The 72,089-nt window shown below is 34.4% G+C and overlaps 1 protein-coding gene and 1 pseudogene across 2 annotated transcripts; both read left to right on the top strand.

Moving 5' to 3' along the window:
• Window positions 1–19,330: 19,330 nt before the first annotated feature.
• LOC145252484 (uncharacterized) lies at window positions 19,331–55,979 on the top strand. 2 transcript variants are annotated; one of them, XM_080111916.1, is made up of 2 exons: window positions 19,331–19,647; window positions 47,146–55,979. In XM_080111916.1, exon 2 carries the CDS (start codon window positions 51,128–51,130, stop codon window positions 53,369–53,371), a length of 2,244 nt encoding a protein of 747 aa, XP_079968042.1. In that variant the 5' UTR covers window positions 19,331–19,647; window positions 47,146–51,127; the 3' UTR covers window positions 53,372–55,979. The 2 variants fall into 2 exon arrangements, with proteins under 2 accessions (XP_079968042.1, XP_079968043.1); XM_080111917.1 differs by lacking the exon at window positions 19,331–19,647 and adding an exon at window positions 20,257–20,469.
• LOC145252909 (5S ribosomal RNA) lies at window positions 31,867–31,983 on the top strand (annotated as a pseudogene).
• Window positions 55,980–72,089: the final 16,110 nt, after the last annotated feature.

Genomic DNA, 72,089 nt, shown 5'->3' with positions numbered 1-72,089 from the left:
TTAACTTACTGGTTTTTGCACAAAATGCCCTTTTTATAGATTTCAAACCGGCTCTACGAAAGCTGTCGGAAAAAATATTTTTGAAATTTGCTTTCTTCAAAATCCGATTGGATGAAAAAAAAACATCTTTGTGACATAAGGTGCTTTGGAATACATCCGCATGAAAAGGCAGAGTTTTAGTTTTTATGCCCACAAAATTTGCATGGATGTAGAAAGCCGATGTGCACAAAGCTGAAACAATCTTTACACAGCCACATGTGCAAGCAACAGGATTTTACAGTTGGAGAGCAGACATGCGCTGCGCGCTATTATTCTGTTTGAGTAGATCCCGCTGTGAACAGCGGAGCTACGATAAAAGAAAGTTATCTATTCTTTCGTGTAATGATTAGTTATTATTTATTGACGTGGTTAAGCATTATTATAAGTATTACACTAAAGAATTGGTCAATTTGTGACGCAATCTTTTATTTAAAATGTTTGCAGTTTAAACACAATCTACTGTGAATTTAAAAATTTTTGGGTACTCATGTATTTGAGCAATCACAAATTTCTGGCCTCTGAAAATTTAGGTCACATGATATTTTTGTAGATGGTGTGATCTAAAAAAAAACAAAAAAAACGTAACCTTGTCTGAAGTTAGAAGGCGCTATTTTATCAGTAGATTAAAAAAACAAAAAAACAGAAAACAATTAAATTCAATGTTCCTATTTACAATCTCTCCCCACAGGACAGTTAGACACTGGGGTCGTTTTTTAATGTGGAGAAAAGGAACAAAAATAAAAATTTTCTCAGTCGTGAAGGATTTCTCCTCCACTGACAGAGAACAACAAATTGAAGTGCAGCATCTGAAGAACAGATGGTATTTATTTGCTCCCCCACCGAGCAAATTAGGCACAAGGCCAATTTTTAATGTGAGGAGTGAAGGGAGGGGGAAGGGAAAAAGGGGACCAGCTCCCGAGAGGTGGGAAATGGGAGCTGGTTAAAGGTCAGGCATGTGGGGTTGCCCCCACATCTGGTCTTTGCTAGTCATAGCTAGTCATAGCTTGCAGTATCTGCCGGAACAGATACTACACTTTGATCTTGTCCCGAAGGCCAAGTAGGTTAAATTCAATGTTTCTAAAATAAATTTATTACAAAATTTTTAAAATGAAGTATGTATAAAATACGTTTGAAGTCAAATTACAACACACACAAAAAAAAAAAAGCAAGTATTGTTTAAAATTTATGATTATATTTCGGAGTTATACTCACTTGTCAGTAAATTAAAAATTTCGTTTTTTCCTCACCATGATGTTAAATTGAAGAAAAGTGAATGAAGTGTCTGAATGATAGTTTTTTTAAATGCTGGAAGAATGTGTCTGGTAACACGATTTGAATATCAGGGTAGTTTTTTATTTTTGTCCATGTTAGAAGCGTTGACTGAATTTGAATTTTCAAATGCAGTACGTATAAAATATGTTGTAATTTGTAATTTCTAACACGGAAAAAAATAACTACACTTATATTATTACAAAAAATATATTTAAAAAAAATCGGTTCTTATTTAGAATTATATTTACTTTAAAAAACAAAAAAATACAAAAAATCTTCAAAATGTATGTACCTGTCACAGAATGAAGATGTCATATTCCAAAAATCATATAAATTAATGAAATAGTTTTTTTTTTATTGTATACATAGATAGGTATGAGACCGCCCCCATTGTTCTACTGATTATTTCAGCGTCCCCAATTATATCTTGCAAAATATGCTTATTTTTGTTATGTCTATGCTGGTTATCTCCCTTAGATTTGATGATCCGTTGACATAAGCGCCCAAAATTTGATGGTCCATTTTATCTCTACATTAAAAAACAACTTATTGCTTCTTCAAGAAACAAGATTATGAGACAGCACATGAGTAATACGCTTAATCATTAAACCTCGACCGATTGTAACAGAGCACGTGTGGGCGCGTGTGAAAATATCAGCAGGAGTTGTAGGATAGCTGGCTTGCAAAGATATTAGCAGCAGCAGCCGTTAAAGCACATATGAAAATTAGGAAGTGTATGCGTGCTTGATTCGTGGTCAGAAAGAAGCAAAGTGCGCACCAGGGAAGATGGACGTGTAAAGTCAAATGAGAGAAATAGCTGGTCATGGCCAGCGTGAGGTCAGGAGAAAGAAAAATGTGCGTCAGGTGAGGTGAACGTGTGGCCATATGGTGGTGGCGAGAGACTTTTAAGCTGGTGTTGAGATGGCAGGGTTTTGTTAATCTTATGGTAGAAAAAATGAACAGTAAAAAAAATAGAAGAAGCAGGCAGAGTTTAGAAAGTAATGGTAATAAATGCCTTTTGCTAAAACAGAAAAAAAAAAAAAAAACGAGTCGAATTTATTTATTTTTTGTTTGTTTATTCCTTTGCGACAGTACCAGACTGCGTAGGAGTCTGAGAGAGTTTTGAACATTTACAAATATGGTTCGAGCATAACGGCTGATGTAACAATATGAATATCTTTGGAAATTATCTCATTCATGTTGGATGAAGATCAAAGATTTGTTTGAGTGAATGAGTGTTTGACTTGTGCATGCAGCTTCTCTTCCTTAAATTTTTTTTTGGGGGGGGCATGGCGTGTTCTGTCACTTTGTCTTTTTCTGCAGCTGTTGATGATCTCGATCGACTCTAAGGTTTACATTTAACATTGCTATACCGTCATTTTAAAGGTCATCTATAATTTATTTCTAACTTTGTGAAACCATCTTCCATGTCTGCCACATCTTCAGAAATAAGAAAAACATATATACAACCACTCGTTTGGGGTGTGTTTTTTTGCCAGAAGCCGGAAGTTACGTCTGTTGCATTAGATTCACAGTAAATAATTATTGGATTGGGGAATAAGTTTGTAGCGTTTTTATATTTTCTTCTTTGTTTTGTTTTTTTTTTACAACTTTTGAATATCTTGGAAATGGGAACTTATTTTATGCGAAATTTAGGTGTGAAACTGATCCCCCATTCTAAATTAATGATTAATTGAGATTTTGTGTTTTGCCTTCTCTTTGAGTTTTTCAGAATGTTCACATGTAATTGCTTAATATATAGAATCTTATTTTTGATTGCTTGAGTGATTTACCCGAGGGTGTTAACCTTTGGGTTGAAGAATAAGTTTGTAACGTTTTTATCAAAGACTTTTATTTATTTCAGCAAATCCTATTGAATGAAGATGATTATCAGTGGTTGGGAAAAGCTTCTTGTAATTGTTAAAGGAGAGGAGCTAAAAAAAGGATTGCCCCACTATGATTCAGGAGAGGATTATAATGGCTGCCCAACATCAAGGTGTGATGAATTAAAATATAATATTTATGTGTATTTTATGATCGGGCAACACCGGGCGGCCTGCTAGTATACAAGAAAAGGTGACATGTGACATTAAATGTTACCATCCATTTAGGCCCAATATCACTATAGTCTGAGGATCATTTTCTAAGGATTCTGCCATTGACTTAGATTTGTGTACATCTGTTTTTCCCATGTACTTGTTATAGAGTGTTGTATCATCGGCAAATATACCCATCTCGAACACAACATTATCAGGGAGGTCGTTAATGAATATCAGGAATAATAGTGGTCCAAGGATCAACTCCTGAGGCACTCCTGCATTAATGTTATGCTGTTTGGATGTACGTCCATCAAGGACAACCTGCATGGTTCGTTTGTCTAAGTATGGTATAATTAAATTTAGTATAGTTTAGTTATACAGTATGATTTAATTTTCATTAGTAGCCCTTCATGCCAGTCTTTGTCAAAGGCTTTGGATATATCAAGGGTTACAGCCCTGGCTTTGTTCATCTTATCCAGTGTATGGAATATGCGTTCAGAGATGACTTAAAATATCTGCAATAGAACGGCATTGCCTAAATCCATACTGCTTATCAGAGATTAGCTTTTGTGAGGTGGTGGACTTGTGCTTGATTGATTAATGCCTCAAAGATTTTAGCGGAGAGGGGAGAAGACTGATCTGGCAATAATCAAGCAGGTCAGTCCTTTCTCCAGAATTCTTGTACACTGGTATCACAGAGGTTATCTTCCAGCTATTTGGGAAGCAAGATTCAGCCAGGCATTTATTGTAGAGTTTGGAAAATATGGAGGCTAGTTCAGCTAAACATTTCTTAATTAGTATAACAGGGATGAGATCAGGACAACACGCCTTGAAGGTGTCGTAAGTTTTTTATGATATTACGAACATGAGAAGAGGTGATTTTCAGATCATCAAGTGTGGCTTCCGTCCCCATAGAAAAAATTTGGGAGGGAGTTGTTTGTTGGCTGTAAGATGGAGTTGGAGGCGAATTGCTGGGCAAGCAGTTCCGCCTTCTCAGTTGCCGTGGAAGTGATCTGGTTGTTGGATAATGGAGGAATTACTGATTGTCCTTTATTCACTACACTATAAATTTTCCAGAAATCATGAGTTCCTATCTTTTGCAATTCTATACATTCCCTGGTTATTTCAGCATGCTTTCTTTTAGCTGTCGCTATTTCTCTCTTAGCATCTATAAATTTTTGCTTATTTGTATTCGACTTATGACATACGTACGGCAGAATGCATGCTATCTTTGTGCAATGGCAGCTACAAAATCTGTAGTGAACTATTGGAGAAAGTGGGGCTTGCTATAATACTTCCGTGTGGGAATATGTGCTTCAATGCCCATTTTGCATCATTCGGTTGTCTCATTGGCACGCTGTTCAGCAAGAAGAGAAAAGAGATTGGTCCATAAGTCATCTCTGATATATTCTCTGATGGCTTCCCAGTCAGCCCTTTTGTAGTACCTTGTCGTTTTGAGTAATGACTCCTCACCTTGGGGTTGGGATTTAAGTGTGATGTCTACTGATACCACTAGGTGGTCTTTGTTTCCAAGTGGATTATGGGCAATAGGGTCGATGGTGTCACATACACTCAGAGTGCAATGAATATTAACAGAAAGTGTCGGAGTTTGTGTTTGCTTGTGTTTCCCTGTATTTTATTTGTTTTTTTTTCTACTTGTGGACCCGTGTGCTTCCCTCAATGTGAGAGACTGCACAATGATATGTCCTGACAAACCTCTTTACAGAGAGACCTTAGACACTCAAGGATAGTGTCTAGATCAGAGGTGTGCCACATTTTCTAAGGTTGGATCACATTTAAACTTCTGCATCTCAGTACAGTTAGGGAAGCAGGTAGCAGGAAGAGAATTCCAAAGTCCAGCTGTTTTAGGGAAGAAGCTATTAGAGTAGAAAGCTTTCTGGCATTTAGGGACCTCAACAAGTGAAGGGGTGAGATTTTGTTGCTAAGTGAGTTTGTCAAGGATATGTACGTCAAGGGGGCACGAAGTGCAACAAGTTCATCAGAGCACATTCCATTTAAAATACTTGTAAAACAAGCACAGAGATACAACATTGCGGCGATGGGACAGGGGTTAGAGCCTAGTTGACAAAGCGCGACCTATTAGATTGGAGACTCTTTTTTGGACCTTATCCAAGAGGGAGAGACTAGTGATGAATGCACCAGACCAGATGTGGTAACAATACTCCATGTATGGAAGAATGGTGGACTTGTGGAGAACTTTGTAACAATGTGGGCCAGTTACCATAAGAAAATCAACTCTTATGTAGACATATGAGAACTATAGTTAAGTAATTAAATACATTCAGTGCGTATACATCTTCTATATATATATAAAAGGCAAATGCGGCGTGCACATTTTTGTATGTCTCGAAAAGGCTTTTTTCGATGACAGTCCCAGGGGAGGGGGGTTACTATTGCTTAGAAGTGTTTATATATCCCCTAGATAATAATATCTACGATTTGGGAACGTGCGTCGTATCTAGATTTATTTACGTCGACTTTTATGAGATTCGCGCTATTTCGCCTCTTTGTCCTGCTTTTTAGTATAAATAAAGTTTGAGTAAATTCGAACGTTGCGTGTTCTCGGCTTTTGTGCCGGAACGTCCAGAAAGCAATCAGATTTTGATCAATGCGGAGGAAACCTTATATCAGACAATTGCTTTCATATGGACACCCCTATTTTTTATGGGGAACTGTTTTTCGACCCGACATCTTGGAGAAACTAAACCAAAACAAAGTTCACTGCGGGATTGATGTTTGACCTAATTCACTTTTAACTTAATTCATCACATTTTTTTGTTTTTTTTCGCTTTCCCCTCAAGGATTCAAGTTCGAACGCCCCCCCCCCCCCCAAAAAAAAAAAAAAACTTTTTTTGGTTTTTCAAACACCCGGGCACCGGCTGGACCGTTTTTTTTTTTGTTTGTTTTTTTTTTGTTTTAGAAATTTTAACATTGTTTGTTTTTATAATATTTAAACAGGGTTATTTTACCCCCCCCACCTCCACACACACACACGCCTCTAAAAACTTGGGCAACGCTAGTCTAGAAATAAAACGATATTTTGTGTGGTTAATTCAAAAATGCTAAAACTAGTTTTATGATCTTGAAAAAAAAAAATTCGAAATTAAAGTGCATAATAATAATAAAATAAAATACTATCTAAGGGCCAGATTAACAGATCTGGTAAGCTGGGTTGTGGCCTAATCTAGATAGTGTTTAGATAATCTAGATAGTGTTTAGATAATCTAGATAGTGTTTAGATAGTCTAGATAGTGTTTAGATAATCTAGATAGTGTTTAGATAGTCTAGATAGTGTTTAGATAATCTAGATAGTGTTTAGATAGTCTAGATAGTGTTTAGATAATCTAGATAGTGTTTAGTAGAAATTTAAGTTCTCTCCAGTAGGCATTGTGAATTTCTCATACCTTGAAGGAGGAAAACTCAAGAAAAAAAAAAAGGTGACGTCTTTGCTGTTGCATCCATTGCCAAACCGGAAGTGACGAATGTTTAAATTAAGACTAGTCAATCAAAAAGAGGGGATGACTTTTTAAAATATTGGCGAAAAAGGTGACTCCTCCCTGTAGAAAAGTGCCCAGTTGAGGGTGGAGGAATTAATGTTTTTAGCCAATTTTTCGATATTTGTTGTCTGAAGGGTCGGGCTTCGAAACGATACAGATCTTGTGAAAATCCATCGCCTCTGTCAAAAGTTTTTGCGAGACATACAAACATACATAGATACATGCATACATTTAAACAGATAGGTGAGATTTACATTATAGATAATACAACAATTGATAATTCAATCAAATCGAATGCTAAAAAATATTGATGAATAATTCTGATTAAAAAAATTCACGACTTCACCTGAAAGACTGATACAAAAACATGTAAAGAATCATATGTTAATTAAAAAAAAAATTCATTGGTCAGGTTTCACATCCATATATCATCACTGCGTACACATGCCCAATAAACTCTTTTTTCAACAATGGTCTGCTGGTTAGTAATGACTGAAGTTCCATGGATTTACTCCATCCAGTTCAAGACAGTGAAAAAAATAATCCTTTGGATGATCTGAAATTACTAACAACAAAAAATATAAATAAATAAATGGGTTAGAAACACTAATAGTTACAGCCAAACTCATTTTTGGGGGTAGAAAAATGTGCACTACTGGAGATGAAGAAGGGAGAAACTTGAAACAACAGAAAGTATAGAGCTACTGATTGCAAGAAGAATAAGAGAATGCAATAATTATAAATAGCTGCAAATTTTAGGTGCAGACACCATTAAATAAAAAAAAAAAATAAATAATAAAAGAGATAATAAAAACAGAATACCTCAGAAGATTTTTGGAAACTAAATTATATAACTGAAAACCCCTAGAACAACTGGATGAGCTTCTACCAGTATTTTGCTTAAATTTTCGTTTTTGAGCGATTATCATTGGTCGACACGACTGTAACAAGACCACCATTTTATTTTTGGTTTAATTCACCAAATTTGACACTACTTTCGTTTTGAAGTAAATAAACGCTTTAAAATAAGTTAAAACAAAATCTTATCCAGGTAGGTAGAAGAGTAACGTATATTGGCCTTAGTAACATTTATTTGTTGTATATTTATTTTTTCCGCACGTTTTCTTTGTTTTGTTGGCTCTTGTTAAAAATGCTTTCAAATTCTGACCATACTTATTCAATGAATAAAAACAGTTAGAAGATTGCGAGTGTAACTTTTTTTTGATAAAACTCACCATTTTTATCGCATGATGACTGCACATCGATGTGATATTGAAAAAAAAATTTTTTTTTAGTTTTGTTTATTAGAGATTGTGCAATGAATTTATTTAATTTATTATTATCGGTTTTGTTATTTTATTATCTTTTGTACTCGCTAGGAGTACTCACACAGGTCATCATCAGAGATTACTCGCTAACAACCTGTGGTGTTTCCTGGAGTCTGGGTAACAATGTGCGTTATCGCAATAGCCGCTGACAACAACCATTGGTCTTCACTGGAATTTGGGTGGCAACAAACGCCCCTCCCCCATAAGTCCCAGTCCTCTTTGCATTTTTTTCAGTGGAAGTCTGGTTAGTGTTTTCTCTCCTCGATCTTTCTCTCTTCATTGGCTCTTCTCGAATATTTGAGATGTCGACACTACAATTTTTCCTTTTTTCTTTTCTTCTTCTTAATAATAATAGTAATAATAATGATAATAATAATAATAATAATAATAATAATAATAGGGTTTGTTTTACAATCTACGGAGGTACGAAAAAGTTGTCAAAAAACAAACAAATATATCACAAATAAATGTTATCAAGGGCAAGATAAATTACTCTTCTACCTAACTGGATAAGTTTTTAGTGTTTTTATTTAATGTAAAATGTTTATTCAGTTCGAAAAACACGTCGTGTTAAGAGCTACGTGCGAACAAGAAACAAAATGGCCGGGAGATCTCTTTACATCTTTGAAGTCTCGATAATCACTTCAAAATAAGAAATAAAACAAAATGGTGGCAAACACCCACCTAATAAATGTGACGATAACATTTATTGAGTGGGTTTCAATCACCATTTTGCTTTATTTTTTATTTTTAAGTCTTTGTCAAAACTTCGAAGACGTCGCGGCCATTTTTCTTGTTTGCTCTTAACACGACGTGTTTTTCAAACCAAGTAAACATTTTACATTAAATAAAAACACTCTAAAAAATTATACAGTTAGGTAGAAAGGTAACTTATCTTACTTTTAATAACATTTATTTGTTATATATTTGTTTTTGACAACTTTTCCGTATCTTAGTGGATTGTAAAACAAACAAACAACAACAACAACAGAAGCAACTTCGGGCGAAGATCACAGTGTAGTATCTGTTCTGATGCTCCACTTACTTCACCTTTTCTGACCTCTGTCAGTGGAATATAAATCCTTCATGACTGAGACAATTTTAAATTTTTGTTTCCTATCCAGAGTGCCCCTTTTTGGGGAGCTGGATTTTCCCCACATTAAAAACCGACCTTGTGTGTCTAACTCTGCCCTCGCGGGGAGGCAAGTAAATAAGAACAACAACAACAACAACAACAGCACAGTAGCATTAATTTACTGTGTTCGCAATTAGTAAATGCTAAAGATGATGTCATTGTGCAATTATCATGGAGAAAACGTAAAAACCAGTTAACTTAATTAAATATGACTTCATAAGAAGTAAAAAAAAAAAAAAAAAAAAAAAATGTTGACTCGTTTTTATTTGATTTTAATTCGCGACAATTTCAAATATAGATAAAATATTTTCGATTCGAATCAGCTAAAAAAAAAACATAAAAAATAAAAATAAATTGTATTTCTAATTATTTCGAACAAAATTAACGCATGGAATCCATTGTTAGTACAACTTCTTGTTCTTCATTATCGTAAATAATAAATCTCTTCGTTATTGGAAAACTAAATTTCAACTTTCCTTCCTTTTTTGAAGAATAAAATCGATAATAAATAACAGTTTCTCTGTCGTTCAACTCTGAAAGAATAATTTGAATTTTAGGTGCTTTTTGCGTTAGCACCTATTTACAATCTCTCCCCACGGGACAGAGAAAAGGTACAAAAATAAAAAATTGTCTCAGTCGTGAAGGATTTCTCCTCCACCGAAAGAAAACAAGAAATGGAAGGGTAGCATCTAAAGAACAGATACTACACTTTGAGATATTAAATTTTTTATTCACAGGAAAAAAATACAATTCGGAAAATGAACAAAAAACTTAGGCACAAGGCCAACTCAAAAAGAAGGGGGGAGGAGGTTGGTTGATCCATCTCGTCTCCGTTGTAAATTTTAAATGATTTTTCTCTCGGCCAGCCTCTTTTATCATGGTTACTCCTTTAAATCTGTATTTATGTGTGTATGGTGGGAGTTGGGGGGGGGGTACCTACTTAAGCCCAATTTTAAAACATTTTTTATTTAATGCAAAAAAGATAACAATCTTAATATACTACACTTTGATCTTGGCCAAAAGGTCAAGCGGTATTTGAAAATCGAAATTATGACTTTCGAGTAAAACTAATCATATCTACTTAAATTGTCATGCATATGCATTCTTGGCCTTTTGGCCAAGATCAAAGTGTAATATCTGACTTCAGATGCTGATTGCTGCACTTCCATTTCTTGTTCTCTTTGCGGTGGAGGAGCAGTCCTTCATGACTGAGACATTTTTTCATTTCTGTACCTTTTCTCCACGTTAAAAAACGACCCTGGTGTCTAACTCTGTCCCGTGGGGAGGCATTGTAAATAGGTACTTTGTCATGTCACAATAAGAAACATATCCAAATATTACGAAAAAAGATAAGGTAGAAAATGAATTATTAATGAAAATAGTTTTCAAAGAAATTAGCGGTATTTTTTTACGACCTACACCAGCGTAGTATGACCCCCTACCCAACTTCTTAATGTTAAGAACGGCTTTCGGAATAACCCCCCCACCTCGAAAGTCGTTCCTAACATGGGGAGGTTTGGGAGATGTTTATTCCGAAAGCCGTTCTTAACATGAGGAGGTTGGGAGTGTTTCTGGAGTAGGTCGTAAAATAAAAATACCAAAATTGAGTTTTGTTAAAAAAAATCAACAGGAGAGTTCGAATCGTAACAAAGGAGGTTAATTATTTCCTGAAAACTGAAAATCTTAGGCAAATTTAGCAAAACTCAGTTTCGCTAATTTTCTTCGAAAACTGTTTTCATCAATGATTAAATTTTACTTTATCGTTTTTCGTAATGTTTGGATATGTTCATTAATGCGATATAATGGCGTCAGATTTGTGTGTACTATACCAACTATGGAAAAGCAGAAGCGACTTAATGATTTTTTAAAACCTTTGTTTATCTTCTTCAAACTGCAATTAATAATTAATCTTTGTTATAATTTTGTTAGGTTTTTAAGATTTACACAGTTTAATGATTAATAATATTATAAACATTCGTATATTGAATATGAAATACGGTTTTACTGAATGGTCTTTTGGTTACCTACGGGCTTCCATATTTTGTTCGGTAAAAGAGACAAATAAAATATGAGGGGGAGGGGCTACTAAATGCTTAATATTTATGCAATAATATTTTCAAATTGGTTTTAATCTGGCGATAAAATAGCTGACAAGAGTCATATTTATATTAAAACTTAATATTTAAAAAAAAATTTAAACACAATTAATTAAAAATCTATGTTGTAACGGAACATTTTGAAACGTCTTCGCACTTCTTCGTTGGTGATTCTATCCCACCAATTGATGCCCATGATACGTCGCAAGCATCGGAGTTGGTAGACGTTTAGTCTTTTCTCGCGATGAACATACGTGGTTCTGTACTGGGATAAAATATTTATTAGAGTGTTTAAGAAAAATTAATTCAAATTATTTCAACATCAAGGTTTTTTGTAACAAGTATTAATTAGACAGTCTTTGTTGATAAGTGTCTCGAAGAAAAGATTTATGATCATCAATTTTCATGTTGAGAGGGAACACATGGTTATTTTTTGGAGGGAAAATACAATCATTACTTGCTTAAGTGACATGCACGCGCGTTCGCGTATGTGTTCGATACGTATGCAAACAGCAGTTCAAAATAACTTGTTGAAAAGAATTAATTCTTGTTCGATATGGTATTTTCCATGATGAGAATCAAGGTACATATTTTGTGGCATTCTCTGCGAAACTGTTTAACGTCTGAATAGACTGAGTTCACATTTGAGGACGGGTAGCTGTGGTGTTTACTCATAAAACTGCATCCTGAATCGGCTGAACTGATATGATTTACGCGCACAAAAGCTTATATAGGAGAGTTTCAGAATGTTCCGGACTATTTGTTTTATCGCTGCGTGCGAAGCATTACATAGTCCTTTTATCACGTGTGTGCGGGGTAGGCAAATTGCGATGTTGTGTTTTTACGCGTTCTTTATATGCGTGCATGTTGAAAATGGTAATTGTTATGAAATGTCTTTGCCGAAGATTTGTTCCACCCGTATGTCGCGGATGCTACATAAATTTGACACAAGATGATCCTTCATTTCCAAACTTTTCTAACATTTTACTACTGTTACTATTTTTCAATAATGTTAAACCAAACAATAACTAAATTTTTTAAATTTAAACTTAAAAAAAAAAAAAAAAATTTTTTCTTCATTTTTCGACGCTTCTATATTATATAAACGAAAAAAATATTGAATTTCAAGTGTAACAAATGGTACCTACGCAATTGTCATGTCTGAAATAGTAACATATCATAAAATTACAAAAAACGATTAGGTAGAAAAATAATTATAAATGGAAAAAGAAATTTGTGAAAGGCAGTGAAATCGCTATATTACGCTTACTAAAATAAAAGACGTAGATAATTAAATTCTGTTGCTTACTTCACATTATGAACATAATTCAAAATGGCAGACAAAATTTATCCCCCATATAAACTTTATCGAAAAGTTTTCCAAGTAATAATCATTTTGGCTATTTTGACGGATAGCGTTCGAAAAAAATAATGGCCGAAATCACCTGGTAAATCAAAATTGCGAAATAGGAAACGTCAAGCATATGAAATGAAAAACGCGTTTCGGCTATTGAAAGAGAATCTTTGATATAACTGGATTTTAAATAAAAATAATAAAATGAATAAATAAAATCGACTGTTTTTGTTTGTTTGTTTTGATGTTTGATTGTTTCGAAACAATGTTTTTTTTAATAAATGTTATGCATAATTTTTTTTTTAAATATGAGATAATTAAAACAAATACTATTTCACAATAATTTAAATTTAAATTAAACAAATGAATGAATTGTGAAAAATTAATCTCACAAACTCAATACTCCATGGCTGACGCAAAAATAATTCCACAATTAAAAACCATACCTTTAAACTCAAATTTTATTCAGTTATAACATCAAAGAAAGGTTATTGGTCCGGGTACAGTCCTTGCAAAACGGTGGGCCAGTTTTGCCTCCCAAATTAGGAGCCAGTAGTTAACTCCTTTTGTTGGAGTGGTAGTGTGGTTTTCCTTCGAAAAGGTTCATGATAATTCATCATGATAATTCATGGTGTTCTCGGCAATATTTCTGATGCCCTTAATTAACAAAATAAAAAGAAACAAAGAAAAAAAAAAAAACAAAAAAAACAGCCTTCTTTTGCTGAAAGTTGATTTTCGGTTTTCATTTTCATTTCTTTCGTAAATAAGCGTTTTTTGCCTGAAGAGGTCTCTAGTTACTAAACACTGAAGACCGAAACATACTCATGATTGTGTAGCAAAAAATTACTGCTTATGTAAAGACAAATTGAAAATGTATACATATTTATGTGTGTGTGTATATATACATGTGTATATCCATACATGTATGTGAATATATACATCAATATGCATATATATATATATACTAGCGGGGGTACCCGGCGTTGCCCGAGTGTTTGTTTCCGGGACGGGGAGGGGGTTTAAAAAATGTTATGGTAGGTAAGTAGGAAGGATCAAACCCGGAGTCATGAGTAAAAGTAGGAAAATAAAGTGTGAAAAAAAAACAACAAAAAAAAACATCTGCAACGTTAATAGTTCGGCCACCAAGAAAAGTCGATTCCAGTTGTTTAGGAAAAAAAAAAAAAAAAAAAAAACGACTACGGTAGGTCGGCGCGAACGTGAAAATATAATGTGAATTGTCCAGCACGCTAACCACTACGCCACAGAGCACTGCAGCTTAGTTTAGTGATTTTAAATAACTTCACATGAAAGAACTACGAAGCCAAACCGGTGTTCTCTTCTCAACTGTTCCTTGTGAACGATCCCCAAACGGTGTTAAGTGGTGGCAGGGGGAGGAGGAATTTATTAGAGAGAAAATATTTTACCACTTCCATTGATCTTAACCGATTTTGGCCGTGACTTCTCAGCAGAAAAAGTATAGAAATCTAAGATTATCGAGGAATTTGAGAAATAATAAGCCTATAACACACCTCAGATATTGTTCTGCCGTTTGTGCATATTATATTTGCATGAAATATCTTGATTTTTAATCCTATTAAGGTCAAAATCCGACGGGAAAAAAATGAGTTCATTTTATTTATATAGAAGATAGAATAGAAAAGAGAAGAAGAATAGAAGATAGATAGAAGAATAGATAGATAGAGAAGAGAAGAGAAGATATATATATATATATATATATATATATATATATATATATATCAATATGCATATATATATAGATGTATACATACACATACATATATATATATATATATATATATATATATCAATATGCATATATATATAGATGTATACATACACATACATATATATATATATATATATATATATATATATATATATATATATATATATATATATACTAGCAAAAGTACCTGTCGTTGACTGGGTCCAAAACAGCCTACAGAAAGTGGACTCTGATTTATGAAAGTATGATAGGTTATGAAAAGGAAGGGTTGTAAATTTGGGTTGAATTTGGGGGTATCAAAACCAAAGCAAAATATGCTGAAAGTAAAAATAAAATAAATAAACCCCATAATTTATTATACCATACCTGTTCACACTGAAACACTAATCACAGTATTCTGTGGACCTATATTAAAAAACCTTGTTAAACTTTGTGACATATTTCCATTCTATGGAAGTCAGGCGCAAAGCCATAATTTTATTATACCATATTTCTTCAAACTGAAACATAATTATCAAAGTATACTTACGCAGCTAGATATGAAAAGTCTTTATTAAAGTTTGTGCCTATTTCCATTCTATGGAGGCCAGGTGCGAACGCAGACCCCACAATTTTATTATACCATCCCTATTTAAGTTAAAACATACTTATGAAAGTATTATTATGTACATCTATATCAAAAATACTTGTAAACGTTTTTTTTTTTTAATTTTTAAATTTTTTATTTCCATACTTTGTGGACCAGGCACGAACGCAGACCCCACAATTTTAATGAATCACCGTTCTGCCAGATCAAACTTACCCATTCCTGTGTCTCGATACATCTTCTATCATTATATGTGATCAGTTTTCTATAATAGTCAACCATATAGGAGCCTATTCATGACCAGACACACACACACACACACACACACACACACACACACACACACACACACACACACAGACGTTCAGCTTTATATTATAGATATGTAAATGACCTCCCTGATAAAATTGTCTCTGAGATGAGTATATTTCGAGATGACACGATAACAGGCACGAGGCGAAAACGAAGATCTCCAGTCTGCAGTACAATAAAGACATAAATGGATGGTAAAATTCAATGCTGGCAAGACTAAGCTGGTTTTCTTTAATAATTACAAGAAACCTTCTCAGCCACCAATAGCTATGACTAATGATACATTATTTTATTTTATTTTACATGAAGGTCACCACATATCAAGGCCCAGAAGCCACTCGGGGATAAGGGTTATTTTGTGTACAGTAATCAATGGGATAGTGTTGCAGTGTTCATTAGTAGTGGAGATTTGATAAAGTGTCATTACTGGGGGGGTGGGGGGGTCATCAGGAATTTGTTTATATTGGACTTGAAGACATCCATGTTGAAGTCGGGAGGGAAACAGGCAAGTGGTAGAGAGTTCCACAGGCGTGCACTTCTAAAGTTACCTGAAAGTACTTCTTTTAAATTCCTTGGCTTACCATTTACAGGAAACATGAGTTGGAACAGATATACAGAGGGCATTGCTGCGGCTGCTGTGAGGAAGGTGGGCTCTCTCTACCGTGCTAGAAAGTTGCTCGGATGAACTACAAGCCCTTGTACCACCCTGACATAAATACCCCCCGACAAACCCGACAAGCAGTAAAACCCCACCCCTACACAGTAGAAATCCCCAAATGCCAGAAAACTTCTACTCTAAGAGTTTCTTTCCTAGAACTGCTAGACCTTGGAATTCCCTTCTGGGTTCCTGCTTCCCCGATTGTACTGACATACAGAAGTTCAAGTGTAATGTAAACAGACATCTTGCTGCTCAACTCCCTACATAATATCCCTGCAATTGTCCCAGATAGTAGCCTTTTACATCAAAGTGGTACTGTGCCTTGTTTGAGGTGAAAATGCAATTAAAAAAAATTTATATATATATATATATATAGTGAATGAATGACAAAAGTCTATATTCCAAAGTTCATGATGTTGACCATCTTATAATTTATTCCTTTAATTCAGTTGGCATTTACAGATCTTGACATAAAATGTTAACTAAATTAAAGGAATAAATTATAAGATGGTCAACCTCATGAACTTTGGAATATAGACTTTTTTCATTCATTCACTATATTGCTCTGTAATTATATTGAGCTTCTTAAATAAGGATTGGCATATATTATAAGGAAATAAAATATATTTTCACAGAAATATATATATATATATATTATATATATATAATATAGATGTTATTTTAGTTTTTCAATTATTTATGAAAAACAAAAACAAATAACATCTAAGTAAATCGTGATATATCCAAACAGTCATGCAAGATGAACGAGTGGGTTAAGAGTTTAGGTTCATTACCATGGGGTCCCGATTTCGAATTTCACTAGATTACGCCACTCTGATGAGTCGTAGACGACGAAACACATATATATATGTATATATATATATATATATATATATATATATGTGTGTGTATATATATATGCGCATATATATGTGTGTGTGTATATATATATACATATATATATACACACATGTATATATACACACACACATATATATATAATCACATATATATATACACACATATATATACTCACATATATATATACACACACATATATATATACACACACATATATACACACATATATATACACATACATATATATACACACACACACATATATATATGTATATATATATATATATGTATATATATATGTGTGTATATGTGTATATATATACACATATATATACACGCATATATATATACACACACATATATACACACACACATATATATACACACACATATACATACACACATACACATATATACACATACACATATATATACACACACACACATATATACACACACACACATATATATATATATATAAATATGGTAAAACTGCTAATTAGTAAAAACCTAATAATGTTCCTAATACTAACCAACCATTTTTGTAATGTCTGATGAGGCTGTTAGATCGTAAACACGGTCCAACATCCGAAACATATGTAACCAAACAGATAAAACGGTAATAAAAAATAAATTTTAAAAAAACTATATATATATATATATATATATATACATATATATATACATGCACACACACACACACACATATATATATATATATATATATATATATATATATATATATATATATATATATATATATATATATATATATATGGCAAAGAAATCCAAAGTTTAAAGTAAAATTTACAAGGAAAGTTATTGTTTAACAAAATACTCCAAAAAAACTTTTCAAGAAATACTTAATCCGTGGTGTTTCAAAGAAAGCTATTCTTCTCTTCAGCGGAAAGAAATATATTAGCAAATTATTAGTATAGTCGAGCTAAGAATTTGTTGGTTATGGCATTAAATGAAACAACATTTTATGATGGTTCCCCATAAAAACGTTCATGTCAGTTAAAACATGTGGAATATTAATATTTATATTAGTTTTAAGTTTACACTTGCTTAGAGTAAACTTTTCATTCCTATTGCCTTGTTATATATATATATATATATATAACATTTTTCACTTTTTATTTTCTTATGTTTGTTCAAGCTGAGGGTGGAACACCTTTCCGGATACCAAACATTCACCTGTTAACGCAAGTATTCCCACCGAGAGATCTTTTTAAGATGCTGACAGTCCCTTTAAGTGCAATTGTTTGAATCTCGCACTTGGTTCACTAGGTTTATTTGCAAAGTAGTTTTTAAAATGCTTTTTCATGAGTCCAGTGTCTTTTATGATAACTGGCATGCATCAATAATACATACATACATACATACATATATATATATTTTACAAGGTGGTTACCACTTATCAAGGCCTGGAAGCCACTCAGGGATAAGGGTTATTGCGTGTACAGTACATTAGTATTGGAGATTTGATAAAGTGTCTTCCTTAAGGAATTTGTTTATGTTGGACTTGAAGACATCCAGGTTGTAGTCAGGTGGGAAATAGGCAAACGGAACAGAGTTCTCCAGGCGTGCACTTCTAAGAAAGAAGCTTTGTTCGTGGAATCTACATTTTGATTTTGGCACAGATAAAGAGTGGGGAAAATTATTGACAGTGGTTTCAGCTAGACGGGTGTTTATCGTGAAAGACTGGCAAGGGGGATCCAGAGATTGGAGCTCAGACGAGCACCTGCCATGGAAATAACGATAAAACAAAGACAGGCTCACAACGTCTCTTCTGTGCGAGAGAGGTTGCAGGGAAGAGAAAAGGGCATCCCCCACTAAGCCATGAAGTCTATTTTGTACTCTGTCAAGGCAGGATAGGCTGTTTTTAGCAACTCCTGCCCAGATGTGGCAGCAGTACTCCATCCCTGGACGTACTTGGCTTTCATACAGATAGAGAATTGCATCAGCAATGAGATATCTTTTGGAGCGGCAGAACAATCCCACCATTTTTCCAGCAATGTTTTAGAATATTGTGGTATCAAGTCTTACAAAATATTTTTGGGAGGTAATATTTTTATATAAGACAATCCCAGCCAAATAAGAATTGCTCAATATACTAGATAGAGCAAAATAAAATTTATAATTGTTAATATTTAAATTCCATTCAGAAAAATATAATTTTTCAAAACAAAAATTTATTACTTGAACAAAGAATAAAATTTAAAATAATTTCCTTAATCCATCGATTTTTGGACTTTTCTCTGAGGAGATGAGCCTGTGTGTGTGTGTGGGGAGGGAGAGAGAGAGAGAGAGAGAGAGAGAGAGAGAGAGAGAGAGAGAGAGAGAGAGAGAGAGAGAGATTGCGTTCTTACTCTATACTAATATATAATATGTTGAAAGTAAACTTGGAATGTTTCCTGGTTCGTTTTCTCTCCCAGGGACATTTATTCACGTGTCACCGGCGTTAAAATTTCCGATAGAAGAAATTGAACACACTAATACGATTCAATTCTCAACAAAAGAAGAAAGAAAGAAAGAAAGAAAAGAAGGAGAAGAGGAGCGGCAATCGGTTCTGACTTGTTTCTCCGACTCTCGTAATCTTCCGAACTTTCCAATTCCTCTTCTTTTTTTTTTTAGCTGATATTTGCGGCCACGACAGGAGGCGATAACAACTGGACAACATCTAAACTTTTTGGAAACTGGTGAGTTATTTCGACATTTTGAAAGAGAGGAATATTTGTTGAATGTTGTTGAATCCACGCGTACACATGTCGTCATTGCTTTCAATTTGTTTTTACGATTGAAATGTTTGGGGTTTTCATGATAACATGGCAGGGCGTCGTCGTCATTAAGAGATTAAGATTTTACAAGTTTTTTTTTTTTTTTTTTGCTTTTTTTTAACGAACTTATTAAAATTGAAACTATTTGAAAAAAAAAAAATTGGATTTTTTTTTTAGATGAGGAATGATTATTTAGATTATTCAGGCTACTACTCTCATCGTGTTATAATCACAACGTTTCGGCCGATGTCACCTCCAGCCTTCTTCAGGTGAATTTTTTTACGGAAATCTTTATTGACATAAATATTTTTTCAACGGTACTTGGACAGTTGGAAACTCAGAGTATTTCCAGTATTTACGTAGTCAATCTCGGGTATTGACGGAGAATCCAGGAAATGGCCGAAGCAGTTTACGATTTGAAAGCCCCCCCCAAGCTTCTTTTTTTTTTTTTTTGTTAATTTAAATTGGGCTAAAAAAATTAAACCTTAATTCTAACCTAGCGTCGTCTGCTCTATTTTGATTTTTTTAGGGGGGGGGTCAAATCGTAAACTATTTCGGCATTTCCGGGACTAACTTGTGATTTCGCCGTCGATACTCTGGATTGACTAGGTAAGTACTGAACTTTTCTGGATATTCATTCTTTATTGGTACGTTTTCAAATTCGAAGATCGGAGGTTACATCGGTCGAAACGTTGTGAATAACAACCACGATGCGAATAGAAGTTCGAAATGCTATAAATATCGGTTGGTTTTTAACTTTTTAAAAAATTGTTTTTAAAGCTATTTTCTTTAAAAAAAAAAATGACGGGAAGTGTGATCACTGATAATCTATACCTTACGGTCGAAGTGTAGTAACTAACTCCATCAGAAGAGGAGCAATCGTGGGCATACACTTGTCACTTCACCTTTTCTGTCCTCGGTCAGTGGAGGAGAAATCCTTCATGACTGAGACAATTTAAATTTTTGTTCCTATTCAGAGTGCCCCTTTTGGGGGAGCTGGATTTTCCCCACATTTAAAACCGACCTTGTATCTAACTCTTCCCTCGTAAATGGGAACATAGAAGCACGTCCAATAAATGTTACGAAGCGAGCAAAAATAATGTATTTTATTTAATTTTTGGAGGGGGAGGGGTGCCATTATCGAGGGTGGACATGGCTGTAACGAGACCGCCATTTTGTTTTCCGTTCTTACTCAACAGACTTGACTCTGCTTTTGTTTCGAAGTAAATAAACGCTTTAAAATGAGTTAAAACAAAAAAACTTAGGTGTGTAGGTAGAAGAGTAACTTATATTGCTTTTGGTAATATTTATTTGTTGTTAACGCATGAAGTCCTCTAGACGGAGGTAATATTTTTTCTTTTTTAGGAAACTGAATTTTTACCGTAAAACCCAACTGCCCTCGTCGGGAGCCAAGTTAATAAAAATTCTTATTATTCAGAAAGAACAAAATGTATAGCTTTTTTTGTGTGTGTTAAGAACGAAATTCGAAATATTGAATTTTAATAAAACCAATGGCATCTACTTAATTGTCATGTCGAAATTAGTGAAATATCCAAAAATGACGAAAAATGATAATGTAGAAAATTAATTATTAATAAAAATATTTTTCGAAGACAATTACAATTACAAGTTATATTGGTGATTCACTGATTCATTGATTCAATGGAAAAAAATGCAACGTTACAGCCATGCCCATGTTGTCCCTCGATGATCGCACAAAAATCCAAAATTAAATAAAACACTTGTAGAACAATAGGCGACACGAAGTCGGCAGCAAACAGTATCAGATAGAAAAAAATCAGGTAATTGTGACCTGATAGACCAACATAAAACCTACCTTAAAAATATGCGATATTTGTTTTTAGCACACTCGAAAACCCCTAGAAAACAATTTTTTAAGGTATGTTTTTGTGTTGGTCTACCAGACCACAATTGCCAAAATTCGCATTATACTTAATTATTGCATAAAATATTAAATGTTACTGTTTTGAATTTTTTTTTTTTTTTTTATTATTATAAAAAATATACTACTTTCATGAAATATTTATTGATTTCTTTTCTTTTAGAAAAATAAAATAATTTTTTACCTTATTGCTACTGCGGACTTCGTGTCGCCTATCCATTGTTATACTTAAATAATAAACAGCATAAGTAGAGGATATAAATGCATCCGTCTTGTTACATGCCCCTTCCTCCAAACGATGACGGATGAATGAATCGTGAAAGTACATGTTCTATGTAATAGTACAATAATATTTAATTGCAACATGACAATTAAGTAGATGCAACATTTCTTGGTGCTTGTTAAAGTAGTTAATGGATCGATTTTTTTTTTTAATATTCCGTTTTAAGTAAACGTACTTAATTGTCATGTCGAAAATAGTGATATATCCAAAAATTAAGAAAATCCATCGAATAGAAAATTATTTACAGGTAAAAGTAATTTTTACGGAAAATTTGGTAAAATTGCATTTTTCTTAGACGTTATAAAGTAGACGATTAAGAGTTCACGCATGGGGGAGAGAACTCGGAACGCAACATTTATATTAGCGATATAGAGTTTTCTTTTTTGTTTTTACTAAAAACACAAGCAATTGTTCTACTCAATGGATTTTTGTCATTTTTAGATATATTACTATTTTCGACATGAAAATTAAGTATTTAATATTGTTTTTGCTTAAAACAAAATATACATTGCGCACAGAAATCACTTTTTCCACTGTTTCCAACGTAATAGATGCATGAAAACTAAAGCCGCTTTCAGGACTGCCAGCAACCATTGTAAGAAAGTAATAAAGAATGCAAGAGAGTTGTATGCTCAATCTGTTAAGTCCAAAGTAGCTGAGCAGCGGCTTGGTTCCCACCAGTTTTGGCAAATAGCAAACAGAATCATGAACAGAAGCGTGTGCTCCATCCCAACTATTATCAATGGACCTGAGGTAATCTCGTCAGCATCAGACAAAGCCAAACTCTTTGTCAAGAACTTCGCAGCTAATTCTACCCTTTGCGATCAAGGCTGCCAACCCCCAATATTTCCTCCTGTATCAGAAAACACGCTATGTGATATACGTATATCTGTACGTGATGTTGCCAAGCTAATCAAAAACCTTGATTCCAGTAAAGCAACTGGCCCTGACGGTATTCCAATTATAGTTCTCAAAAAACTTCAACCTGAACTAGCGCCCATACTTACAAAACTGTTTAAACGTTGTCTTAAGGAGAATAGTTTCCCATCTCCCTGGAAAATTTCATCAGTATGCCCTGTATTTAAGAATTCAGGTGATCGCTCATCCCCCTCTCAGTACAGGCCAATAAGTCTCCTGTGCGTCATGAGTAAGTTGCTGGAATCTGTGTTAAATACAGAAGTAATCAACCATCTCAACAAAAATAATCTTCTTAGTGACACTCAATATGGTTTCCGTTCTGCTAGATCTACAGCAGATGTGCTTACAGTTATATCTCATAGGATTAGCAAATCTCTTGACGGAGACAACTTTTCTAGGGCAATTGCTCTTGACATATCTAAGGCCTTTGATAGGATATGGCATAAAGGTTTACTTCATAAGATCTCTAGCTATGGTATTGCTGGAAATGTCTTCTCAATTATTAAATCATTTCTTTCTGATAGGTTCATAAGAGTAGTAGTTGAGGGGCAAAAATCAGAAGCTCACAGTATTAATGCCGGTGTCCCTCAGGGGTCCATCCTGGGCCCAACTCTTTCCCTGATCTATATTAATGATCTTCCAAATCACATCCTTACATCATTTGTAGACATCTATGCTGACGACACTACCATTTATGGTAGCACATCTAAGACAGTAAACGACCAAGTTCTCTCCAATTCTCTCTCCTCTGATCTTGAGCACGTAGTACAATGGGGTAAAGAATGGCTGGTTACTTTTAATGCATCTAAAACCAAGCTTCTCTCTTTACATCATCAACATTCTGATCCACATCTGACGTCAATTGAAATGAATGGCTCTCGTCTTCAGGAGGCCTCAAGTTTTGACAAACTTCTTGGCTTGACCATTACTCCTGATCTTAAATGGAACACGTACATCAAATCTGTTGCCAAGGCCGCTGGAAAAATGGTGGGATCTTTCTATCGATTCTGTAGATATCTCACTGCTGATGCTATTCTCTATCTATATAAGAGCCAGGTACGTCCAAGGATGGAATACTGTTGCCACATCTGGGCAGGAGCTGCTAGAAAGGACTTGGCCTGCCTTGATAGAGTTCAAAATAGACTTCGTAGCCTCGTAGGAGATGTCCTTTTCTCTTCCTTGCAACCTCTATCTCACAGAAGAGATGTTGCGAGCTTGTCTCGTTATTTTCATGGAAAGTGTTCGAATGAGCTTCAATCTATGGTCCCCCCTCGCCAAACTTTCACAAGAAACACTCGTCTAGCTGAAAACACTATCAATAATTCCCCCCACTCTTTATCTGTGCCTAAACCTAAACGTAGATTCCATGAACAAAGCTTTTTTCTTAGAACTGCAGTGCACGCCTGTGGAATTGTCTTCCGTTTTCCTGCTTTCCGGCTGACTACAATATGGTTGTCTTCAAGTCTAACGTAAATAAGTTCTTGATGAGCCGTTCCATATAAGTTATCAACTTTACCAAATTTTCATTACTAATGATTACTATAATGTCCAATTTCTACTGTACACTCTTTAACCCTTATCCTTGAGTGGCCTCTGGGCCTTGATAATGTGGTGATGCCTATGTAAAAAAAAAAAAATATATATATTTTTTTGCGGAGTTGTACAACCATCACCCCCATGCGTAATTTCTATACTGATAGGTTTTTAAAAAAATTTTCACTTGATTATTATTGATTGAACACTAATTAACCAGATTATGAAAAAAAAAAAAAAAAAAAAAAAAATTGAAAAAAAAAATCATTATTTCGACATTTGAAAGGGGTGTTCACTTTTTAGTTACAACGTTCTAGTAAATCAATCACCCATTTTGTAACCAATAAAAACGTGGGTATATCAAATCCATAAAAAGTAAAAATGACATGAGCTTCTACCGCATTTGTAAGTCAGAAATAGTTTTGTTTCTCGAAAAAAAAAAAAAAAAAAAAAAAAGATAGGATGAACATGACTATTTTTTTTTTTTTTTTTAGGTAAATTTTCAGATTGAATTTAGGTTAGGAAAACTCGTCCCCGGAAAACTCGTCCCCCTTTGCTAGGTAGGAAAACTCGTCCCTTATTGAATAAATATCGATTGAAAACACATTTTATGACCGTTCTTGAAGAAGATATTGTCTTTAAAAGAGAATAAACATCCCATAATATTTTTAAAAATATTTTTGCTTGTTTACTGTTATTTAAAAAAAATTGAATTAATTTTTCTAAGTTTTAGTTTTCTACCTAGCTTTGAAAGTTTTTGGTCTTTCAACTTATTTTAAAGAGTTTATTTAGTTTTAAAAAAAAGTAATGTCGAGTGTTCCTTATGAACAAACCATGTCCGACATAAGAGGATCACGTCTTAGGAGGATAATTGCTCAAAAATAGAAAATTAAAGAAAATATTAAGGTAGATATAGTTTAAAACGAGCCCCCCCCCCCTCCAAAAGAAAATAATAATTTGTATAATTTTAGGTATAATGTACATCCAATATTTTTACAAATATTTTTACATGTTTATTGTTTTAAAAAAATTAAATTGATTGTTCTAAGTTTTCGTTTTCTACCTAGCTTTCTAAGTTTTTGGTGTTTAAACTTATTTTAAAGAGTTTATTTAATTAAAAAAAAATAACAAGTAATGTCAGACTCAACATTACTTAGTAAATAATGGGTTTGTATTACTAAATAATTTTTAACAAAAAACGTCCGAAAATTAAAGAAAATACTGAGGTAGATATAGTTTTAAAACGAGCCTCCCCCACCTCAAAAAGAAAATAAATTTGTATATTTTTTTAGTAATGCACAATGACTTTTAAACGATACCCTCCCCTCCCGATGTTAAGAATGGCTTTCGAAATAATAACGTTATTATTTCAGCGCGATACCAAAATTACATAAGACCGTGTTTTCTTTTTTGTTTTGTAATAACACAAGAATTATTTAAACTGAAGACTTCTAAATAAAATAATTGCTTTCTTTGATAATACGTGTTTTCTTTCTTTATTTTTGTTTCTTTATTTTTAGTGTTGAAACTAGAGTGTTTTTTAAATAAATATTTGGTTTCGTTTTTCGTATTTTGACTCCGTGATCAAGTTTTTTTTTTAAGCAAGCGTTAAAAATAATTTTAAATATTATGGGGGTGCGGGTGCACTGCAGCCACTGCACTCCACTGTGCACTGCATAGTCTCTTTTAAAAACAATATCTCCTTCAAGAACGGTAATAAAATGTGTTTTCAATCGATATTTATTCAATAAGGGACCAGTTTTCCTACCTAGTAAAAAGGGGGGGGGGTATGAGTTTTCCAGAGACGAGTTTTCCGGGCATCTTCAGATTAGGTCCACCTCAGCAATTTTCTTTTAAATGACGACTTACAGAAGTTTTCGACTATGCTGAATACGAAAATCCCATTTAAATTTTGCAGAAATAAGTAGTTATCGAGATATAAAAAGTTGTATTATGCATTGTATTCTTCGGCGGCCATATTTTACACGCGTGTGCGCGCGCCATAAACAAATCTGCTCATCTATGACTGACACTGCACGCGCATATAAAAAGATGGCCGCCAAAGAATACAATGCATAATACAACTTTTTATATCTCGATAACTAATTATTTCTGCAAAATTTCAATGCAATGTTCGATTTAGCATGGGAAGGGGTGTCAGCGCTCTGATTGGAGTCATCTCCCTTTGTCATTTCTAAAATTAAAAAAAAAAATTTTTTAATCCAAGATGGCGGCCTTCAACGCGCTCTCATAAAAACATGTTTTTTCCGCTGTAAAAAAAAAAAAACTACTTGATGAAATTAAGTGAAATTTTTTGGTACTTGCGCATTTAACGAACCAGACGTAACTCAGCATTTGCTCGGCTTTGTCCGGCGCATCATGACATCAACAGCCGGATAAAACCGAGCGTTGGCGATAAAATAAAAACAACGCTACAACAAAATAACTGTACAATGAAATTGTAAAATGTAGAAACATAAAAAAAATAAATAAATAAGTAAAAAGCAAAAACCTACCGTTCATTTATGTTTATTTATTTATTATTATTATTATTATTTGAAATTGTTTTCTGTTTTCGGTACTCCTGCAGTATTTTACCCACCGATTTCACGATCTTAGCCGAGCGTTGATCGACATCCGTCGGAAAACGCCGGAACATGGCGAGCGGTACGATACTCTATCAGCCAATCAGGGCGCTTCAAACGAACGCGCAGCAGACGAATAATTTTCATTGAAATTACACACATAGCGTTTCATTTCAGTTATTTTATTGTTTCAAAGTAAAAATACACAGCCTTTCATTTCAGCTATTTAATTTAGCGATAAAAAAAAAAAAAAAAAAAACCGGGAGCTGTTGGAAACATATTTATGCGAATTTATGTGGAGACAAAAATTTGGACACAACCCTTTTATCTCCATAATAAATCAAATCGCGGAAGGTTGGGAAGGAGCTTCTTTCCACATCCTCTGAAAACCCTTTGCTCCCTACTTTGCCTCTACAGTCAGTAGAAAATCTTCCAGTCGGAACTAAAGATAAACAGTAATTGTTGTCCCCCCCCCCTACAAACATTACTGAAAAAAACAAAAAAAAACATTGTTGTTACTGTTTAATAACGTTTTGTTAAAAACAAACAAAAAAAAACATTGAAGTGTTTATTACTGCTGCTTACCCCCCCCCCAAAAAAAAAGCTATCGGAAAACAAAATGAACCAAAAAAAAAAAATAAAATATTCAACAAAATAAATTTATTTTACTTTAAAAAAACTTACGGTAAGTGTTTGTGATTTATTTTATCCAAATTTTTTGTATTAATTTTATCCATTTTGTTGTGTATGTGTAATATCTTTTCCTTGTAATGTTGTTGCTATTCACATACTTTTAGCGTTCTTGCACCGTAGTAGCTCCGAATTCTCGGCTTTCGTCGGCGTTAACGCCGAAAGCGTTCGTCAACGCTCGGCTAAGATTGTGAAATCGGTTGGTAAAATACTGCAGCAGTACCCTGTTTTCAAAATAAATACATAAAAAAACAAGTTTTTTTTAATAATAGGAAACTTTTTTGTCTGAACTGTTTTTTTTTTTTTTTTCAATTTTTAACGTAAAAAACATTGTCTATGTCTTAAACACGTAAAAGTTAATTTTTTTTTTTTTGCCACTCTTTATGTCAAATAAATGGAAAAAGTCTAAAAAAGGGGTAATAAAAAGCATTGGGGGGGGGCAGGAACAAGGATTATTTGTACATCTTTTTCGCCAGAAACAAGGACTTTTTTTTTTTTTTGCTAGAATAAGGATTTTTTTTTTTTTTTTTTTTTTACCGGAATCCCTGCGAGATATGACGGCAAAGTAGACGGAGAAGAGGTAGCGATTGTGATAGGAAGCTCCTCCTTACCAACCGGGTAGCTTTCGGCTATATGGGTTAATATGGAGTCAAAAGGCTGCCTAACAAACTTTTGCCTCCACATAAACTCAATAAGATATGTGTCCAAAAGTTCCCGGTTGGTACCGCATTCTCGTTTATTGCGTTGCTTGGCTTCTACCGTTATGGCCTGGGCCTCCAATCTGCCGGGGATTCCTGAGAAAATAGTCCCTGCATATATCACGCAGGAAATTTTTCCAATCCACAATTGTGTGGCGAGAACGTAACCCACATTCTCGATGGAGATTTTTTGTCGACGCCATCTCGAACGCCCATAAGTATATTATTTTTAGGATGCATGGGATGGTTAGTCGCGAATTTGAGAAGAAGGTCCCATTCCTGATGGAGGTCCAACAGCGGCAACTTCTACACCTCCAACCGTAACCGTCAGAAAGGCTTGCTCTCTTGGCAAGTAAACAATCCTGGCCACAATGTAAACACCTTTTCTCTTCTGCCAACAATTTTCGTTGCTGGCAAAAGTTTAGTGCAGCCTCTGGGGTCTGGAGCTGGTCCGCAAGGTTTGTAATATTCATTATTATTTCGTCAGTTATCTTTTTAAAACTCTCTTCAAATAAGCGTTTCTTGAGTTGTGACACTCTTCCAATTGATAGCGAAATTCTCGTCTGCTTAATCGGCAACGCTCGGTTATATCCGGCTGTTGACGTCATGCGTCGGACAAAGCCGAGCAAATGCTGAGTTACGTCTGGTTCGTTAAATGCACAATTACCAAATTTTTTTCCGGAGAACTTCGTTCTATAACGGATACATACAATTTAAACTTTTTTCGATATTTTCATTTTTTTTTTTTAATGTCTTGACTAAACTGTACAAGTGGCAATACCTTTTTTTATTGTTTTTTATGAAAATAAAGTTTCGAGTTTTCTTGTGTTTTTTTTTTTTAACTTGGCGTTTGTATTACTGTACACATAGATTCGAAAAAGTTGTAAAAAAACAAATATATGACAAATAAATGTTATCAAAGGCAATAAAAGTTACTTTTCTACCTAACCCAACCGGATATGATTTTAGTGTTTTTATTTAATGTAGCATGATTTTTTTTTTTTAATTTAAATTTTTAAGTATTATAAATTTCACTAACTTGCTGGAGAAATGTTTCATAATTTTCCATACCGTTGTCAATTTTCATATCGTACGCCTCCCAATACATTGTTTCGTCAACATGGGACCATTTCATATCTCCCGAAGCCACTTTCGTAAAAAAAAAAAAAAAAAAAAAAAAAAAATGGGTGACTGTTACCAGAACGTTGTAACTAAAAAGTGAGCACCCCTTTCAAATATTGAAATGATTTTTTTTTTAAATTTTTTTTTATAACCTGTTAATTAATGTCCAATCAATAATAATTCAGTGAAAAAAAATCAGAAAACCTATCAGTATAGAAATTACGCATTTCAATATTCAATATAAGAATAATTTCAATATTTCATATATATAATATTTCAATATAAGAAAAGAAAAAGTCGATAAAATTGACACATAAACAGTAAAAAAAAAGAAAGATATTAATAAATGTTTAGTAATGTATTTTATTTCAATATTCATAAACATTAACGTTGTCATTTAAAAAGAGTAAAAAAAAGTTTTAAAAAGTCGATAAAAGTGATTAAAAGTGAGATATTATTAATGTGTAGTAATGTATTTTATTTCAATATTCATAAACAGTAAAACAATGTCGATAGAAAGTTGTTACTATGGCAACTAAAACATGTCCTTTGCAGCTGCGCGGGGAGAAGTCATTGTTTTTTTAGGGTGTTCGGCAGGGAACTCTTACCGTGACCAGTACCTTTTTTTTATTAGGTTGGACTCTTGACTTGTACCGAAAAAAATCGATAAAATAAAATCTGTACGATGTACATATGGAAAGAAAAACAAAATAATTTTTAAGCGAATTTGAGTTTTTTCAATACCCCCCTCTTCTCATGTTAAGATCTCGATATGGAGTTATTTCCCTTGTTTCTTCAGACTGTTTTCAAGATGGCGTAATGAGATTAGTACTTGTAGTTTAGCCATAAAATTTGATTTTTTTTAAATTTAAAGATAAAACTACTTGATCAATTTTTTGTACGTGTGGGGGAGGAGCTAGCCGTGAATTTTAAATTCAAAGTATAGTAAAATGGGGGGGGGGCGTAGTGAAACTACTAAATATAAAAACCATCGTAGTTTACCCCCCCCCCACTCCCACCTACCAGGTTCAACGTTTTCTGACTATTACATGTCAACAACTTGGGGTCGTGGTGAAATAATAATGTCATTACTTAGAAACCCATTCTTAACATGGGGAGGAAAGGTCCTTTTATAACTATTCTTACTTTCACCTAACAATTTAATAAACAAAGGATGTCGTAAAACTTGAATTTAACCTGAAAATGCTATCTTAAAAAATAGCACGGTCCGTATTTTGCATAAAGTACCAAAAATAAATTTAATTAAAAATGTGCAAAATAATTACTATTTTTTTTTTTTTGTTTGTTTTTTCTTCAAAAATATTTCAAAACAAATTTCTAAATTGTACTTGGTTTTAGGAAAAAATGAACAACAACAAACGAACAATCTTCACTTTCGATCACATCGCTTCCTTCTACTTATTTTTGTGAAGAAAATTAAGGGGTTAAAAACTCTTGAAGGTAGGAAATTCCCAAAGGAAAGTGAAAGGATTTATCGATTCAATCTATGGTTATGCAAGCGAAGCACTTTAGTGTGTCATCAGTCCGGTTAGTGGCCTCTCCAGGACCAATCCTTCTCAACTGAGGCAAATCAAGAAGTTGGATGAATGGCGATTATCTGTATCGCCACATGGTTGAAAGGTTCTTATAAAGTCCATGACAAAAAATGAGCAATAATTTCTTTTACAAGTTTTCAACTGGGAATTAATTCAACTCCCCACAATGGGGATTCATCCACAGAAATCACGAGTTTCCAAAAATGCTTTTTGCAGGAATAAGGCGGGGAAAATTCCCTTGAATTAGAAACGAATGTAACGTCCTTTCATGACGAAACATCGCTGGAAATTAAAATTGCGCCTTTATTTTGTGCCTCACACGCATGTATTTAAAAAAGGAAAAAAAAAAAACAACGTTCAAATGTAATGTGGCCATTACACTTGAACTGTGTTTGTTACACTTCAACCCTCTCTCGGACCCCCACACTGTCTGGTACTTTCGCAAAGGAACAAACAAATAAAATAAAAATGAAAGAAACAAAAATTCGATTCGGCTTTTTTTTTTTCTGTTTTAGCAAAGGCATTTATTACTGTTATTTTCCAAACTATGCATGCTTCCTTTTATTTTTTTTTTAAGTGCTCATTTTGTCTGCCATGAAATTAACAAAACCCTGCCATCTCAACACCAGCTTAAAAGTCTCTTCCGGCCACCATGGGGCCATACACGTCTATCTCACTTGGCTGCGTTTTTCTTTCTGCTTTTCTTGTGACATAAGCTCGTGCACACTTGATAATTTGCATAGTGCACATACTCGTATGCACTCTTACACGAAGGCAACTCCCAAAATGCAATAGCAGAAGTGCTCGAGATGATGTGAATTCCAACATTTGTACTGTAAGGTTAGGTATACCTACATAGGGCACAATCACGTTGACACACTGGTTCTCACCAGATCACCAAAGTTAAGCAACATTGAGCCTGGCCAGTACCAGGTGGGTGACCATTTGGGAAGACTAGGCACTGTATGTACCTTTTGAAAAAAAATTTCTCGCTACAAAAGCATCTACAAAGTTGTAGATGGCCTATGCCCCTCCAGGGGTTCAAGGCTATGGATGGATGGATAGATAGATATACCTACAGTGCCTACATCCCCCCTCCCTCCCAAAAATTAAAAAAAAATCTTTTTTACCATTAAAACAAAATCCTTCCCCATGCAGAAAAAGAATGTACACTAGACGTAACAAGTGTCCGTTTATCAGTAACTGACCACAAAGTGGGTGCTCATTTAACATTAAATTCAAAGTGATCCCCCCATTTAAAATCTAAAATATTTGATTTTTTTTTGTTTATTTCTTTGTTATAGATATTTTTTTCGTTGTTTACATGTAATTGCCCCCTCTCCCACAATTTAAAATGTATTTTTTTTTAAAGTTGAAAACTACTTTGGGTGTCGGAAATAATAAAAGAATTATCGAAAAACTTTTTTATGACTTTTGTTACTTTAATGGTTAAAACCTATTTTGGTCACGTAAATTATGTAGACTGAAATAGTTTTTAGCATTATGCCCTTGAATCCTAGCCAGAAGACCAAGGAGGTATATTTTAGTTTCACGTATGGCTCAAAAGCGACATCATTTTTTTAAATGGAGTACTGTTGTCACATCTCTGGGCTGGTGCATCTGCTGCTTGTCTCTCGCTCCTGGACAGGGTTCAAAATAGAGTCGCCATCCCTCTGCCTGTTCTACAATTACTTTAATGGTGAATGCTCTGACGAACTGCAAACACTTGTACCTCCCCGACGTAACTACCCCCGACAAACCCGACAAGCTACCAAGTCTCATCCCCTTACAGGTCTTTGCGGGTCTTTGGAACTCCCTTCCGGGATTCTGCTTTCCCAACTGCAATGATATGCAGAAGTTCAAGTGTAATGTTAACAAACATCTTTTTACTCATCTCCCTTCATAATGACCCCGCTAATTAAGTCCCTAATAGTAGCCCCCTGCTTCAAAGTGGCACTGTGCCTTGTTTGGGGTGAAACTTGAATTAAAAAAAAAAAAAAAAAAAAATTAATTTTTTTTTTTTTTTTTTTTTTTTTTACATTTACGCCTTTGGTGATCGGGAGATCCTATTTATTAAAAAGAAGGATAAAGGTGATAACATGCTATGATTATTAAATTAGCATATCTGTATACTAATTTAATGATCATAGTATGTTATCACCTTTTATCCTTCTTTTTATCCCGATTGAATAATTTATAATCTGGAAACCGTGATGTACGTACATACGACAGTATTGATATGTAGATAATAATAATAAGTGAGACCTTTTAATAATTCTATAATTTTTCACTTGAAATTCGCATTGCCAGGAGTACTTCTGAGTGTTCTATAACAAAGTCTGATGGGAGTTGAGTTTGCCCGGAAGTTTCATTTGCACAGAGCCTTGTAAGAAAGAAAAAACCTATTCCGGCATAATCTTCTCGTCATGAACTTTATTGAACTTTTCAACTTGGATTAATCACAAATCTGACTTGACTTCTTCACATGTCTCAGTTAGGAAGGATTACTGTAAAGACTATCTCCAGCTCGATGCACGCTAAAACGAGAACCTCCCAAATTAAAATCTTGAATAATTATCTAAACTCAAGTGTAAATTAATATTAAGCCGACTTCACAAATTGATAAAAGTTAATTGTTGGATTTTAATTATAAGGTGAAACTCGAAGATTTCAATCCCGATAGATAAAGCAAAAATAAAAAAAAGAATAAAAATAGACAAAGAAATAAAATAAAAAATAAAATAATAAAATACCCCCCCACCTCCAAAATACACACACCCCGCCCACCATATCCTTATGTAGTTAAAATGAGTCTGCTAGGTTCCCACTTCTGATATGACCCCAATAAAGGGTAGGTCGCTGTTTCCAGACTCTTCAGCTAAGGTTAAAAAAGTTTTCAACTTTTGAACCTAATTTGTACTAATTACCGCAAACTGTTTTCTTATTACAGCTTTGACTTAAAAACTCGTAACTAAATTTTACCTATCTTGTCTTGCTTTTTTGTTCTTTTCTGAAATCTTTGTCAAATATGCTGTTAACCAATATCGTCTTGTTACATGTAAAACGGAAAGAAAAAAAAATAGACTTCGTGGCTTAGTGGGGGATGCCCTTTTCTCTATCCTGCAACCTCTCTCCCACAGAAGAGACGTTGCGAGCCTATCCTTGTTTTATCGTTATTTCCATGGCAGGTGCTCGTCTGAACTCCAATCTCTGGTCCCCCCTCGCCAATCTTTCACGAAAAACACCCGTCTAGCTGAATCCACTGTGAAAAATTTCCCCCACTCTATATCTGTGCCTAAATCAAAACACGAATTCCATGGACAAAGCTTCTTTCTTAGAAGTGCACGCCTGTAGAACTCTGTTCCGTCTGCCTGCTTCCCACCGGACTACAACTTGGATGTCTTCAAGTCCAACGTTAACAAATTCCTAATGAACTGCCCCCCCTTAAGTAAACACTTCATCAAATCTCCACACTAACGTAATGTACTTGCAATAACTCTTATCCCTGAGTGGCTTCCGGGCCTTGATAAGTGGTGATCAATGTAAAAAAAAAAAAAAATGTCACCTATGTAAACAAGAACCTCCCAAATTAAAATCTTGAATAATTATCTAAACTCAAGTGTAAATTTATATTAAGCCGACTTCACAAATTGATAAAAGTTAATTATTGGATTTTAATTATAAGGTGAAACTCGAAGATTTCAAACTCGAGATATATAATGCCAAAACATCCACCCATTAACATGGGAGGGGAGATTATCTTCAAAAGCGTCCTGAATTGATAATTGAGCCCCAGACTTTACTAAGTAGATATTAATAAGTCCCTTATACCCCCCCCTTTTTTATGGAGAGTAGATAATACAGTGGATGTGTTATCGGCAGCTCCAGTAACTCTCGCTTCTCCTTTTTTGTCCCTCAGTCCTCATGCAAATGAGTGATTTTTCTGGCAAAGGGTGAAGAAAAAGCTGCTTTAAAGGTCGGTATTACTTGGTGACCAGTAGTCTGAGATGTCGGAAATTTTTCTGTCTCTGTCTATCCTTGTGGCCATGTCACTAGTAAGGGTGCTGGAGGTAAATGTTTTGTCTGGGCTGACGTTATCCGCCTGATAGTCAGAGACCCGAACCTTGGATTAACCACTAAGGAGGCTGTCCTATCAGCAGGCACAAAGTACTGGGACTGCTGTATTGCCATTTGGTGAATGGATTCTGGACCATGCAGTAGCCTCTGGTGGGGCCTCTCGATGCCATACTAATGGGTAATTGTTACGGCTTTACCTTTTAATGTGCTACAAAAAAAAAAAAAATTTCCTGTCTTTTTCTCTCTTACTTTCCCTCTCTGTACTGCTCTAACTAAGTATGCCGACCTGTTCCACAAATCCCAAAACCTCAACATCTCCAGAAAAAAACCTCGAATAAACCTAGAACCCCATCTTCCAACGTAGATCCCTACTACCATGTCTCCTTCTCCAACATCTGGGGTCTACATTCCAACCTTCCAGAGGTTGAAACCCAATTACAGGAGACAACACCGGACATATTCTTTCTTAGCGAAACTGGAATAGGGCCAAGCACTTCCCTAGATGAGTTCATAATTAACGGATACTTTAACTTAACATTTAAATCTGACCCCCAAGATCGCCATGGGCATGGAATATGTGCCTACATTAAAGATGGCTTCCCATGTGGCAGGGATATCTCTAGAGAAGATCCTAATTTATCTTATATGTGTTTCAGGGTTGCACTTGCTTACACCACTGCATTTATATTTGCCCTCTCTCGGCCCCACAACAGCGGAGTTACTATCTTTAAGAGCATATCTGAGAAAATAGACCAGATCCTGTCCATAACGTGGAATAGCTGACCCACTTAAATAAGACGGACGATGAGGGGAGGTTCTGTCATGATTTTGCCACTGCTTATGACCTCACTCAGATTGTTCATGAGCCCACCCGTGTGCCCGATACTACAGGTCAATATGCAAGACCTTTTTCTCTCAACTTCCCCTGAGCTATGTTCATGTTCCGTTCTTTCTCCTCTAGGATCCTCCGACCACTCCGTCGTATCAGTTAAGATAAAAATGAAATGTAATAAGTCCCCAGACATACCCCTCTACCATACTGTATACCGATACTCCATGGCTGACTGGGATAGCTTCCGTACATTTATATCTGATATACCTCTGCATTCCATGTTTAAAAATGTGATGTGTCCTCTATAGTATCAGACCTGACCGAATGGTTAATTGTAGGCATAGACCGATTCATACCATCTAAAAAATTCCAACAAAAACCTATCAGCCAGCCATGGTTCTCCCCAGAATGTGCTGCTGCCATCGCGCACAGAAATCACTTTTTCCATAGCTACCAACGTAATAGATGCACTGAGACTAAAGCTGCTTTCAGGACTGCCAGCAACCACTGTAAAAGAGTAATAAAAAATGCAAGAGAGCTATATGTCCAGTCTGTTAAATCCAAAGTAGCTGATCAGCGGCTTGGTTCCCACTAGTTTTGGCAAATAACAAATAGGATCCTAAACAGAAGTGTGCATTCTATCCCAACCATTATCAACGGACCAGAGGTCATCTCGTCAGCGTCAGACAAGGCCAAACTAGTTGCCAAAAACTTTGCAGCTAATTCTGCCCTATGCAACAAAGGTCATCAACTCCCTATATTTCCTCCTATAACACAGAACACAACATACATATATCTGTGCATGAGGTCGCCAAGCTAATCAAGAACCTTGATTCCAGTAAAGCTACTGGCCCCGACGGCATCCCAATTATAGTTGGTTGGTTGGTTGTTTTGTTTTACGGCATATCAACCCTTTTCAGGTTATTTAATGCTGAATCTGGTGATTTTGAAGAACGATTTCTGTAATATAGTATATTAGTTTTTTAAGTCGTAATCTATTTAACCCATAGTTGGGACCCTAACAGGTGCTACCACTCCAGGTCAGGGTGGACCTGGGAGCAATGCCAATTAAAGGGTGGCTCAACACTCCCTAAGGCCTGCAAGCTGGGGCCCTCACCATCGGATATAGTTTTAGGTCATATCCAGGACCCCCAAATATAGTGTTAAAAAAGCTTCAACTAGAACTTGCTCCCATACTTACGAAACTGTTTAAACGTTGCCTTGCTTTCCAACACCCTGGAAGACCTCATCAGTATGGCCTGTATTTAAGAACTCAGGTGATAAGTCATCTCCCTCTCAGTACAGACCAATAAGTCTCCTGTGTGTCATGAGTAAGTTGCTGGAATCCATATTAAATAGAGAAATAGTCAACCCCCTCAGCAGAAATAACCTTCTTAGTTACATGCAATATGGTTTCCGTTCTGCAAGATCTACAGCAGATGTGCTAACGGTTATATCTCATAGGATTAGTGAATCTCTTGACAATGGCTTCCTTTCCAAGGCAATTGCTCTTGACATATCAAAGGCCTTCGACAAGGTATGGCATAAAGGCCTACTTCACAAGATCTCCAGCTACGGGATAACTAGAAATATTCTCTCTATCATTAAATCATTTCTCTCTGATAGGTTCATAAGAGTAGTGGTTGATGGACAAAAATCAGAGACCTGCAGTATTAATGCTGGAGTCCCTCAAGGGTCCATCCTGGGCCCAACTCTCTTCCTGATCTACATCAATGATCTCCCTAAACACATACTTAAATCATTCGTTGACATCTATGCTGATGACACGACCATCTACGGCAACACATCAAAGGCTGTAAATGACAAAGTTCTCTCTGATTCTCGCTCCTCTGATCTCGAGCGTGTGGTTCAGTGGAGAAGACGTGGCTGGTTACTTTTAATGCATCTAAAAGCAAACTCCTATCTTTACATCATCAACACTCTGATCCCCATCTGGCATCAATTCAAATGGATGGCTCTCGTCTAGGAGAAGCCCCATGTTTTGACAAGCTTCTGGGTTCGACCTTCACTCCTGATCTGAAATGGAACACGTACATCAAGTCTGTTGCCAAGGTTGCTAGAAAGATGGTGAGATCCTTCTACCGCTCGAGAAGATATCTCACTACTGATGCAATTCTCTATCTATATAAAAGCCAAGTACGTCCAAGGATGGAATACTGCTGCCATATCTGAGCAGGAGCTGCTAAAAACAGCCTATTCTGCCTTGACAGAGTACAAAATAGACTTCGTAGCTTAGTGGAGGATGCCCTTTTCTTTTCCCTGCAACCTCTCTCCCACAGAAGAGACGTTGCAAGCCTATCTTTGTTTTATCGTTATTTCCATGGCAGGTGCTCGTCTGAACTCCAATCTCTGGTCCCCCCTCGCCAATCTTTTACAAAAAACACCCGTCTAGCTGAATCCACTGTCAAAAACTTTCCCCACTCTTTATCTATGCCTAAATCAAAACGTAGATTCCATGAACAAAGCTTCTTTCTTAGAAGTGCACGCCTGTGGAACTCTGTTCCATCTGCCTGCTTCCCTCCTGACTACAACTTGGATGTCTTCAAGTCCAACATAAACAAATTCCTGATTAACCGCCCCCTTAAGTAGACACTCTAAAATATCCACACTAACGTACTGTACTTACAATAACCCTTATCCCTGAGTGGCTTCCGGGTGACCACCTTGTAAAAAAAAATATAAGTAAAAAATAAAAATAGAATGTTTCTGCAACACAGAATTGGGTCAAAAAGTATATTCAAGATAATTGTTTTTGGTTTTGCAAATATCGTGTCTTCAGAATATTTTACCTCTGAAGAAATTTCTACAATTAATCGTCTGCTTTTTAAAGCATTATATTTTCGATTGATCATAAAAAAAAAAAAACACTGATTTTATTTTTGCAAAAAGATTGAAAAAAAATTTCATAGGAATTTGATTTTTATAAATAGGTTTGAAAAACTTCAACCTGAACTAGCGCCCATACTTACAAAACTGTTTAAACGTTGTCTTAAGGAGAATAGTTTCCCATCTCCCTGGAAAATCTCATCAGTATGCCCTGTATTTAAGAATTCAGGTGATCGCTCATCCCCCTCTCAGTACAGGCCAATAAGTCTCCTGTGCGTCATGAGTAAGTTGCTAGAATCTGTGTTAAATACAGAAGTAATCAAACATCTCAACAAAAATAACCTTCTTAGTGACACTCAATATGGTTTCCGTTCTGCTAGATCTACAGCAGATGTCCTTACAGTTATATCGCATAGGATTAGCAAATCTCTCGACGGTGGCAATCTTTCTAGGGCAATTGCTCTTGACATATCTAAAGCCTTTGATAGGGTATGGCATAAAGGTTTACTTCATAAGATCGCTAGCTATGGTATAGCTGGAAAAGTCTTCTCAATTATTAAATCATTTCTTTCTGATAGGTTCATAAGAGTAGTAGTTGAGGGGCAAAAATCAGAAGCTCACAGTATTAATGCCGGTGTCCCTCAGGGATCCATCCTGGGCCCAACTCTTTTCCTGATCTACATTAATGATCTTCCAAATCATATCCTTACATCATTTGTAGACATTTATGCTGACGACACTACCATTTATGGTAGCACATCTAAGACAGTAAACGACCAAGTTCTCTCCAATTCTCTCTCCTCTGATCTTGAGCACGTAGTACAATGGGGAAAGGAGTGGCTCGTTACTTTTAATGCATCTAAAACCAAGCTTCTCTCTTTACATCATCAACATTCTAATCCACATTTGTCATCAATTGAAATGAATGGCTCTCGTCTTCAGGAGGCCTCAAGTTTTGACAAGCTTCTGGGCTTGACCATTACTCCTGATCTTAAATGGAACACGTATATCAAATCTGTTGCCAAGGCCGCTGGAAAAATGGTGGGATCTTTCTATCGATCCAGTAGATATCTCACTGCTGATGCTATTCTCTATCTATATAAGAGCCAGGTACGTCCAAGGATGGAATACTGTTGCCACATCTGGGCAGGAGCTGCTAGAAAGGACTTGTCCTGCCTTGATAGAGTTCAAAATAGACTTCGTAGCCTCGTAGGAGATGTCCTTTTCTCCTCCTTGCAACCTCTATCTCACAGAAGAGATGTTGCGAGTTTGTCTCTGATGTATCGTTATTTTCATGGAAAGTGTTCAACTGAGCTTCAATCTATGGTCCCCCCTTGCCAAACTTTCACAAGAAACACTCGTCTAGCTGTAAACACTATCAATAATTTCCCCCACTCTTTATCTGTGCCTAAACCTAAACGTAGATTCCATGAACAAAGCTTCTTTCTTAGAACTGCACGCCTGTGGAATTGTCTTCCGTTTTCCTGCTTTCCGGCTGACTACAATATGGTTGTGTTCAAGTCTAAAGTAAATAAGTTCTTGATGAGCCGTTCCATATAAGTTATTAAATTTACCAAATTTTCATTACTAATGATTACTATATTGACCAATTTCTACTGTACACTCTTTAACCTTTATCCTTGAGTGGCCTCTGGGCCTTGATAATGTGGTGATGCCTTTGTAAAAAAAAAAAAAAAATATATAAGAAAATATAAACATATTTTATTTATTTATCTGCGGACTATCATGCTCATCTTTTATAGTTGTCGTTTTAACGGTGGTTCAGCCAACTATCCCTCTGGCCTTCATTAGGTTGTTAACAGCGACGGGCTAGAAATGCTAAATCTTCGATTGTATCTTCAGTAATTACTGCCTTCCATACGTTGTCATCTCACCACGTTCACCAAAAAAAAAAAATCCAATAATCTATCTATATATATAAAAGCTAAAATGTGTGTGTTTTTGTGTATTTCCGCCAAAGGCTTTTTTCGCCGGGCTTCTCGATCGGCTCACTCCTTAAAACTTTTTATATGCTGTCTAAATCACAACATCTACTACTTAAGAACGGGGGTCGCGGCTATTTTTAATTTGCCCGACTTCTACGCGCTATTTTCGAGATATTTTTCGATCGCGGCGTCTTCGTTACGCTTTTCAGTATGAAAAAGTGAATATGGGGCGGGGGAAACAGAAACTGGCTTGCAGCGCAAAACTAGGTCAAACATCACGCGACTTAACTTTCTTGTACCTGTCAATTTCACTTTATAAACATTAACTTAAGACACTTATCGTTCCCTCTCCCCTTGTGGCCGAGATGGTTAGGTCTCAGGTTTTTTTCCCATGTCATTTCCACCTTTGCGTCAAGGCTACCTTCCTACTAAAACTAAATTCTGGCGGTATTTTTCCGGTCGTGATTGCCGGAAATGTCCGAAAGCAATCAGATTTGATCAATATGAAAATATTTTCCTTATATCAGACAATTGCTATTCAATTTGGACACGCCCCAACACACTTCCAAACACCCGGGCAAAATTGGCGTGATCATTTGTGTATGTCCGCAAAAGGCTTTTTAGGTAGAGGTTCTCGCGTCGATTAGATTCCAGAAGTTTTCTTATACTTCCTAGATCATAATATCTCACATTTGCAAATGGACACGGTTTCTTTTTTTTATCGAGTTTTAAAATATTCCTACTGTGCCATCGTTTCGAGTGTTTGTTTGTCTTTTTTGTATAAATAAAGCAAAACTAATCGAATTCAACCGCCTGGCTTTACGGTAAAATGTCAGATTTTCTTTCACTTTCTTTTCCCTTTTCTGCCTTCATGTTGCAGGTTCAAGCCTGCCTGCCTGCCTATTACCATTTGGTTTTTTTTTTCAACACACACCTACAAACACCTCAGCAACGCGGGGCACCCAGGCTTGTTAAATAATAAAATATAAACACTTTAAATAGTAGACGATTAATTGATGTCAGAGTTGTTTGCCTTTTTAAGTGAAAAACTACAAATTTGATAATTTCTTCTTTTTCTTCCCCCCCCCCTTACATGCAGTGCTTAATCTTTAGTTTTCCAAAGAAATTTTAGAAAAGAATATAAAAAACAAGTACATTTGTAGATTAACAACCTCAGCTGTACCACCACCGAAAAAAATTTTTTTTTACTCTTTACGCGATTCAAACAAAAAAAAAAAACCTCAATTATTTTAGAATTTAGAGTTGGGGATTATTTTCATGCATATAGTTAGCATAAAATAATTTCCCATTTTTGGATCCTTCTAATATTTTATGGCGGTTAACTATTTTTTTTTTTTTTTTCTGCTAACTCTGTGTCCAGGTGGTGAGGTCATAAAACCACACGAATCGCCTAACAGTAGTTCCCCCCTACTCAATCAATGAGCATAATTTATCTCCTATAACAAAATAAGTGTTATCAGAGTATGTGACTTACCTCATCAAGATTATATTTATATTAATAGACATAATTAGTCAGCAATTTATTAAATCTAATCATAATTTCAAGAAATATAATTAACTCATAAGCTGCAGTTAATAATTAAAAATGCAAAAATTCTGAAATAAATTCTACTTTTAAAAGAAATTTAATTCAGTTTTTAATCATGAAAATTTTCTCTGATATCCTCAAGGGTTACGGCTAATTCCTTAACTATCTGTTATTTGAACAACATATTTAAAAAAAAATTTTTTTTTTTTTCACATGGTAATCACCACTTATCAAGGCCTGGAAGCCACTCGGAGATAAGGGTTATTGCATGTACAGTAATCAATGGGATAATATCGTAGTATTCATTAGTAATGGAGATTTGATAAAGTGTCTTACTTAAGGAGTGGTTTATCAGGAATTTGTTTATGTTGGACTTGAAGACATCCAAGTTGTAGCCAGGAGGGAAACAGGCAAATGGAAGAGAGTTCCACAAGAAAGAAGCCCTGTTCATGGAATCTTCGTTTTGATTTAGGCACAGATAAAGAATGGGGAAAACTATTGACACTGGCTTCAGCTAGACGGTTGTTTTTTGTGAAAGATTGGCGAGGCGGGACCAGAGATTGGAGCTCGGACGAGCACTTGCCATGGAAATAACAATAAGCAAAGACAGGCTTGCAACGTTTCTTCTGAGGGAGAGAGGTTGCAGGGAAGAGAAAAGGGCATCCCCCACTAAGCCACGAAGTCTATTTTGTACTCTGTCAAGGCAGGATAGGCTGTTTTTAGCAGCTCCTGCCCAGATGTGGCAGCAGTACTCCATCCTTGGACGTACTTTGCTTTTATATAGATATAGAATTGCATCAGCAATGAGATATCTTCTGGAGCGGTAGAAGGATCCTACCATTTTTCCAGCGACCTTGGCAACAGACTTGATGTACGTATTCCATTTTAGGTCAGGAGTAAAGATCAATCCCAGAAGCTTGTCAAAATATGCAGCCTCCCCTAGACGAGAGCCATCCATTTGAGCATTGATGATGTAAAGATAGAAGCTTGGTTTTAGATGCATTAAAAGTAACCAGCCACCTCTTCCCCCACTGTACCACACACTCAAGATCAGAAGAGAGAGAATTAGAGAGAACTTTGTCATTTACAGCCTTTGATGTGTTGCCATAGATGGTCGTGTCATCAGCATAGATGTCAACGAATGATTTAAGTATGTGTTTAGGGAGATCATTGATGTAGATCAGGAAGAGAGTTGGGCCCAGGATGGACCCCTGGGGGACTCCAGCATTAATACTGTGGGCCTCTGATTTCTGCCCATCAACCACTACTCTTATGAGCCTATCAGAGAGAAATGATTTAATAATTGAGAAAACATTTCCAGTTATACCGTAGCTAGAAATCTTGTGAAGTAGGCCTTTATACCATACCTTATCGAAGGCCTTTGATATGTCAAGAGCAATTGCCCTAGAAAGGAAGCCTTTGTCAAGAGATTCACTAATCGTATGATGTATAACCGTTAGCACATCTGCTGTAGATCTGGCAGAACGGAAACCATATTGCATGTCACTAAGAAGGTTATTTCTGCTGAGATGGTTAACTACTTCTTTATTTAATATGGATTCCAGCAACTTACTCATGACACACAGGAGACTTATTGGTCTGTACTGAGATATTATATTAAAACAATAAATGAAAAAAAAAAGCTTTAATTATCTCAAAAATCATTTAATTATCTCCCTTGATTGGCTAACAATGACAAAAGCAGGAGGAAATAACTATATATGACTTAACAGTTATAATACTTCCTCTTAATACGTTTTTAAAGATAGACTACATATTATAACAGAAACAGAATTTCGTAGGCCACATTCAAGAGGTAGGCCACATATTATAATGGTATCAAAAAAATTTGGTTAACTGCCCTAAAATGATATTATAGCTTGGAAATTATTTTACATAAATTTATATACAAAACTGATATTCCATCCTAAATTCTAAAACATTTTTCTTTTGTATTTTTTTTCTGTCAAGTTTTTCAGTGTGTTCACATGTAATCGCCTAAAAAAAAGTAGAATTTTTGTTATGGGAACAGATGTATTTGAGATGTTAATCTGCAATAATACTAAAAAAAAATGTACTTGTAAGAAATGGGAATACTGTTAGTATTTACAAAGTCAGTCCTGATTATTGACTGAGAATCTTCAATCCGTCCTGGAAATGACTGAAGCAATTTCCAATTCACAAAGCCAATTTTTTTCTTTTTATTTTTCAACTTTATTTTACCTTTTTGAGTGGGCTATATTTTGTTTTAATCTTAACCCTTTGTATACTTTGTCTTATCCTCATTTTATTTACCTGATTAAAAACTCCTTGTTCTTTTTGTTTGTTCTTTTTTATTATCAAATTCCCCAAAATATAATCTATATATCTATAAACGTGAATGTGTCTGTCTGTGTGTTTGTGTGTGGACATTTCCGTATGCAATAACTCTGTAAATTTTAAGTCTACAGACTCGAAATTTGATATACAGGGTACTGAGATTTGGGAAAATTGATGTGATCTGTTTTCAGCCAGAAATTTGGAGATTAAGGGGTCAAAGTTCAACGATTTGACCTTTGATCAACAATTTTGGGTCTAAACACTTGAAATTTTAGGTATAGGTTACTTGGACATGGATCTTACTTAATAACTTGATTTGAGCCCAAAACAATAAATGTTAAGGGGTCATAAAAGGGGTCAAAGTTAAAAAAAATTGACCGCTTTTTTTTTTTTTTTTTTTTTCGTTTTGCTCAACATACACCTCCTAATACCCGGGCAACACCGGCCATCCATGCTAGTTCTTATATAAAATTGAATTTAATTATTAGAATTCCTGTTGTTTTAAATTTTTTCAATTAAAACAATCTGAAAGTAAGTTTGCACAATTCGATTTTTTAATGATTCAACTTTTTTTTTAAAATGAATCATGCTTGAAATATTCTGCCCAGATTATCATTTTTTATCGATTTTGAAATATGGCTACCTCCAATTAATCTGAGTCATGTGACAGTTTGAAATATTTGTCCACATAATAATTTAACGACTTTGAAGAAGTGAAGGGTATTTACTTCAAGAGGGCACAAGTGCTACAAATTCGTCAGAGCCCATTTCATTAAAATACTTGTAAAGCAGTAACTGGGTTGCAATGTTGCAGTGATGGGACAGGGGTTGGAGTTTGGTTGATAGTGTGATACCTATTAGGTTGGAGACTGTCTCAAAGGAAGTGATTGGTGTTAGCCAACACAAAACTTTGTATCAATAAAAATGTGACAACAACGAAAGTGATGAATGTATTAGAGAAGAAAGCTCATTTTTATATTTAAGATTCTGAGGAAGCTGTTATAGTTTGCTTGAAGCATTGTGTGTAGTGTGAAAAGGAGTTGTTTGAATGCTATGACAATGCAGTCTTATAGAACACTGTACGAGACAAGGGAGTAAAAGGGATAATAACAATCTATATATCTATAAAAGTGAAATTGTCTGTGTGTCTGTCTGTGTACATTTTTCTACCAAACTACGCTATTAATTTTCAGTCTACAGACTCGAGATTTGACATAAGGGGTATTGAGATTTGGGAAAATCTTTTTAATCAGTTTTCAGCCAGAAATTTGGCTGTCAAGGGGTCAAACTTCAAAAATTTGACCTTTGAAACTCTATCAATTTTGGGTCTAAACACTTGAAATTTTAGATGTAGGTTACTTAGACATGGATCAAACTTTTTAATTTGATTTGAGTCCAAAACAATAAATGTTAAGGGGTCAAAATTGGGGTCAAAGTTTTTAAAAAATTGACTTCTGCGGTCTCTACCAAATTACTCAGGCAATTTTTGGTCTAAACATTTGAAATTTTACATAAAGTGTATTCAAACATAGGGCGAGCTTTTCAATCGGTTTTTGGCCGAAAATTTAACTGCCAAGAGGTCAAAGTTCAAAAGATTTGACTTTTGCGGTCTCTAGCAAGCTATTCAGCCAATTTTGGGTCCAAACATTTGAAATTTTACATAAAGGCTATTCAGACATGCAGCAAGCTTTTTATCAGTTTGGGGCAAAAATTTGGCTACCAAGAGGTCAAAATTGAAAGAGTTGACCTTTGCAAACTCTACCAAACTCCTCCACCAATTTTGGGTCCAAACACTTGAAATTTTAGATGTAGGTTACCTGGACATGAGTCAAACTTTTTAATATATAAATACACATACATAAAGTTATAAACAGTACATAGGGCCCGAGCAAAGCCGGGCTGAACTGCTAGTATTAAAATATTTTAATAATTTTCCATTATAAAATATTTCATTTATCAACATAATGTGTTGCACTAGAATTGTAATGTGATGTAAAGTTCCCAAATTTTCAAGAGGAAAAAAAATAGCTGTCTTGTAACAGTAAACTTCTCAGGCTAATTATATACTTATCGTAACAATCAAAATGTAGTATCTGCTCATTCCTTGTCCATTCTGACACAGGGATCCGATGCATGCATCCTCCTATGTAACATAAGATGTGATGTAAAGTTCCCAAATTTTCGAGGTATACCTCATCTTCAGGAGAAAGAAAAGAAAATGTGCAATCACTCAGTGTTTACGATTTTGCATATGTATATTTGCATGTTTGTATGTCTATGCCTGTCTTACGCACATCCTTTAGCATTTCTGCAGCAACGTCCGGGAGTCCTGCAGCCATACATCTTTTCATCTTACATCTTCTCATACAGTTTCTTTTTCAGTTCTTATAGTTGAAGATTTTATTAAAATAAGATATTTTGTAAAATAATTTCGTTTTTGTTTGTAACAATATTTATCCAATTGTAGATTTTATTTTATTTTTTTAATCAGACCTTAATTAATTTCTTTATTTTCTTTCTTTTTTCTTTTTTTTTTTTTTTTTTTTTACTCTCATTTAACAGATTCCAGACAATTGAAACAAATAAAAATCGAGCAAAAACAAAAACCTGACTTTCAACCGTAACAACAGTCATGGAAAATAAAAAATGTATTTACATCTGTGAATATAAAGTACTAATAACAGAGTTGCTAATCCGTTGAGGAGATACTCCTTTGTGGCAGATAATCTGTTTCACAGCACAAAAAAAAATAAATAAAAAAATGACTCAATGACGAACATTCATTCTTTGCCATAATTTTTTTTTTTTTTTTTTTTTTTTTTTTTTTTGAATTTAAAAAAAAATGCTTTCACTAAATTTTCTTTTTTTTCCTCCAATCTTAAGAAAAAGTGCTTTTAATTTTTAAAACAGAAAAATTTTGATTGGTAATTAGGAATAAAAATTAAATATATTACGTAATTTATTTTTATTGAGCACTGTCAATTTTTAAAAAAATATTTTTAGATAGTTTCTAAGTCTTAATCCCAAAATTCTAAAACCGTAAGTGAAAATGTCAGAGACTTCAGGTGGGTCTGTCTATAAAATATTGTAATCTTGAAATGCCCCCCCCCCCCAAAAAAAAAACATTAACAATTTTTGGCCAGTTTAATTCTTTCTAATTCATAAGAGAAAACCATTCTGCTTTGTTTTTAGTTTTTCTAGGATACTGATGAGGATGGATTTCTAAAAAAACATTGAAAGTATCTCAAATAATCTATTTTATGGACGATCTTAAAAAGGATGAAAATGATTTTACTGGTCATCCATTTATTTTATTTCGGACTTTTGATGATGTTTAAAGTATAGGAACAATCATGTAATGTGTTTTGATTGAAATACTTTTGATAAATCAACTTCTTTAGATAGGAACTATTCCTGCCTCAAAACTGCTTTGAAGAGTTGAACAAAACTGAAAAAATAGATAATAATTATTATTAATAACTATCTGAATCCGTGAAAATTAAACAGAATTTTCTGGAAATAAATTTTAATAGGAACGCTTTTTTCATGGCATAATGAAATAGTTAATGAAAACGTTTCTTTTTTAAACAGAAACAAATATTAACTCCTTGGAAAATTAGGTTTGGAAATGCATTAAAAAAGTAAAAAGGGAAAGAAAAAATGAACAATTTAATACAAAAAATACAATTCTTTTAAAGTTTCTGTCTATTGTGATCATTAAGGGCCGAAAATAAATGAGACAATGCACATAATTTATCTCCTGTAACAAAATGAGGTAGTTAACAAGAGTATCTATTTACCGAAAGTACAGCAGTAATGGTTTGCCAGAGACTACTTCTGGGTTCATCAAAGCAAATCTGTCTGATATCATTTCATAATGTTTGGAAAATTCCGTATAATGACGCAAATAAGGTAGATCATAACAATTGAACAATATTTTTAACGTACATTGTGTGATAGCGCATGTGATACCCTGTCTTCATCAGTTGATAACATTTTTAGAATCCATCTATGCTACGGCATTAAAGGGTGAAAAATTATAATACAACAAAAAGGTAGTTAAAAAGAGTATGTAAAAAAAAAACAACTAAAAATCTAATGCAAAAAAAAATACCTCTTTTAAAGTTTCTCACTTATTGTGACCATTAAAGGCCGAAAAGAAATAAGACAACAAGGAGGTAGTCAACAAGAATATGTATTTACCGAAAGTCCAGCAGATTGCATCTGGGTTCATCATATATAGTGTCTCTTACTGCTATTTATAGCGTTGGGAAAAGTCCATGAATTGATGGAATAGGGTAGATAAGTATAACACCATCAAAATGTCTTAGTTTAGAAAATTAATATAATTATTCTGTTCAACATGATTTCATTGTATCTATTTAAAACTTGGAACAATTTAATTTAAAATATTTATTTACTTCTATTAATTTTATCTATTTAAATTTAGAACAATTTAATTTAAAATATTTTTACTGATTTCATCTATTTAAAATTTAGAACAATCTAATTTAGAATATTTATTTTTACTAATTTCATATATTTAAAATTTGAAATAATTTAATATAAAATATTTATTTGTTTATTTTTACTAATTTTATCTATTTTAAATTTGGAACAATTTAATTCAAAATATTAATTTTGTTTTTTTTACTAATTTTACGTTGTCAACAACAAAATAAGGAATTTTTTATACATATGTTGGGGGTGTTTATGCGTACTTGTCTAATGTTCTGTTCATTGTCAGATTTTTCATTTTTTTGGTTGCTATACAATAAGCTTCCTTTTTATGCAGAAACAGGACACAAGGAGACGTTTGCTGAGAGTTTTCTTTAAGGTTTTATTTGAAGAAATTTTCCTTTAGTTATTTATTTACTTCTTAACTTAAGTGTCTAACTTTGTGGAAATGAGTGATGCACACAGACAAAAACATTGAAGTAATATTCGTCTTAGATTACAAGTTTTCTCCATTATTAGCCGTGACTCATTTGCATGTCTTCCATAGAGAGACTAATTTGAAAAACTTTAGTTTTTTTCTCAGCTCAAGAAACGTGATGTCATTCATCGTCTTCTCTGTTTTGTCTACCATTTGACCCCCTGCCTCAACTTTTGTTCATCTCTGGAAATGACATGCATTCAGTGTGACCCTTGTCAAAATTCACACTAGCTAAGTTAATCGCCATTGATGTAGAGTTTCTAATATGTAACACTAACGTCTCTATTGTATAAATAAACTGTATGTAGTAACCTTTCTTTATATATTAGCAAGGCTACTTGGCGTCACCTGGAGTCATTAAACAAACAAAAAAAATAGATGCTAAATAATGCATGTAGCATTTGTGCCTCCAGAGCACTGCTAAAAACAATCTCTCCCTCCCACCACCACCACCACCACCTCTAAGAGAAAAATTTCTGTTTTTTAAATAGCCTCAATTTTAGGTTACTACTTGATCTATGCAAGATATTGAGCACTGGATAATGGCTCCCGGGCAAGACCAACAAAAAGACATACAAGTTCTTTATCCCAGTGACACTGGGTTTAAATACATCTGGTCTATCTAGGACCCAGATCACCACTAAAACCAAGTTAACTAACTTTGAGGTTACTACCTCCTCTATCTAGGGTATTAAGCACTTATAAATTTGAGGAGGCCTCCAGAGGGTTTTTTTTTTTCTAAAGTTTAGATGTTATTCATCTGGGGTAACACCAATCAAAAGAAAATATCAACTTTGTGGGTATTTGTTTTGTAGTTTTTTTTTTTAACTTTAGACAAACATATGAACATACACACAGACTCTTTATATTATAGATGAGTGAAGCTATGATTCTGAATAGGGAGTAATCAGTTATATTGTCATACTAACAAAGGAACAAGGACAGTATTATTCAAATAATAAAAATAAAATAATTACTTTATTTTTTTAATTTGGAAAAATATTTCAATAATTTCGTCATACTGATGTATTTCTGATGGTTTCTTCTCACAAGAATATGATTGGCTGCTGTAAGGTATAAATATGAATGGGTATAGCAGCTTAGGAGAGACGTTGAAAGATGCACCGAAAGCCTAAAGCTTAATCGTAATACTAGTTACAACTACAAACAACTTCAATTGCATTACTCGATGTTTAACTAAGACCACTCAACTACTTCAAACGAATATATCTGTTTTCGAGACATTTTACATACTAACATCAGCATATACATATTTTTATAAAAATATATTTACTGTTTTTTTTTTGTAAATCCTCATTTCTTTGATTGTTTGAACTACTGTTGTCATCTTGGGTGTTATTCTCACTACATTTCAGCCAACGTAACCTCCAATCTTGGTCAGGTGGATTTTATCGAACTTTGGTATCTTTAATGGATGTTCGGATTGAACCTTTTATTTAATCTATAATCTTACTCATGTTCCATCTACGAGTCTTACATAATTGTTATTCTTAGTATCATCTGTACTGAGGCCGAAAGACTGTCATTTAGAATTGCTTGTAACTTAGTACTTTTATCCGTTACGCAGCAAGTTCAATCCTATCCAAAATGAAAATGCGTCTTATCAAATGTGAATGTTGTGATGCAACATTCCAAGATGTGGCCACGTTAGTGAACCACATGGCTGTTCATATGAAGAAGGACACTGCTATTCGGGATGCGGAACTTAGTACTCCTGGTGCTCTTCCTACTACAACAACAACTACTGATGACGATGTGGTTAACGATACAAAAGCCGCAGGTACTTGTTCTTCTGATGTTGCTAGTGTCAGCTCGCCAACTCATTCGCAAAATGCGGATTATTATCCGATCAATTCTCTAAAGTCTGATCCACAAGCTTTGCCATTTCAATCATATAAATCTCTTTCCAAACGGAAAAGATTCATGTGTGAACTTTGCTTGAAAAGTTTTTCCAATGGCCGACTGTTGTCGTTTCATCGCAGAAAGCATCAAGGTGAAAAAAAGGCAGAAAAGTCGAAAGAAATGAACAAGCAACCCCATATGAAATCTAAGTCGGTCTTGGAAGTTTTTGCCAGTAGCAGTAGTAGTGACGAAGAAAATCTGAAATCAGAAGGGAAACCCAAAGAGAAAAGAGCTCAAAATTTTTTCTCTGAAGAACCTTTGGAACCAGATTCTGTTACACGACCAAATCATGTCTCTGATAAAGTTGAGGCAAAAACTAATGCAGAAATTCTTGATTTTTGTGATGATAATACAAAACGTGAAAATTTGGAAATGGAACCGAAACCAATCCCAAAAGAAATCGAAATCGAAGATACTATAAATCTAAACCAAATACATGATGCATCTGGTGCCGATAACTGTGCTGTTGTGGAGAGACGTACTTCACTCCGAAAAAGGAAGCCAATAATCCCTTTCCCCCTTATCGAAGATGATTTGCAGATAGCGTACGCATCCGGTATGGTCATTGATCTGAAGTGCATCCCCTGCGGCAAGACCTTCAAGCGGAGAAGCCACTTAAATCGTCACTTGCGTATACACACTCGTGTAGCTGAGGCCATTTGCAAGTTCTGCAAACGGACATACGATACTCAGTCGATGCTTGCCGAACACGTTATGGAGCAGCACCAGGGCAGCCGTGCTTATCAATGTAGCTTTTGCGATAAGACATTTAAGACATCCAGCCATCTGATGCGACACCGACGGATCCACATGGACTACCGGCCATTTAATTGTAGCTTTTGTAAGAAGGGTTTCACGGACAAAACGAGTCTCGCATCTCATCTTGTCACTCATACCGGTGTCAAAGAGTACAAATGTCAATCCTGCGAGAAGGCGTTCGCGCGAAATACACATCTCATCCGACACATGAAATTGCATCAACGCAGCGAGAGTAACAAGCTAGTCGAGTGCAAATATTGTCGTTTGCTGTTCCCAAGTCCGGAGAAACTGAAGGTCCATGTCGCATCACATAGCAAGACTTGCCATGTTTGCGACAAGACCTTCCGTAACTTATCACGACTGACAAGGCACATGGTCAAACACACGAAGGAACTGTCGTATAAGTGCCACATTTGTTCGAAAATCTTCTCCAACACCGTCGACTTGATGATGCATGTCGATACACATTCGGATGACAAGAAATATACATGTGGCTTCTGCCCAAAGACATTTTCTTGCCAACTTCATTGTGAAGCTCATGAAAAAGTTCATGCCAGACAGCAACCGTTTACGTGTCAGTTCTGCAATAATAAATTTCCAGATCCTGACAATCTCTCCGAGCACCTGCAGTGCCATTCTGGACCACAGCTTTATGCCTGCACACAATGTCCAGAAACTTTTGACCATCTTGATGACCTAAACCAGCATCTGCACAGTTGTCACAAAGAAATGGAGAAACCATATAAATGCGACCGTTGCAATCGTACCTTTTCAGATGCAAGCACTCTGGCATCTCACGCTAGAACGCACGTTGAGAAAAAGCTCTTTGAGTGCCAGTACTGCTTGAAACGGTTCCTGACCCGTGCCCACCAAAACCGGCACCTCCGTGTTCATGCCGATGAGATTGCTGCGACGTTGCATTTTTGCCAAGTCTGCCAGATCGAGAAAAGCAGACGGATAACGTTTCCGAACAAGGAGGCCCTTGACGCACACATGGAAGAGTTTCACTTGGATAAACCGTCTCCGGAAAAAAACAAAAAGAATAGCAAGAATTTGGGAAAGGTAAAAATTGATGATTGCACTTTGGAATCCGGAGACGCTGGAACTCGTCTGTTTGATTCCAAGAATGAGAAATGTATGCATGCGTGCAGCGACCCTGTTGTATTTTAGTTTTAACAGCATCAGTGACTACGGCTCTCCAAATTGTAGAGCCATGGTAACCTTGGGAAGAAAAGTAAAGAAAGTAGTTTCCCTGTTGCGTTCTGTCTGGATTCTGTATCTCCCTCTCCTCCCCCCAAAGTTTAACGTACCCGCAGATACTAACTTGAAAATTTCTTATGCCTTGACATGGTACATACAGCGCCTAACCTTCCTAAATGGTCACCCATCTGGCACTGGTCAGGCTCATCATTGCTTAACTTTAGTAATCTGGCGAGAACCGGTGTGTCAACGTGATTGTGCCGAATGAGAAAAATTAATCTAAACAAATCTGTATTGTTTCTCCTGCTACTGATGGTAATGATAGATCGTTGGATTGCCTGATTTGCCATTGACTATTTGTGCGAGCAAGCAATCTTTCTCACCTGTGATGTCACCAGAATAACCGTCCTTATATGTGTGCAGCATGCGGCACGACATTGGCTTTGTCCTGCACTCTTCGACATCATAAGCAAACTCACTCTGGCGAGAAGCCTTTCAGGTATGATGTCTGCTGTCATAACTTTGCAGCTTCGTATTTCCGCAAACACCACCTACGTACCCACACAGAGACGTCAGAGAGTGGCACAGAATCAAGAAAACTGAAAACAGACGGAGACGAGGAAGATGAACTGGATGACAATAATGATAAAAATAATAATCGTGTGGAAAGTGAGAAGCTGACTATTTAAGTAGAACGCACCAAAGAAAAATGCTGAAAATTAAAAATATGACTAATAAAAGCTGGGGTAAATTATCTCCCCTTCTTCTTGAAGGAATAATGTTATAATTTCAAATGGATTTGAACATGATGGCAAAATTCTATATTTCAATGTAATTATTTAAAAATATCAGCATTTTTTTTGTCTCTCCTAAGAAGATCTTCCTTGAAGGAGTCATGTTATTATTTAAATGGGGCTCTATTTCTTTTAAATGCCACTTACGCACTCATAGAACCACATCACAGACAGGAAAACTGAAAACAAGTGATGATGAGGAGGATACTTAATGATGATAACAAAAATAATAATTGTATGAAAAGTGAGATGCTGACCATTTTAAAAAATATGCTAAAAATTAAGAATTAAAAAGATGACTAATAAAAGCTGAGGTTTAATTTTTAGTGAATTATCTCCCCTTAGAAGGTCTTCTTTGAAGGAAAAACGTTATAATTTAAATGGATTTGAACATATCTATATTTCAATGTAATTATTAAACAAACCAATACCACTATTTCTTTGATTTTTTTTTTTTTTTATGTTATATATATTTTCTGCTTATGGATGTCTGGCACTATCTCTAACCCTAACCCTAACCCCAAATTATTATTGTAAATATAAAACAAATTCCACTATTGTTGACTTCCTTGTAAAATTTTACTAAACAAAAATTTGTTTGATCTTAGTATGAAGCTTTGTCTTCAAATTGGACGGACAAGCCATATTAAGCTGATTCGATAAGCAATTTGTGATCGACGCAATCCAAATCTGTTTTTTAAATGACAAAAATATTTTATTAAATCGACTCTGCGGCTATCCCCTCCCAAGCTGTTATGATGTTAAACATATTACGCCCACATCACCCGCCAGTGAAATACATTGTAAAGGCCCCTGTTTCGCAAGGCTCATCTTTAAATTCTGCCAATCATCTAAAGGAATGAGGGGTCAACAACTGCAGATGTCTGCAATTCGGCTGGAGTCAAAATCTTTTCAAGAAAAAAATATGTATTGTTTTTTTTTTTTAATTTAAAATCTGGAATTTGAAGTAAGTTTACTTTCAATGGTCCAAATATTGACGAATTGTTTTTATCATTTCTCCAAAATTCATGCGACAAATATATCGTTTACGTTTCTGAATCTTTTGAAATGACTATTCATTAATCGTATTATTTGGATTCTTCAAACTATTGTTCCTATCTTGAAGCGTAATTTTTTTTCACGTTTCAGTCGATGTAACCTCCAACTTTCTTCCGGTATATCTTGTTTAACTCGATGAATCTTTCTGTCAAACTCTGGAATCATGGAATTTCGAACAGAACACTTTATCTAATCCACTAGAGGGTGTGTGTGTGTGGGGGGGGGGTTATAATGCTCTTGTTCCGTCAGCCATGACCGAGAAGAAGTCCAAAGTTATTCACAATTATAACTGCACGCAACACTCAAAATAAATTGCGAATTACTTTGGACTTTTTCTCAGTCATAGTTGACCGAACAAAAGCATGCTACACCCCACCTCTTAAAGGATTTCATTCGTAATTCCATGCAGATTCTCGAATTGAATAGAAAGATTAGAAAATTCGACAAGATACACCTGAAGAATGTCAGAGGTTACTTCGATTGAAACGTTGTGAAAATAACACTCAAGATCAGAACAGTAGTCTGAAGAATCCAAATAATACGAAATTTAATAAATGTGATTTTTTTTTTCAACGACAAGGGAGGGGGAAAATTGTAATCTATTATACTACAATGAAAGCAAAAAAATATTTTGCTACATTGTTTTTAATGATCTACAAAAAATATATTAAATTACTCATTTTTAATTTGTATTAAATATAAAAAAAAAAACGTTTTCACTTTAATGCATTTCTTTTATTCTTTTTATGAAATATCTTACTACTTTTTTTTTAAAAATAATCTTCAAAAAAAAATAAAAAAATGTAATTTTCAATTTGTACTAAAAGATTTTTAAAAATAACTTTTTCACTTCTTGATGTATGTTCCCACGAAATTATTTTGTATTTTAAAATTAATTACACAATTCTAATACATTTGTAACTATCTATATTTTTATGAACTCAAAACTACTATAACTCTGTATTGATAATTGAATCTATTTGGTTGTCTTCCACCAAAACCTAATATATATGCAAAATGTCTTTTTCAACTTGCCAACATATTTCTATTAGTTTTATACATGCGCAAATTCATTCATTGCTTGAAGAGGGTTAATTTTAAATCATTTTTATCTGTTTAAGTTAGCTCAACTAGTAGGGAATGTGGCTGGAGCGCTAAATGTTTTGGTTTTGATTCTAGTCAATGCCACCCAAGTTATATATTTTTTTTAATTTTTGAAATCAATACTATATCTATATATCTATAAAAGTGAACGTGTCTGTCTGTCTGTCTGTCTGTCTGTGTACATTTCCCTACGCAATAACTCTGTCAATTTTTAGTCTATAGATTCGAAATTTGAAATACCGGGTACTGAGATTTGGGAAAATCGATGTGACGGGTGTCAGCCAGAAATTTGGCTGTTAAGGGGTCAAATTTCAACGATTTGACCTTTAAGAACTCTACCAAACTCCTCCGACAATTTTGGGTCTAGACACTTGAAATTTTAGATATAGGTTCCTTGAACCTGGATCTAACTTAATAAAGTGATTTGAGCCCGAAACTATAAATTTTAAGGGGTCATAATAGGGGTTAAATTTTAAAAAATTAACCATTTTTTTTGTTTTTTTGCTTTTTTTGCACAGCATACACCTCCAAACACCCGAGCAACGCCGGGCACCCCTGCTAGTATATATATATATATATATATATATATATAAAAGAACAAGTAGTTAATAAAACACTTTGAAAAAGAGTTAAAAACATATTTAATTTTAAAAAGGAAGCACAAAATAAGTGGATAGTCCTTAATCTGCGGAGTTTCGAAGAAATACTTTCCTTCTCATCAGAGGGTAGGAATTAGCAAAATGCGGGATCGGATTTTGCTTGCAAAAGTATTTGATGAAACTACAAGTAAGTCATAGATCTTACTTGGTAACAAATAGTGAAGCAGAGGGAATAGGGTGAAGAAAAAGGTGATTTCACGTGAATGGATAGTCTGGTGAAGGGTAAAATATCCAATAACGGTAAAATCCAAAAATCAAAATCCCCAAAAGTTGGTTAAGTTTCTGTTTCCACAAGTAAAATCCAAGGGAATCGCATAAATGAAAAGATGGTCCAAAGTAATTCCAATATATATATATATATATATATATGGTCCAAAGTAATCCAATATGTGATATTCAATCAAGAATTGGTTTTGCAATAATGATTATGAAATCTGCATGCATTAAAGTATATTTAAGCATATTTTACGATCCGGCGTCCCCACTAGTATGCTAAATAATAAGCACGGCCAAAACGGTGTCTCTCTTTAAATATCTATTTTCATAATTTTTGGATATATTACTATTTTCGGCATGATGATTACCTACGCAATATTCTTTTTTGCTTAAAACGACATATTTTTTTAATTAGGCACGGCCAAAACGGAAGGAGGAAGTAAGTATTTTTTGACAGAGTTTCCCTTAAAAAAATCTATTAAAAATCAAGTAATTATTCAATCAATACAAAATTTTCACTGATTATTAAGTGAAGAATGAAATTTATAACCGTGTACTTTTTTTTCATGAATCAATATTTATGTATATATTTTTTTGCCTACCCCCCCCCTTCTTTATTTGTGGGTACAAATATGCTTAAAATAATTAGCTGAAACTAAGCAAAATATATTGCATTGTGGGGAGGGTGGGGATTGTGGATAAAACAAACAAAAAAAAACAACTGTGCACGTATCAGATTTTAAGATTGAAAATCCGAATTTTGAATCTGTTTAATTTTTCATCTTTTGTGTTTTTGAAGTGTGAAATTCGTCAAATATGTTAATAAGTATAATCTTTCAGATTAGCAAAAAAAAAAATATATATATATATATATTTTTTCATTATTTTTACAAAAAACTACTTTTAAATATTTTAAAAATAAATGAATAATTTTCTTTTAGTGAGCCCAATATTACTAACATACCATTAAATAAGGAATGCTTTGAAGAATCGATACCAAAAAAGAAAAAAATCGATAAATAATTGCACATTTTGCTAAAAATACAGTAATTTATTTCAGCAATTTCTTGTTTATTCATCTATGGTGACCCAACCGTGATAGAAAATGCAGGAATTGTTTTCAATATATACAACTCCTAGCATTCCCAAAATGGTCACCCATCTGGTTCTGGCCAGCCTCATTATTGCTTAACTTCAGGGGTTATGTAGGCAACAAATATATATATATATATATATATATATATATATATATATATATATATATACAGATATATACATATATATGTGTGTGACATCTAAATCTGTTTCTTCAAGTTTGAAATTACGTAAGTAAAAATCATAGATTTCAATTTTCTCGTTTAAGCAGCTAAACTTAGTAAATTCTTCGACTGATTGATAATCATGGCGGACCTTGTTATCGACCGGAGCGATTTGCTCGCCTTTTCGATACATTAACGCGAAACAAGAAATGCCAATAATTCACACTGGCAATTCATTAAAGGCGTTCAACGAATCAGGCTTCCTGTAATTTCTTTCATTTCTCTGCATTTCTTTTTGCGATTGATTTTTTTTTTTCTTTTTTCCTACAATATAAGGGCTATGCTATCATCAATATTGTCAGGGCGGTTTATGGAAAATGCTGTAAGATGCCGAAATACTAATATCCAAAAAATTGTAGAGAACATACGTTAGATCACTATGTAGTAACTTTTCAAGTAAGATTTATTATTGATACAAAAATAATTAAATATATAATTTTATTCCAGGTTAATATTTTCCAGAGGTGAAACAACCAATGAATTATTAACGAGGTTCACACAAGAGTGCTCAATACTGAAGTAGGGCAAGATATACTTTTTATTTATTTTACATAAGCATTTATGTGTTGCTACACACTCATGAGCATGTTTCGGTCAGCCAGTTAAGGGCCTTTTCAGGTGATATTGCTTGTACAAAAGTAGAGTCCGTAATGAAAAATTTGGGAAAAAATTTACAGCAGAAATTAATCAAGAGGGCAGTCACATGATATTTAAAAATAAAATAAATTAACTGCATTTAAATAAGCAAAAAAGAGGGAATAAAATAAAGAAAAAAAAAATTTTTATAAAAAAGAAAGAAACCAAAAAGAAATAATAATAATAATAATAATAATATTAATTATAAAATTTTAAACTATACACCAACAAACAAAACTATGTCTCTAATAACTTGTTACTGGGTGACCGAAACATGCCCATGAATGTGTAGCGACATATAAACATTTATGGAAAACAAATAAAAAGTATATATATATATATATATATATATATATATATATATAAAATCGCTTGTTTTTGTCTTCCTTTCTCAATACCAACAACTTTCCATTCCTTACATTGTGATAAGCTTTCTAATACTTCCCTAAATATATATCACACACAATGCTTCAAGCAAACTACATGTCACTATTATAAAACCATTTGTTATACATTATTATATTATTTTTTATTGGAATCATTTGAGATGAGTAATTTGTGTATTTATTTATTTATCTATTTATGGACTGTTATCCTTATCTTAATAATTGTTGTCTCATCACATTTTTGGCCAACTAAACCCCTGGCCTCTAAAATAGCAGTTTCAATCCTACCGAAAGTAGGCCAGAAATTTAGTTGGCCAAAAACGTGGTGAGACAACATGAACTATGGAAAGCAATTATTACCGAGGATACAGTTGTAAGACTGAGCATTCCTATCCTGTCATGGTTAATCACCTGGAGAAGGCCAGAGGATGACTTGGCCGAAACGTAATGAAACAACAACAACAGCAATAACAACTATGAAGACGAGGAGAACAGTCTGCAAATAAATAAATAAAAACATTTTTTTTTTTGCAATCATTTGTTTATTAAAAAAACCTAAATACGAGGGACGTTCCAAAAGTAATGCCTCCTATTTTTTATTCTGCTCAAATGGATCAGAGAACATTGCAAATGACATCACTATGATGACTGAACTTATGCATTCATGACCTGAAGGTTTCATCTCTTTGTTGAAGATATTGACGGTGAGAGACTAAGAAAACAAGCCCTGTCATGGATGTGTGCCAAAAGCAGAGATGTGTCATTGAATTCCTGGCATTGAGAATGGTAATGAGTATGTAGAGAAATAAATGCTGGAGCACAGAAGGTCACTCGTTTTAATGGTATCACTTCTGTCTTCATAGCTCTTCAAGTTTTTGTTAAAAAAGGAAAAAAAATAGGCTTTATTATTAGAATGACCCTCGTATATATTTACACACACACTTAGGGATATCAAGTGTTCATCTCTCACTCCTGCCATTTCATCAAATATGATGGAACCTTTAGGTTAAAGTGTAGAGGTCGCTCCACACTACTGAATATATAATTACCATTTTTTTGTTTTTTTTAATATTAAAAAGTATTTCTAATTTTTCCAAATGAATTTTGAAAATAAAATATTCAAAAAATTTCCTTGAAAATTTTTGTAAACCTGCAAATTAATATAATAATGAAAGTTGAGAATATCTACTTTATTTAAAAAAAAAATGGCAATCTTTGATGTTGCAGTGGCTTTCTGATTGGCTCTTTTTTTATTTTTCATGTTGGATTAATATTATTTCTGCACTTTATTTTCTGATTTATTCAATTTTTTTTTTTTTTAATTAATTATTTATATTCACTTGAAAAAAAATGAAAAACTTGAAAAAAAAAAAAAAATGAAAGAAAATTGTATTTTTTATGTAAATAAGTGATTATTATTTATAACTTTGTTGTTGGCTTTCCATAAAAAACCTGTTTATCTTTTTATCTTATTGTTGAATAACTTTCAAAAAAAAATTTTTTTAATAAAATCTTGAAAAGATGATCTATATTTGAATAAGATGTGCTCAACGAAAAAAGCAGCGGAAGAAAAAAAATATATATATGTATATAAAAAGATTTTACTAAAACTTTTCAGGTTGATAAATTAAAATGTGTGATACTTGTTTAGTTTAAGGAAGACATTAAAAAATGAAAATATTGAAAAAAAAAAATTATATTGTACGTACCCATTATGGAATTAAGTTCTCATTAAAAAAATTTCACTTAATTTAATCAAGTATTTTTTTTTTTGTTGTTTTTTACTGAGGAAAATCAAATTTTAATGAAATTTATGGTTTCGCACCGATCTTGCTTATTTTGCAGACGAGGAGGGGGTGCCTTGAAGCGAAAAAGGGATTAATAAAAGATAAAATGAAAAAGGGATTAAAAAAGACGGAAAAACTCTGTAAAATAAGTGAAAAAAACTAAAATATTTATCTAGGTATTTTTTCTACCCATATTTCAAAATAATCTCGTCAAATTTCAACAAACTTTAAGCAATGATGGAGTTATCTCCATTGGCGCCCCCTTCTCCTCCTTGTCCATAAAATAGCCAAAATGACCAGGATATGATCAATCTCATTAAAATTTGATTTTTCGCTGTAAAAAAAAAAATACTTGATCAAATTAAATGAAATTTTTTTAATGGGAATGTTTTTTTTTTTTTTTTTCTTCAATATTTTCATTTTTTAATGTCTTGATTAAACTAAACAAGTACCAAATGTGTTTTAAGAGAACTTAAAAAAAACTTTTTTTAATTCTCTAATGTAAAAACAGTCCCATGACCAGACTTTTATTTTTTGCATTGTAAAGCTGCTGCACGCTGTCTATCATGTTGTGTGTCTTCGACAAGTGACATCCACCTCCTTCCAGTTTAACGGCTTCTAAACATTAGAATATTACATTTTTGCATGATTAGTGGCATTTATTGTATGTGTTGCTATCAGTATTTTTGTTTAATTTTCGATTTTTGAGCGATTAAGACTCGACTATTGCTCTAATAAGACCACTATTTTGTTTTTCATTCTATCTCGACACTTTTCTTTTTTTTTCTCTTTTTTTTTTTTAATAAAAAGAAAACACTTTCAAATACATTAACACACAAAATTTATTCATGCAGGTAGAAGAGAAACTTAGCTTGCTTTTGGTAACATTTATTTCTTGTATAATTACATTTTTTAACCCCACCCTTTTGTTTATTACTTTATTGGCTATTCTGAAAAATCGCAAAAAAAACCCAAAAAAACGTGAACAAGTTCTTGAGCCGTTCCCCTTAGATAATCCAATTTACCAAATTTACACTTCTTTGGGCTTTGATAAGTGGTGACTCCCATGTAAAAAAAAGGGAGGGGGGCTCAAAGTTAATTATAATTTAAAAAAAATTTTTTTTTAAATAAAATTTCTTTTTTATGGTTTGGAAAATTTAAATACGATGCCCCTTGGAATAAATGTGGTATTACTTTTTTTTTTTTACATTTTCACCCCAAACAAGGCACATTGCCACTTTGGTGTAGGGGGCTACTATCAGGGGAAACATCTACTGGGGTACTATGTAGGGATTAGGGCAGCGAGATGTTGGTTCACATTGCACTTGAACTTATGCATGTCAGTACAGTTGGGGAAGCAGTGACCTGGAATGGAATTCCAAAGTCTAGCAGTTCTAGGGAAGAAACTACTGGAGTAGAAAGATCTTTTACATCTAGGGATCTCTACAGTGTGTCCCGTTTTAGATATCATGACAAAGAATGGCTAATTGCAGCCATTTTCCTAGTTTTTAATGACCTTGTGGCAAATTTATCCAAAATGTGAATATTTTTTTAAATGCTTTTTCTTTTTTTTTTTATTTTGCAAATAAATAATTAAAAAAGACAAAACTATTTCTGTTATGTCTTATATGGCATGCCAATTATTAGGGTTGTGATGGCATGTTGAGCCTAAATGGGTGACCAGGTGCTGTATGTGTTCCCTACTTGACATTGTTTCCAGTTGTCCTGGATTTCACCTAGCCTCTGAAAGCGGGCAAAACTGATTCACGAAAGATATGATTGAGGATTATGCAACACTTGCTTCACAATTTTACTTTATACAGCTATGCTCCTATGTTGATAGAATATAATTTTTTAGGGGGGGGGGCAGAAAACATTGTAATTAGATTTTTCCATATTTTTTTATTTTATTATTTGTTTTTTTTTTTGTTTTAGGAATATTGATAATCATACTAACTGAAAACGGAAAAAAATTTTTTTTCACTAATTTAAGATTCAAAGTTGATAATTTTATTAAACATTTAAAAAAAACGTATGATAATTTGATTTCTTATTATGTGAAATGACTGAAAGATCACTCCACCACCACCACCACCACAACCAAATTCAATCTTATAAAACTGAATATAACATTTGTTATATAATAGGTATGGCTATAAGTCTCTTTGATCGTCCAGTGTGGTGGTGGGTGAGGGTTGAACTGCTGGAGAAGCTGAAATATCAAATAATTTAAGGATGCATTTTTTTTTCTAGCTGAATTCACCTGTACTTAAAAATGAATAACATTAACTCCAAGATGATTCGTCACGGAAAAGTTGGTCCATTTTTTTTTTTGGGGGGGGGGGGGTACAAGCAGCAGGTATGTGGGGAAGAGAATGAGAAACTACTATTTTTTTCTGGTTTAAGAACTCCTTTTAGCATGTGTGGTTATCAACTCCTTTCCAACTGATCTGTGATTTAGCAATTCTCTTTTCACTTCCATGATGACGTCATACTTTGTCCATTTTTTTCTTTCTTTCTATCTTCTGTTTCTAGATTCATGATTGATGAGGCGTGTTAACCCTGTCAGACAGCATGTCCTTGAACGATTATAAGTACAATCAAAATACAAAATCCGCATTACATATTAACACAGCCAACGCTCAAATATTTAATATATGAAGATGTGTGTAAATTAATTCATAATTATTACTGAGAAAACAACAGCACCTTTAACAAGTTCACTTGTGGTCTTCTGTCTCCCCTTTTCAAGACATCCCAGTTGTACGTGACACTATCACCAGGTTTCGTTGGTATATTGTTAAATAGTGTACACTAAATCAGCTGTGGCATTCTGGCATATTTCTACAGGCATTTCATTATTGCATTACTTCCCCTTGTTTTCTGGATGGTGGTAGATGATTTGGCGTCCCCGACGAAGCATCTTCCAACAGATATTATGTATTATAACATATGTAATATCATTTTTTATTGTTTATTATTAATATTTTATATGAAAATAAGTGGAACAATGTGAATAATTTTTATTTTTTTATACATGTTTAATATTTATTTCTTGTAATTTAATTTTCTTTTTAATGTGAAAAGTAAATAAACATTTTTTTTTTATTTTACAGAAAAATATCATTCTTACGCCAAACTGCTTATACTACTACTACTACTACTACTACTAATAATAATAATAATAATACCACCACTACTACTACTACTAATAATAATAATACCACTACTACTACTACTACTACTAATAATAATAATAATATTTGTCTAAGAAAATAAATTCCTTCACTTTAAAATATTTATTGGAAGATGTTTTTTCTTGGTAACGCCAATTCAACCATCACCATTTACAAAACAACAGAAGTAATGCAACAATGTTTGGCCTTTTGGCTAGGAGCAAAGTGTAGTATCTGTTCTGATATTTCACTTCGCCTTTTCTGACCGTGATCAGTGGAGGAGAAATCCTTCTGGATTGAGGCAATTAAAATTTTGTTTTTGTTCCTCTCCAGAGTGCCCCTTTTCAGGGAGCTGGGTTTTCCCCACATTAAAAACCGACCTTGTGTCTAACTCTGCCCTCGTGGGGAGGCAAGTAAATAGGAACAATGAAATGTCTTGTGAAATATGCCAGAATGCCGCAACTGTTGTTCAAATCCAATCCTAATTCACATAATTAAACTAAAAAAGCTAATACAATGCAGAAGTGTAGCATATGGCCACAAATTGATACAATATATAACAGGAATAAGCTGTGCAGACTTACCTTTTATTGATACAATATCTTCTTCTTGTGTTGTGGCATTTTCCATGCTTTAGATGAAATCATGGTTAGTATTCTCTGCAGGCTTCGGTTCACTGTTGGTCTGATTCCTTTAAGACATCAGGATTTGAACTTGGCAGACTACATCTGAGTTCCAATTTATGGTCCCCCACCTGGCCTGACTTTCATGAAAAACACTCGTCTAGTTGAAAACATTATCAATAATTTCCCCCACTCCTCATCAGTGCCTAAACCTAAACATAGATTCCATGAACAAAGCTTCTTTCTTAGAACTGCACACCTGTGGAACTACCTTCCGTTTGCCTGCTTTCCAGCTGACTACAATGTAGTTGTCTTCAAGTCCAACATAAACAAGTTCTGTAGCCGCTCCCTTAAGTAATTGAATTTATCAAATTTCTACTACTAACGGTTACGACATTTTCCCATTGACTACTGTACACTCATTACCCCTTACCCTCGAGTGGCCTCCGGGCCTTGATAAGTAGTGACTTTGTAAAAAAAAAAAAAAAAAGGTGGGTTGCCATTACCTTCCCCAACACAATGCACAATGGCATCTGGCTCGTCTGTTTGCACCTATCCGTCGTCCTTAGACCATCCGCATAGCTGCAGTCGAATAATAACTCTTAATACCATTAAACCGTTGATCCGCTAGAGATTCATTCTCCTCCACGGCCATCTATCGTCCTGCTGCTGACGTCATAAGAGTTACCTTCTCCTAGATGCATATCTTAACTAAGACGAGGGGTGCATCTTTCCCAGTGAATTACTGAGCCTCCAGATACCAACCTGGAAATTTCTTATGACTCAGCGCGTACATGCAGCACCCAGCCTTCCCAAATGGGCACCCATCTGGTACTGGCCAGGCTCATTGTTGCTTAACTTCAGTGATCTGGCGAAAACTGTTGTGTCAACGTAATTGTGCTGTATATAATACAATACAGTATATATGTATCTTTTTCTTTTTTCTTTTTTTAACATATTTTTAACGTGTTCTTACTTGTGTTTAACATGTTCTTACTTGTGTTTAACGTGTTCTTACTTGTGTTTAACGTGTTCTTACTTGTGTCCGTGTGCCAGATGGAAGTTCCATATCGTGTAAATTTTGGGGAAAATTTCCCTTCCTAAGATATGTTTGGTATCCATGTAAAAACTAAAGTTGAACACACATATTGCAAGAGTATCCATGATGATGATGTTAGTTGAAAGATACCCCCAAAAGAAATAGAAGACGGCCCAAATTTTTTGTGGGTGACAATATGAAAGATTATCAAATCGACTATTGCTATTCCATGGAAAATATGCCAAAAAGCTTTAACGCGCAATTAATTCAGAGAACATTATAGATATGCATTGAATTTTGTAGATGACCATTCGGGTTTAATAATAGTTTATTTTTTAAAGAACAAATCTGAAACCCTGCTAGCAACTAAAAAATATTTATAAATAGAATCTCCCGACTGTGAGAAACCATACCCCTCATTAATCAAAAATATTGCAACACCTGTGTAAAGGAAATTCTTTCAAAATATTATACGACCATACTGACGTAAAAACAAACTGCAATGTTAAAAGTATATATATATAAAAAAAAAAATGGTACTTATGCAGAGAACGATCCATTTTTCCATGGATGTTACATAAACTGCCAAAATATATTGAGCCCTGATCAAATTTTAAAATGCTAGAAAAAAGAAAATATCATGATAGAAAACATTTAATGTATAGTAATTTTAATGAACAAAAATGGAAATAAAATTTTTAAAAAAAATCTATCAATCTATGGTAAGTTTTGTGAATTAATATTTATTTAATAAAATAAAATATGTGTAAGATACGTTTGAAAGCCAAATCACAACGCAATATTACGAAAATAAACATATTTATTTGTTTGAAATTTATATTTTTCAGAGTCATACTCTTTCCAAAGAATTTTATACTTATTTTCTTTTATTCTCTTTCTTTCTTGCCACGATGTTAAGTTGCAGAAAAGAAAAATATGTTAGTAAAAGTCTGTGTGTCGTCCCACTGCAGTGATATTTTGAAATGCCAAAATGATACGTTGGCTATGTGATTTTTCTTTTCTCCAATATAACATCATGGCAAGAAAAAAAAAAGAAGTACAAAATTCTGAGGAAGGAGGATGACTCTGAAATATATAAATTTCAAAAAAATAAATATTTGTTTATTTTTGTAATATTGCATTGTGATTTGGCTTTCAAACGTATCTTATATGTCATATTATTTGGGTTCATCTGACTACTGTTCTCATCTTGAGTGTGATTTTCACAACGTTTCGGTCGATGTAACCTCCAACCTTTTTCAGATGTATCTTGTCAAACTCGGAAATGTTTCTGCCAAACTCAGGAATTTGGATGGAATTTCGAGCAGAACCCTTTATTTACTTCATGAGAGTAGCATGACTGGATAGAGGTACTAAGTAATGTGGAGTTGTATTTTCGGTCGCCCACACTAAGGATTGAACCATCAACCTTCTATTAAAATTAGGGGGGGTAGGCTTCTTATTTTTTATTTTCTTTTAGGAATTTGGATTTTCTGTAAGGATTCCTGAGTACTCTTTACAAATGTTCCGTCAGAAATTTTTCCAATCGGTCATAGTGTGTTCTGAATCGATTTACACACTGGCTGTAAATTTTGAACAGTTGCAATGTTGTGGGATCATGTATTTCTGATTAATTTCCATTCCTGGCAAAATGAAAGAACTTTTTCCAACAGCTGTAGCCTAATCTGCAAACCTGCTAGATTCATTGTGATGTCTTTATTTTTAATGATTTAAATTTTTGCATAATTAAAACTCATATTTTGTTCCAATTTATGAACTGTTGTTTGTTGCATTCTGGCAGTTAACATAAGCTCCCGGAATATTGTGACACAACATTCACGAAAAAACATGTTGTTCTCTGTCTGTATCATCATCATCATCATCATCATCATCATCGGCCCTGCTGCTTTAACAGTGTCAGCGACCATGGCTCTCCAAATTGTAGACAGTGGTTTCAGCTAGACGGGTGTTTTTTCATGAAAGATTGGCGAGGGGGGACCAGAGATTGGAGAACTTGCCATGGAAATAACGATAAAACAAAGACAGGCTCGCAACATCTCTTCCGTGGAAGAGTGGTTGCACGGAAGAGAAAAGGACATCCTATTTTGTACTCTGTCAAGGCAGGATAGGCTGTTTTTAGCAGCTCCTGCCCAGATGTGGCAGAAGTACTCCATCCTTGGACGTACTTGGCTTTTATATATACGCATTAAACAATGCTTCAAGAAAACTACATTAACCTCTTACTGTACATTTAATGCATTTGTGCCCTTAACCAATTATAAATGTAAAAAGATGTTTTTAAAAGTACAGTTGAACCCAGGGATGTGGTGGCCCTAGGATATGGTTTTTTCAGGTTACGATTTGGGATACAATGTTTTTCCGGGCCCTGGTTATGATATTTTCCCCACCTTACAGTGTTATTTATAATGTTATTTGATTATATACATGTGTATTATATACTGTACTGTATTTTGTGACTAATTTTTAAGGCTGTGTCCCAGGGTTCTACTGTATATCTATAGAGTTATAGAATAAAATTATCGTCTGCTTTCAATTTAATGGAAATAGGTAAAATTTCATGAATTGATTGTTCGCGGCTTGTTGGTTTTTTACACTGTATCAATCACCATTGGATACGATTGGTTTGTAAATTTTTGTAGGCGTTGATTTTTTTTTTTTTTTTGTAAACAGGTTTTATTGCACTGCAGCTCTTCAATGTGGTTAGGTATTGCAAGCATTTCAGGTTATGGACTGGCTAGGATGGGTTATGCGAGGAAACACGTTCTTGCTGGATGTGAAGCAAACTACATTAACTGGTTATAGTCAGTTAACGTACTGCTACTTATGCACTTATGTTACCGTGCTATTTTTTAATAGTATTTTCAAGTTAAATTGAAGTTGCACAATATCTTTTTTTTTTTTTACTAAACTTTTTACTAAACTGTTTGGTGAAAGTCATATCTTGTCGCTCCATCTCTTCAACCAGCAGCGTGCGGTTTCATTACGAACACTGAGGTCTTCGTCCGTGCAGTTGGGCCCCAGTGGGCAAGATGTTAAAATGTGCTCAATGGTCTGAACTTGGGCATCACAGGGGCATTCAGCAGTTGTAGAGTAAGCCCACATGAGGAGGTTGTTGCCAGTTTTTGCAACTTTTGCCCTTGCCCTATCCAGAGTGACCCACTCCAAATGGGACAGGTGTGTGCCAGGTGGTAAGGTTTCACTGGGCTCTGGCAGTGCTATATTTGTAGACTGAGGGTCTACCTCTCTCCACATCTGCAGCCGGTAAGAGGATGTAGGAGTGTTCGGTAGTTCCTCCACTGTGGCAAAGCTTCGCCGGGACACAAGTCGTCTAGCCACCTCCGAGTAGCCATAGAGAGGGTGTCTAGGGTCTTCGAGTTGTTTAGTACGCTCAACTCTCGCAATTATATCCCGGCGGACTTTAGGTGGTGATATGCCACTTAATCGGTATAGGGCTGGTAGAGGTGAAAGTATTGAATAGTTAGAAAACACCATCCCTCATGGTAAGAATAGCTTTCTAAATAATAACCTTATTTGAGCATGGTAAGATAAGTACTAATGCACTTCCTAATTTCCAGCGTAGTGCGACCAGAAGTGGTGACAGGGAAAATAAGTTCCTTCACTTTTCTTGTTCATCAGTATTTCTATTGTGAAGTGATTTATTGAAGTCTATAATATAAATCTCACCTGTCTGTTTAAATGTATTTATGTTTGTATGTCTGCCTAACACATACCTTCAAATTCCCGGACACCCAGGTCAATCTATCTATATATATAAAAGCGAAAATGTGTGTATGTATGTGTGTTTGTGTGTCCACTAAAAACTTTCGACAGACAGAACAAAAATTTACAAACTCGGTATCATATTGAAGCTCCATCCTTCACTCAAAAAATATCGAAAAATTGGCCAAAAACGTTCATTTTTTTCACCCTGAAATCGACAATCTTCTACAGAGGGTGGGGGTCAACAAAAACCGTCCTTTCATGATGACGACCGGTTCTACGCATGCGTCAGATGACGTCATGACCTGATTTAGTTTAAATAGTTGAAGAACTGACTAAATTTCATGTACATCGTGTTAGCTCAGTTGGTTAGAGCGTTGGGTCATTATCTAAATGTTTTGGGTTCGAATCGTGGTGTGAGATTTTTTTTTTTTTTCGATTTTTTTTAAATTTAAATATTGAACAGGGGTATTTAAGTCATTTTTCACGTAACGTTTGTTTTTCTGTTTTTTTTTTTTTACTTCGCTTATTCTTAGGTTTTCATTAACACCCCCGACCGACCACACACACCCAAAAACACCCGGGTACCCACCGATTTTTTAAAATTTTAATATCGAAACAGGCTTATTTAAGCCATTTTTCATGTGTTTTTTTTATTGTTTTAACGTTCGTTTTTCTGTTTAATAAATTCAAACGTGTTTCTGTGGGTCAATGGTTAAAGTCACACACTTTTTTTTTTCACACTTTAATTTCCAACTTCACCTCAAGGGTTCGGGTTCGATCCTCTTACTCACCTACCAAAACTTTTTTTTTATTTTACCCCCCCCCCCCCCTCAGAGTTTGATTTACCCAAAACCACACACACCTCCAACACCGGGTAACCCCGCTATATAAAAGCGAAAATGTGTGTCTGTATGTCTCGCAAAAACTTTCAACAGGGGTTACAGATTTTCACGAGATTGGTATCATTTTAAAGTTCCAACCTTCGCCCGACAAATATCAAAAAATTGTCCAAAAACATTAATTTTTTCACCCTAAAATCATCAGTTTTCTACAGGGAGTAGTCAGCAAAAACCGTCCTCTCATGACAAGTTTGCTTCTACGCATGCGCAAATGACGTCGGAACATGATTTAGTTTAAATATTTAAAAAAACAATCCAATTTCGTCGACGTCATCTTAGCTCAGTTGCTTAGAGCGCGGGGTCATTATCTAAAGGTTTTGAGTTCGAATCGTGATGTGAGGTGCCTTTTTTTTCGACTTTTTAAATTTTAATATGGAATCAGGGTTATTTAAGCCATTTTTCACGTTCTTTGTTTTGTTTTTTTTGTTTTTATTTTTCAGATTTTTTAAAGAAGTTTTAACGTTCATTTTTCTGTTTTATTTTTCCATCACATTCACGTTTTCTTTTTTTGTTTTTCCGATTTTTACATTTAACATCGTGCGTTTGCCTTACGTTAGTTTTTTTTTTTTTGTGGGTTTTTTATTTTTCGATTTTTTAAAGTTTTAACATTTTTTTTTTTTCAAATATTTACTTCGCTTATTCTTATGTTTTGATTAACACCCCCCACCACCGCCCGAGCATACACACCTCTAAACACCCGGGCAACGCCGGGTACCCCCTGCTAGTAAAATATAAAAAGAGATTGAAAAGTATAAAATAAAAATTAACAAAAGTATAAAAATAACACAATTAGTCTTTATTTGCACTTTTAATCACAAAATGAAAATTATTTTATTTGAAATTTTATGTTTATGAAATTATAAAAATAAATTTTAATTTTAAAAATAAAAGGTTTTATTTGAATTTATATAATAAATATATTTCTATGAAAGTATAAAAATAAAATTATTGAAATCAAAATAACAAAATTGATACGTCATCAAAAGACGTATCCAGTACATAATAATCCTAAAATAGTATTAAAAGATTTTAGGAAGTGTTTTCAATGATTTAAAAAAAAAAAAGGGTACAAAAAAACACCCAAAACCTTCTCAATGATTATTGAATAAAAAAAAAAAAAAGAACGATCAAAAAGACTTTAAAAAAAAGAAAAGAATACATGCACAGGGGAGATAAAGGCGTGAGAGAAAAAAGTGAAGGTACTGATTTGCCTTGTCACCGCTTCCGGTAGCAGCCACACCGGAATT

This window comes from Euprymna scolopes, chromosome 29 (genome assembly GCF_053919585.1).
Source record: "Euprymna scolopes isolate OS-2025 chromosome 29, ASM5391958v1, whole genome shotgun sequence".
NCBI classification, from domain to species: domain Eukaryota; kingdom Metazoa; phylum Mollusca; class Cephalopoda; order Sepiida; family Sepiolidae; genus Euprymna; species Euprymna scolopes.
This window is presented reverse-complemented; position numbering and strand designations above follow the sequence as displayed.

Bases quoted from the DNA above. Each gene is read 5' to 3' on its own strand.
- LOC145252484 (XM_080111916.1), top strand. From the start codon at position 51,128: ATGAAAATGCGTCTTATCAAATGTGAATGTTGTGATGCAACATTCCAA.